Below are 70,522 nucleotides of genomic sequence, written 5' to 3' on the forward strand. Positions count from 1 at the left end.
AATATTATAGTCCTATTTTAAGAAACTCGTCTTGGGCCCCTCAAAGTTCTCGGCACGCACGGCCCCATACCATAGGAAAGTCCGACCGCATTCGCCCGCTTTGATGTTGTAATTGGTTAAGTACTCTAATTGCTTTCTCGATTTTCCTAATCCAACACAAACAAGGTTTAACCCAAGATAAAAGAAGAACTACGGCATGTTCTTCTAAATTTGATTAGAACCCAACCAAGAACAAGGCACATCTCTAAATAGAAAAAATTGGAAAACCGAGAATATCCAATTTAAACTACAATTCAAAGTTTTCGTCAATCTTATTCTATCCGCCTCCAATGGTCGATTGGGCGGTATCCCCTCAAGAACTCCCTCGCTCTCATCCGCCAACGACTCGATTCTTTTGTCGACTACTTGCAGTTTATGTTGGAGTTATCCCTCACATGAGGAGAGAAAACAGAGCTGGACAGAAACGGGCGAATTCGGCATCGAGAATGTCAGAGCACGCTTCGGATAGATATGCGACTTCCTTCGAAATTCCAGTAGTCGAGGCGCCCAGCTCAAAAAGCGCCGACCGCTCAGAGTGAGCGCCCGCCCGAGTGGAAGCGCCCAGCGCTCGAGCCTAATTTCGTGGGCCCTGCTACAAGATTCCGCGCAATTTGGTTTTGGAGAATAAAAACCGTAATCAAGGTTTTGGAAAAACTAACCGTAGAAGTCGAAGGATTGGAATCCATACTAAAACAAAGAGAGAACCTTTACGAGATACAACCCCAGAAAAGAGATAAGAGTGATCTAGTAAAGGTGAGAGACCTGAAAGGAGAGATTGTAATCTTCCTTCCCACTTTATTAAGAACCGGCTCTTGTGGAAGTAGGCATCATTGGCGAACCACGGTAAAAATCTTTGTGTTGTGGTTTTGCTTTTACCGCTTTACATTATTTTCTCATTGTTAATAGTTGTTTAGCGAGTTGGGCATGTTAAGTATAGGTAGTTAGTGATATTTGAGATTTATCCGGAGTTGAAGTGTGTTCATACAAGTTATCCGTGTAGTGGGGAACCGATTGGTATTGGTATAAACCCCAACAAGTGGTATCGAGCCGGTTAGAATAGCCTGGGTGTTATCCGAATCTTGGTCGGGCGCGCTTGACCTAAAATTCCCCGAGAATATTTGAGGTTGAATAACTTGTAGAGATGGACCATTCCATGAACACTGTATGATTAGTCCGAATAGGAAGAACTACACCATCATCGGAAAGCCAAGATGGAAGACTTGCTATACCGCAAGGACTTGGCACTTCCCATTGAGAATGAGGGAGTAAAACCGAAAAAGACCGATGAGACCGAGTGGAAAAGCTTGACGTAAAGCCGATTGGATACATTAGGCGGTGGATTGACGACATGTGTCTTTCACCATGTGGCCCAAAGAGACTACAACCTTCACCGCGGAAGAAACTTCAAGACTGTATGAGAGGAAGTCGGGTGGAAACAAAGTGCTAGTCGTTAAGAAGTTTGCGCATTACGGCACCAAGAAGGTTCTTCAATGTCCGAATATCTTAATGAAGTACGAGAATATCATCAATCGATGCATTTGATGAAGATCAATTTGGGAGACGGTTGAGGCTTTGTTTCTATTAGGCTCTCTACCCGAAAAGTTGGGAGACATTAGCGCTTCTACATGGAGCGACCAAGGATGGAATTGTTACCATGGAGATGGCTACCACGCCTTTGTTGAATGAGGAGACTAGAAGGAGTGCAAGAAACAGCTCTCTTCTCACTCGAGATCCTTTTCACGAGAAACGGGGAGAGGTCGAAACGTAAAACCATCTCGCTCTAGAGGTGATGACGTATAAATCTAGGGGTGAAGCTAGAACTCCTAAGGCGAGAGGCAATGTTACTATATTGTGCCACAAAAGGCCACTTCCGGATATGAGTGCAGAACATTGAAGAGGGATGAGAAGAATAACCGTACATGAAGACATGGTGCGTAAGAACGGAAACACAAAAGCAGAGATACTACCGCACTAGTCGGCGACCCAGTGGGAATTGTGTCGATTGTGGTGTGTCTTTGCCTTAGTACCTCATGTCGATACGAGTGGGTGATAGATATAGGAGCATCCTATCACGCCACAATCGCGATCGGGATTCTTCACTACCTACCGTGGGTGAATATGGTGAAGTAAGGATGGGTAAATGAGAGTCTCAAGATTATAGGCATTGAGATGTTAATGTAGAAACCAATGTCGGCTACACCTTGACACTCAAGGATGTAAGACATGTCCCCGACATACGGTTAAGCCTAATTTCGGCCGGGAAATTAGATGACGATGGCTTTGTAAACTCGCTTTGGTAACGGGTATGGAACCGAAAGCAGGGTTCCATCAGAAGCAGCCGGAAGGAAAGAAAACTTGCTCTCTTTACAAAACACGGCTAGTTTGTGTAAAGCATAAGCGAATCGCGTAAGAAGAAGCTTCATCCGAATCGCGGGCAAGAGAGACCGTGGTCACATGGGCATAAAAGGGATGGAAGTTCTTGCTAAGCAAAAGGCCGCGCTGACATTAAAGGTACACATTTAGATACATGTACTCATCGCTTTTGGTAGGAAAGCAACACGGTGTCTTTCCAAAGATTCCCGCCTCACGTAAAGGACATTGTCCTCGAGCTAGTGCACATACGCACTTATGTGGTCCTATGAGAGTGAAGTCCCACCGGGAGCTTCATACTTCTTGACATTCATTGATGATGCGTCAAGAAAGATATGGGCCTATAGTCCAAGACCAAGGATGAAGTACTTGGCGTGTTTGAGAAATTCCACAAAGATGGTGGAAAGAGAGACCGGGAAGTTGTTGTTGAAGTGTATTCGCCGATAATGGGGTGAGTACATTGGGCCATTTGAAGAGTATTGCCGAGTCATGGGATTCGCCATGAGCGCACCGCTCCCAAGACACCGCAAATGGAATGGAATAGCAGAGAATGAACCGCACCATCATTGAGAGGATGAGATGCATGCTATCTCACTCTAAGCTACCTAGAAGCTTACTTGGGTAGAAGCAATGCGCATACCGTGCATGTAATCAACCCGTCACCAAGAAAGCCTCCTCAATAGTGATTATCCGCAGAGAGTATGGTCGCAGATGTTGATTATGGATACTTGGGGTATTTGGGTGCGTGGAATTTGTGCATATTCCGGGATGAGAGATCCAAGCTTGATGACAAAGCCAAGCAAAGGCATTTTTCCGGGTTATGGAGATGAAAAGTTTGGTTACAAACTCTATGATCCGATCAACAAGAAGGTAATCCGGTCGAGATGTTGGTTCTTAGAAGACCAAACCATAGCAGACTTTGAGGAGGGTGAGAAGCTGCTGGCTTTCACCAATGATCTTGTTGATTCGTAACCGGTTCATAATCGTGGAACGCGCGTAAGGCATTGAGAATGCAGAGAACCATGAGTTTGAAGCTCATGACGAGAATCCTATCGCTCATGATGGGATAGAACCTATCGGTATAGAAGATGCATGAGATGCATGAACCACCACCGAGCAAGCGTAAGTGCATCCTCCCGAGGCACCGCCAGATGGGGCAAGGAGGTCCGACAGAGAGAGAGACTAGCTTCAACCAGGTATCCACCACATAATGCGACGCGCACGCTACTATCGGATGGTGGAGAACCTATGTACTATCAAGAGGCACTTGAAGCGTACGCATAAAGAAAAGTGGTTGAAGGCCATGCATGACGAGATGGATTCTTTGCATAAGAATCACACTTATGAAGTTAGTTGAGAAACCCACAGGAGAAAAGTTCTCAAGAATAAGTGGATATACAAAGTCAAGCATGAGGAGAACAATCCTCACCCAAGGCACAAAGCTCGCCTTGTTGTGAAGGGATTCGGGTCAAAGGAAAGGAATTGACTTTGATGAGATTTTCTCCCCAGAGTGAAGATGACTTCTATCCGGGTGGTATTGGGTATGGCCGCAAGTATGAACCTAGAGGTTGAGCAGCTAGATGTTAAGACAGCTTTTCTTCATGGAGACCTTGAAGAAGATGTCTACATGGACCAACCGAGGTATGGTTTGAGGTCAAAGGCAAGGAGCACCTAGTATGCAAAGTGATAAAGAGCTTGTATGGGTTGAAGCAAGCACCGAGACAAAGGGTACATAAAGTTTGACTCCTTTATGGCGAAGCAAGGATACAAGAAGTCCGCTTCCCATCATTGCGCGTTTGTTCGAGAGATTTCCGGATGGGGATTTCATAGTCTTATTCATTGTATGTGGATGATATGTTGATAGTTGGCCCAAACATCAACAAGATATCCAAGTCAAGAAAGACTTGAGTAAGTCCTTTGAGATGAAGGATTTGGGTCAAGCAAAGCGATACTTGGGATGCGGATCACTCGTGACGAAAAGAGAGTGGAAGTTGTGGCTTTCAAGAAAGCTACATTGGTAAGGTGTTGAAGAGATTCAACATGGATCAAAACCGAAGCCCGGTCCGGGTTGTCCGCTTGGTGGCCCGGTTCGCATGACCAAAGAGATGTGTCCCTAAGGGTGAGCATGAGCGAGTCGATGGAAAAGATTCCTTATGCATCCGCAGTGGGGCGCTTTGATGTATGCCATGGTGTGTACTAGACCGGATATTGCTTTCGCCGTTGGGGTTGTAAGCGATTTCACGTCAAATCCGGGTAAAGAACATTGGGGAAAGTGTTAAGTGGATATTGAGATATCTCAAAGGCACTTCCAAATCATGTTTGTGCTTTGGTGGAAGTAAGCCCTTACTTGAAGGCTACACCGATGCGCACATGGCGGTGATGTTGACTCGATGAAGTCCACCTCCGGTTATCCGGGTTACTTTTGCGGGGAGCAGTTTCTTGGCAATCTAAGTTGCAAAAGTGTGTTGCCCTCTCCACTTCGTAGGCCGAAGTACATTGCGCCACCGAAAGTGTTGCAAAGAGTTGCTATGGATGAAGAGGTTCTTCATCTAACTAGGGCTAAAGCGTAAAAACAGGTTTGTAGTTCTATGTGATACCGGTCGAGCCCATCCACTTGAGCAAGAATCCGAAGTTTTCATTCTAGATCCAAGCACATACACGCGTGCGTTATCATTGGATTAGAGAAGTACTTCGAAGACAAGCATTTGTGTATCGAGAAGATCCATACCGACAAGAACGGGTCGGATATGATGACCAAAGTCTTACCGAAAGGTAAGTTTGATGTTTGTTGTGGCTATCACGGAATGGCGCGACACCTCCTCCCCGCTGATTTGGAAATTGCATGGAGGAAGCCCCTCACCGTTCGGGGAGGGGAGATTGTTGAGTTATCCCTCACATGAGGAGAGAAAAACAGAGTTTGGACGAAACGGGCGAATTCGGCATCGAATGTCGAGCCAGCCGCTTCCGATAGAAGCGCCGACTTCGCCGAGTTCCAGATCGAAGCCGCAAGCCAAAGGGCGCGACCCGCCAACTTCCAGTCTTTAAGCGCGACCCGCGCTCAGAGTGAGCTCCCCGCTCCAGCCTAATTCGTGGCCCTTGCTACAAGATTCCAGCGAATTTGGTTTTGGAGAATAAAACCGTAATCAAGGTTTTGGAAAAACTAACCGCAGAAGTCGAATGATTGGAATCCGCACTAAAACAAAGAGAGAAACCTTTACGCAGATACAACCCCTCAGAAAGAGATAAAGAGTGATCTAGTAAGGTGAAAGACCGAAAGGAAAGATTGTAATCTTCCTTCCCACTTTATTAAGAACCGCTCTTGTGGAAGTAGGCATCATTGGCAACCACGGTAAATCTTTGTGTTGTTTTGCTTTTACCGCTTTACATTATTATCCGCCATGTTAATAGTTGTTTAGCGAGTTGGGCATGTTAGTATAGGTAGTTAGTGATATTTGAGATTTATCTGGAGTTGAAGTGTGTTCATACAAGTTATCTGTGTAGTGGGGGAACTGATTGGTATTGGTATAAACCCCAACAGTTTAAAGTGGTTTGCAAGCCATGGAGATGCGTTTCTTACAACTATCCACTGCCACAATTTCCTCTGCTCATGCTACCCCAAGAAAATACTTCATCAACATGTCGTCGTTCTTTTCTTGGTCTTACCAAAAGTGGGGAAGAATTCGATAAGACGAAAGTATACGAGCTTGATTTACCCGAGATCCATCGGCATAGGTGCGTTGGAGCCGCAGGTAATTGGATTGTTACAGTTGATATGGAACTTGATATACATATTTTCAATCTATTCTCCAAAGTTCATATAAATCTCCCATCACAATCCACATTCAATACCCAGTTTCATGATCCAACAATAAATCAACTTATGGTAAGTAAAGTGGTTTTAACCTATCCTAAGGATCCATCTGAAGATTTCATTGCGGTAGCCATCCATACTGTTGTCAAGAAGATAGCAATTGCTAGACCAGGAGACAAAACGTGGACGACAATACAAAACATCCCTTGTGTTATGGACGTTATATACTTCAAGCAGCAATTGTATGGAATTTGTGCTAATAGTAAGTTATACATTTTAGATATCAAGAGTAATCCTCCAAAGGCAAGTGAAGTGCGCTTGTCCTATTCGTTTGGTGTTGGATGTGCTTTTGGAGGTGTAAATCGCTACTTGGTAGAATGGTCAGGGGAGTTGCTACAAGTGCTACAAGTTCTTCAAGATGAATCTCCAAACGAGGAAGGAGGAATAAAAAAGTTCTATACTAATGAATTCTATGTTTTCAAACTTGATTTTGCTTATAATATATGGCGTCTCGTGAAAAGTTTAGGACAACATGCTTTGTTCTTGGGTTTTAATACATCGGTTTCTGTATTGGCTTCTGCGGAGACAATATTCAAGAGGAATTGCATCTACTTTGTTGAAGACCATCGTATGCAGTATTATAGAACTAATGTCAACATTGAAATTTCTTTTGACATTGGAGTTTTTAATTTGGAAGACAGAAAAGTTCGACCTTTATTTTCCACCAACACTACCTCTGCTTCTCCATTTTCACCTCCTGTTTGGATTATTTCAAAACTCAATAGTTGATCCTCGGCATTTTTGGGACATGGACCTTTATCCCGAAGTGGACTGTATTAGTTACTACATCTACTTAATAAATTTTATAACTTGTTTAGTTTAGTTTGTGCCAACATATATTTTCTTGGTGTACGATGAAGTCCATTCTAACTAATGTCATTACTTTGTTGTTGCATCTAAAATTTCTTGTTCGATCTATTCAATAGCTATGATTTTCCTTAAACGGTTGTCTTGTGCTTTAGACGTAGAAGGCCTGATGAATGAGTGTCCATCATTTAGATGAGAAACACGAAATTTATCTGAAGTCATGGTTGTTTGTATTATGGAATCTGTCTGAGGTGGTACTTCATAGATTTTTTGCAAGACCCAAATCCTAAAAGAGGTGGTACAGAAGGGTTAGCAGCTTAGCACAGGGGAAAAATGAATGTCCTTCAGGCAATCCTACAAGCTCTGATGTATCACTTTCGTTAGAAGAGTTCATTTGTCAAGAAAATCATTTACTTTTACGGAATGCACATGCATATAATTGATAACTCATATTTGTCAAGAAATCATTTACTTACTCTTGGAAAAAGGAGTTAGAAAAGTAAAATACAATGTACTTAAGCATAAACAAAGAAATAGTGTCTTACTGCAGAAAAATAGGAAATGGCTGCCTCCATGACTCCATTAACCTATCAAATATACCTTTCATCTCAACTTTTTGCTTTAGAAGGAAAAAAAAATCACTGACGTAGCTAATCTTAGAACCGGTCCTATTGTCATTTCAAAACTGGTTAAATTCAACAGTGGAAAAAGAAAAAATCTCATAAACTAATTTTGTTAGAACTACTTCGGGAAAAAAAGAAGGCCTCCGCAGAAGGGTCGGCGCAAATATCCTTCAAGCAACCGTACAACCACTAATGTATCAAATCTAAGAAACTTCTCAATAACTTCTGGGCCTGCCATGAATAAGGCCAGCCATAAATACGTGCCATTCAAATGCAAGCCAGATTCAAAAATACAATCTGCACTTTGTTTTCTATTAACGCTGCAAAATGCTGATGCAGAGATAAACATGATACAGAGTAGAGTTTCAGATGAATGGAGCATCTCACGCTTCTCAAACATGAAACATATGGTATATATACTTCTATAGTTATAGGTCTCTACATCAGTTGGATTATGGGAAAAAAAAAAAGGTTTCTACATCAGTTTTAGATAGCTATTTGACTATCCAATACCACCTTATGAAGTAAGTCAGTTCTTCCTCAATATAGTTAAACAGTTAAGTTGACAATAGTTAGCAGCAGTCGACCTTAATCTTGTTTCTGGGTGTAGTATGTGTTGTATGCAGATAAAAGAAAACAATAGAAGACAAGGACAGAATAACAGGTAATAACCAAGGCGCCCCTTCCAGCAGCCTGACTTTGCACTACAGTTTAGGCTTTTGGTAAGCCACTACCCACTAGACAAGCACACTAAGTTCCCTACTGAAGAAAGATTTTGGGGTCGCCGTATATTCACTGGCAGACTTTCTCCCAGGGCGATCCTCTTTGATACCAAGTCCTTGTAGGAGCATTCGAAAAACAACAATGGAGTGGCTGGATCCAATTCCTCACTTTCTTCATCAGCTGATAACACTGGTACTGATACTTGGACCAAAAAATCCTTCTCCTCATCGGCATATAGATCACCAACGTCAACTACACCCCATTTGCCATTGTTAGAGATTTCGCTAGTGTGTTTCCCAGAAGGTATCGAGCAAATTCTGACCCCAGGAGACAATGGGATTATTTTAAGCTTTAGCTGCTGAGCCACCACACTTAGAAAGCCACCAATGCACCGTGCAAAGGCATCTTGTATGATGTTCACATCCTGTATAAAAGAGAAGGTACCACCTGACACATCTGATATAGCATGCATACATGTGGCATCATGATCAGCTCCAATGCCAAATGTGTGGACTGGGATAGGCGGCAGAGAGTTGTCCCCTACAACCACACCATTACTAGGGCATATAGCATGGGGCAAGAGCTGCAGAAAATATGATATCCACCTTGAATTCAGAGAATCCTGATGATGTGGACTCTGATGATCAATCCCAAAAGTAGTACTATAGGTGTCCTTGCCATCTGAGAGGAGTATTATGCTTACTACTGGATTGCTCTCACGCCGTTGCTCAAGGACTTGCACCCCTTTATTTAGGCCTTCAGCTATGTTGGTCCCACCACTAGACACAAGTGAATCAATGGCAAGTGTTGCACAATCACGGCCTACGTCGGACATCCGACGGAGTGGGAAGATACGTCTGGCCGTTGATGAGAAAGCAATGATGGAAAGGCAATCTGCAGGGCCCAGATTAGATATGACAAAGCGGACTGCGTTCTTAAGAAGCACTAGCTTTGTACCTTTCATACTTCCACTTATTGTAATCCTACCGTGACAATAACTGGTACAATAACTGGTACAATTACAAAGCTAGTGCTTCTTAACCAGCACCGTGACAAGATCTATAGGTGCACGAGCCTGTTGATGGGTGTCTTCGGAGAGGGGAGGAGCCTGTACGCCAACAAGGACAGTAAATGCAGCTAGAGACTCTGCTGCTCCAACAGCTGGAACCTCAGGGAAGGCTTTGATAGTAACTAGTTGATCAGCTGAAACTGCAAGTGGGGAAGTGAGGTCTAGAGAATCATTGATGTGGCAAAGTGGCTCATCGTCTTTGAAGTGGTGAGACTCGCACCAAAAAGCCCGTCGGTTGGGCAGTTGATGAGCACGGCGTTCGTCAGGCAGTGGATTCATAGGAGTGACACGAGTTGCACTGCTACCGACCACCGGACTTGATTGAGAATCAGTGGGTGCAGTAGTGGTGTGGACTGGCATGAGCTTCCAAGTGGAGCGACAGACAGGGCATACGTGGTTTCCATGCTTCACATTGGATGTGATACATTTGAAGTGAAAAGTGTGGGAGCATTCAGCTGTGAAGATAGCATGGCCTTGCCCTGGTTTCATGCTCCCTAAGCAAATAGAACAAATGTTCTGCTGCATTCATCAATGAATTGCAAGAATCTTGTTAGTAACTACTAAATGGGGAGCAGGAAAGAATACAGAGAATTACAAACGTGTCGATTCCCCCTCCCCAAGTAAACTTTCCACATAGCTTGTAGGCGGCAATATTCTCCCACAAAATCAGGAAATTATGCAGTAATAAAGAGAAATTATTCCAGAAAACAGAATTTGAATGGTGAAAAATCTCATATCAAATTGAAAGGACCCTTAAGCTTATGCTGTTGTGAAAGAGACCAAGAACCTCTTGTCTTCTAATTTTGATATTGTAACGTCCGTATTTAAAATACGTATTTATTTATTTATTTATTTAATTATTTATTTTTATTTAAAGTTAATTGGATTGGATTTGGAATACACGGGCCTGATTTCTAGGCCCAAGTCTGTATTGGGTTTGGATTTCAAACTCAAGTATATAATCACATTGTTCTAGAAAATAGAGTTTTTAGAAATAAAAAATAATAATATAATAGTATTATTATAATAATTACACCAACAGTTTTAACCTACAAACCCATTACTGTTCATCCATTTACGCATATACCATCAACATATTACCACATACACAATTCAGGGATATCAAGGGACATCAAAATAACAGGAAAAACAATAACTACAAACCTCAATATCAAGGAAAATCATTTAACAAAAAAAAAAAGGTACCAATGGCAAGGAGCTGAAGAACATATAATTCTCTAGCCAATTGTTGATGACCCTCTGATTTCACATGTACAGAATCCACTTGTTTCCTCCTTATCAAACTTCTAAACCCAACATTATTATTCCCACCACCACCACCTTTCTTTTTCTCAACCACCATCCTTACACACCTATAATAATAACAATACAATTCTTCTTCTTTTGAAAACTGAAAAACCAAATGAAAAAAACTAAAAACCACCCGCTTATCTCCAAACCTTCAAAGATTCTATCTTTATATGCATGGAGAGCGGGCAGATTATAATTGGCACCTAATCAAAGAAGAAGAAAATATAGACAGAAGAATGCGTTGGCCAGTTATTGTAATCCTACCGTGCTTCTTATCGATTGTTTGGCTATGGATTTCTCTTGTTCCAAAAACAGACCATGAAATATCATTCTAAGTTTGCTTATAGATTTTGTGGAGAGATATTGTTCTCAGATGTAGAACATGGATAAACCTAAGATATATCCTCGCGGAGATTTTTTTTTTTTTTTTTTTTTTTTTTTTTTTTTTTTTTGGGTTAGAACAATTGTTTTTTTGCAAAAGTTTGGGTTTACATTTTTTTAGCGAATTATTGTAAAATCTCGATGGGTTAAAAAAATCGTGGAAAAAAAAAAAGCATAACTCAACTATTACTGGGAGCATTCTCAACTATTCATATATATATATATATATATATATATATATATATATGAGTTGTCATATTGACATAACATATTTTACTAATAATGACCCAACCAATAAGTAATTAACTACATCTCAACGAAACCCTAATTAAAACGTACTAAGGAGTAAGGACGACCCAAAATTATTAAAAACAAAAAACAAAATATTTCAATTCTACTCAATGAGTTCTTATATAAATAAATAAAATAGGAGACCTAAAAAGTATTGGAAGTGTACATTTGAATATCTATAATCAATTTGAATGTCAACCAGTTGAAGATTTTAGTAGTTTCTTAGATAGAGAGCTCAACTGATTTCTAAGCTAAAATTTTAAGCAACATTTTTTTTTTGTAGGAATAGAAAAGGAAGTGAAGAGGATACCACAAATTCAAATTTATGTTACTCAATCTATTATTCCAAAAGCTATTAATGAAACACATGAATTGAATGAGTATTGGTTTTGGAATTTGTTATTTTTGGAGTGTTTAGACAAGTTTTGCCAAAACACATTATGAGAGTTTGTAAAATATGATGGAGAAATAAATGAGAGTAATGGTTATGGTTTGAGGGTGACATTGAGTCTTGTATTACTGCCTACGTGCCCAACAATATAAATTGGGATCAAGTCTGGACGTAATTACAATGAATAAAAAATATTTGAATATATAGGAGAGGTCGGACCTGACAGATTTTAGAGATCCACTGTAGATTTTATTATCGGGAAGCATAGTTTCTCATGAACGATCTCACGATGAAATGGGGGGAGGGGGAATACTAGTATATTTTTAAATGAGAGGCGTCCTATGTGATTAACATTTGTTAATTAATGGGTCCATAACAAACGCTAATTACAACCAAAACGCTAACTTTGATCTCATTTTTTTTTTTTTGGGTCCATTTTAAATGAGAACAAACACTAATTTTACATTTGCTAAAACGCTAACTTTGATCTCATATCATTTGACTTAGGTAATAATTAAAGGAGGGGTTCTAGGGACATATTTTATCTCGACACGTAAACGAACTCAAAATCGTTATGACATTTATAAGTTTCAGATTATTCTAATTTTTGTAGATATGATATCTTAACTATTCTAAACATTGTCACAAATAATTAAAAAAATAAAAAATTTATAAACTTGCCAAATATAATATAAAAAATGGTGAAAATAAACAGTCTACAATTATCCAAATTTTATAAATTGTTAACTACATTTGGCATATTTGAAATTTTTTGATTTTTTTAATTATTTGTGACAATGTTTAAAATAATTAGGAGATCATATCTATAAAATATTAACTTAATCCAAAACTTATAAATGAACTTACGTGTCAAAATAAAATATGCCCCTACAGCCCCTCCCAATGCTTTATCGTCCATAACTTGTTTATTGTGTTTGTTCGTGAGGTTTTCCCTTTTCAACTACAAGTAATACACAGTTTTTCGTTGTGATTTGTAAATAGGTAGCCTAAAATGTATATAAGTACTTGTACAAGACCACAAGTAACCATTTTCTATGGCAGCACTCCAGCAGAGACAACAGGGGAATACAGGATAGTAGAAAAAGACACATTGTGGGTGCCTCAAACCTTACAATTAAGGGTGCAAATAATTTCAATCGAAGGTGGGTGTGATAGTCATGGCAGATGTAGACACAGAAGGTAAACAATTTATGGACCCAGTCCCACAGACTCTCACCAAAATCGTCTCATTGCGCCGTGGAAACTAGGGAATCGTAAAATCAATTCAGGTCAAATCGTAAAACTCACCTGGGTCCCATCCATGTCTCCACGTGTCACATGGACCAAACCCAAAAAAGCGTTACTTTCCAAAAGCGTAATCCATTTCCCCAACTAAACTAGAATTGATAAAACCTCTGGCGTCCTCAATGTAATGACTTTTCCTTTTTGGCGGGTAAAGCTTTATTAATTTCTGATTAAAACATAATAAACCCCATTTTTCCCGCTCTCCCATGCCACTTTCCCACACATAATACATTGTCAGACCCCAAAAGAAAAAACAAACAGGAAAAAACAAATGATTCCAAAGGCTTTTAGGGTTGTCAAACTCTTCTAAATCCTAACTAGAAAATAACGCATTTAATGTAATAATAATAAGTAATAACAAGTCTTCATTTCTCAACATTTTTTAGCAAGTAGACAAAAAATGAGTGTTTGGCTGGTGGTAGTAGTCCTCACACTAACAGTAGCGGCGGCACAGCTACCATCATCAGACATTTTAGCCCTACTAGAATTCAAGAAAGCCATAAAACATGACCCAACAAGTTACATCCTAAGTTCATGGAATGAAGAATCAATTGATTTTAACGGATGCCCCTCATCATGGAACGGAATAGTATGCAATGCAGCCGGTCACGTGGCAGGTCTAGTCTTAGACGGGCTAGCCGTTTCAGCTACCGTAGATTTATCCGTTTTCGCAAACTTAACTCATTTAGTTAAGCTGTCCATGTCTAGAAATCTCATTTCTGGTACTATATCAACTAACATTGCTTCAAGATTCAAGATTCTACAGTTCCTTGATATTTCGGATAATTTGTTTTTTGGTACTTTACCACCTGATATTGGCCATTTTCATAGTTTGAGAAACTTGTCTTTAGCTGGTAACAATTTTTCTGGGAATGTACCTGATTCTATTTCCAAGATTTCGTCGTTACAAAGTATTGATTTAAGTCGTAACGCCTTTTCGGGGCCGGTACCGGCTACATTGACTAGTATGAATGGCTTGGTTGTGTTGAATCTTTCTTGTAATGTGTTTAGTAAGAATATTCCTTCGGGTTTCGAGGGGGTTAGTAGTCTTCAAGTACTTGATTTGCATCAGAATATGCTTGATGGCCATTTTGATGTCGAGTTTTTGCTACTGTCAAGTGTGGTACATGTCGATTTTAGTGGGAATATGTTGTCTTGTTCGGGTTCGCAGAAGGACAAGTTTTTACCAAGTATTTCTGAGACTATTAAGTATTTGAATCTGAGTAATAATCAGTTCACTGGTTCATTGGTTAACGGAGGGGAGTTGCCGATATTTGGGAGCTTGAAGGTGTTGGACCTTAGTTATAATCAGTTGGATGGAGAGTTGCCTGAATTTAATTTTGTGTATGACCTTGAGAGTTTGAGGCTTGGGAACAATCGGTTTTCGGGGTTTATACCAAATGGGCTTCTGAAAGGCGATTCTTTGGTTCTGACTGAACTCGATTTGAGCTCCAACAATCTCTCAGGTAGTTTGTTTCTCTTCCTACATTACTTACTAGTTACTATTCAGTTTATTCTAGCACCCATTGAAAATGTATGTATTTTTGGTCACATATATTCTGAGTTTCATTTTAAGATTGCTTGAGAGAATTGGGAGTATGTATATTTTGTTAATGTGGACTAAGCGTGCCTAGTTATTTGATTCTTATCCAAACAACTAAGTTAATTTTGACACAAAAGTAATTAATACATTATGTAATGAGTTTTGTGCAATGTCGATCACATAGTTACCCTGTTTGACTAGTTTCAATTGCTCAAATTGTTTCAGGTCCAATTAGTATGATCACATCAACATCTCTGCGGGTTCTCAATCTATCTGCAAATGGTTTATCTGGTGAACTTCCTTTGCTAACAGGAAACTGTGTTGTACTAGATTTATCAAAAAACCAGTTTACAGGAAATTTGTCCAAGATGGTGAAATGGGATAATTCCATTGAGGTCCTTGATCTCAGTTATAACCAACTGGTGGGATCCTTACCTGAATCAACGTCGCAATTCTTACGTCTAAATTATCTCAACCTTTCGCACAATTCTCTAAGTAATTCCCTCCCAGCAGTTCTGACCCAGTACCCCAAGCTAAAAGTTCTTGATCTCAGTTTCAACCAGCTCAATGGTCCTCTTCTGGACGAGCTGTTAACCTTGTCCACATTACAAGAACTTCATCTTGAAAACAATCTTCTCACTGGAGCTATCAAGTTCTCACCTCCTTCCCCCAATGAGCCAAATCTCATGGTTCTTGACCTTTCTCATAATCGATTTAGTGGCGATTTTCCTGCAGAGTTTGGGTCTTTAACAGGCCTTCATGTACTTAATCTTGCTGGAAATAACTTATCTGGTTCTCTTCCAACTTCTATTGTTGGGATTATCTCCCTAATTTCCCTAGATATATCCCAAAATCACTTCACAGGTTCTTTGCTAGAAAACTTAACCGCCAGCATCCAAAGCTTCAATGCCTCGTACAATGATCTCTCAGGCCCTGTCCCAGCGAATCTGAGGAGATTCCCTGACTCTTCTTTCCATCCTGGAAATCCGCGATTACAACTTCCAAATGCCCCCTCTGGAGGCGACAATGTTCCACCTGGGTACTCAAGAAGGAAACCAATCAAAACTGCGATCAAAGTGGTAGTTATAGTTACGTGTGTGTTAGCAGTGTTCATTTTGATCCTGGTTGCTATATTTATACACTACATCCGGATCTCAAGGAGATCTACCGAGGAAAATATTGCGAGCAAAGATTTTCGTAAGTCGGCATCATCAAATCCTAGTGTGTTCACTGGTAGAGAAAGTGGTGGTTCTGTGGTAGTTTCAGCTGAAGATATCATGACTTCACGTAAAGGATCCTCATCTGAGGCAATAATTGTGGACGAAAAAATAGCAGCATTCACTGGTTTCTCTCCATCGAAAGCCAGCCATATCTCATCGTCTTCAGATTCTGGGGACTCGTTTACTCCAGAGAGTTTGTCGAGACTGGATGTCAGATCACCAGACCGATTGGCTGGGGAGCTGCATTTTCTGGATGAAATGATCAAGTTGACGCCAGAGGAGCTGTCAAGGGCTCCAGCTGAAGTGTTGGGAAGGAGCAGCCACGGAACTTCTTACAGGGCAACACTGGATAATGGAGTATTCTTGACTGTTAAGTGGTTGAGAGAAGGGGTAGCAAAGCAGAAGAAGGAATTTTCTAAGGAAGCTAAAAAGTTTGCAAACATCAGGCATCCTAATGTAGTGGGACTGAGAGGGTATTATTGGGGCCCTACCCAGCATGAGAAGCTCATCCTCTCTGATTATATCTCTCCTGGAAGCCTTGCAAGCTTTCTATATGGTAACATCTTAAGCCTCTTGTTTTTTGCCTGTTTGTTTTCTACTTTGTGTCAACCTTTGTTCTCCGAGTTAAGTGGTATGAGGAATCTACTAAATGACTACAGGATAGTTTTGGTGTCTATGCCAATTATGTAGAGATTATAGTGCCCCTTGAGAAGGACCAGGAATCTCGAAGTCACTCTATCGAATGATCTCCACCCAAAATATTGTGAATTATAGAGTAAAATGGTCCAAGGAGAAACTTCTTCTCATAAGATGGTTATGTATATGATTTTGGGGCTATGGCCTTTCAAAGGAGCAACTCATAGTCAGATGGTCCGGAAATCCAAATGACTGAATCTATTTATACTCTCTTATGCTAGTCTGAATGTTATTTACTACCACTAGCTGCTGAAGTCTACCTATGAGAGCCATTTTTTTTCCTTATATAATAGGGGCATTACACAATTTATTTCTTACAATATTTTTTCAATCATGCCTGTCAATATTATTTTTACTTCCGTACACGTCTCCTCAGTGAGCTAAATTAATAAATTGTCTTCTGGTGCCTAATTCTTTCATATTGACTCTAGGAACAACAACTTAGTGAAAAATGATAGATGCATCAAAGTGTGACATCTGGGTGAAGATAGTATATAGCAGCTAGTGTCTAGAATTTAGGTAAGATTCTAGAAGTTATGTGTGCTTGATCCTCAGAGTTTAGTCACTTGAACATTAAGCATTTCCAGTAGATATGCCGTAGCCTCCCATAAGGTCATAAGCTGGTCTACCACGTCAAACTATTTGCTACCTATTTGCACGAAGCTGTGTTGCATGGGTACGGGTACAAGTGTCCAATTTGGACACCGGTATGGAGATTTGGACACAGCATGGTCTAAAAAGCAGATATGTTGACACGCCTAATATTTTTTTTAATTTTAATTTTTTTATTAGAAAAACTATTTGGCAATGAGGTTATTGAAAAGATAAGTAAAATAATGTGGTTACAGGATCTCAATTCTAATATTTTATGTTTCTGTGGGTCATATCTTATAAAAGATACATTATCCTACACCTCTTACTGTAGAAGTGTAGGTGTCGTATTTGGGTCGTGTGTCCGAGTCAGACATGGCGACACGAGACACAACAGAAAATATGAAGTACCCATGCAACAGAGGCACGAAGTATCTTCAATACATAATGGAGCGAATTCTGCTGCTAGTGTTCGCAGCTAGGCTTTGCATGGCATGTGTTCAAGAGTTGGGACTAGGATCATCTCTTCTAGGGAGACCCTGCAGTGGGATCAATTCAGTATACATGGCCTAATCCATGAGGATGCAAGTTGTCAATTTTAGGACTCCTTCGATGCAAAGAAATCTTTTGAATTCAGAAAAAGAAATAGGTTTTTGATCCATGTCATAGGATGATAGGACATGGTCTATAAGCTTAAATGCAAAAATAACTGGAAGTTAATACCAACGCACCCCCAACCCTCCTTTTCTTGTTTTGTCTATCATAGTTTCTATTCAATATTTTTTCCTTATTCAATTTCCATGTGTTCTAAATTTTGTCAACTGCTCAGATCGACCAAGAAGAAAAGGACCACCGTTGTCCTGGACTCAACGACTCAAGATTGCAGTTGATATTGCACGTGGCCTGAACTATCTCCATTTTGACCGTGAGGTTCCACATGGTAACCTCAAATCAACAAACATACTTTTGGACGGACCTGAACTTAATGCCCGAGTTGCTGACTACTGTCTCCATCGCCTCATGACTCAGACGGGCACCACTGAACAGATCCTTGATGCAGGCGTATTGGGTTATCGTGCACCGGAGTTGGCTGCATCCAAGAAACCATCTCCCTCCTTCAAGTCAGATGTTTATGCGTTTGGGGTGATAATGTTGGAACTATTAACAGGGAAATGTGCTGGAGATGTGGTTTCGGGTGAAGAGGGTGGGGTAGATTTACCTGACTGGGTGCGCTTGAGGGTGGCAGAAGGGCGTGGCTCAAATTGCTTTGATGCTGCATTGTCATCAGATATGGAGATTCCAGCTGCAGAAAAAGGCATCAAAGAAGTGTTGGGGATAGCTTTGAGATGTATACGTCCTGTTTCCGAGAGGCCTTTAATCAAGTCTGTTTATGAGGATCTGTCATCTATATAAGTTCCTTGTATATAGTAGATTCATCAAATAGGGTTTAGTCAATCTGACCGTGGAATGTTCCATTGGCCTGTGTCTTCCTTTAGTTTTAAGGACCTGTTGAAATGTTTCTGTATGTTCTGGGAGTTGGGAGGAGTGTTTTGGGCAAGTAAAATGGCGCACAAGAACCAACAGGTAATTAATGCCTATTGCGCAAGTCCTCCCAGTGGAGTCTGTTGTAGTGTTGTGGAAATTAGTCAAAATCTCTAACAGTCAATGTTCTTATTGACAACAAACTAGATTCTGTATTGTTACCATCACATATCTTCAGTGTAGGCGTGCCTTCAAATGCACCTTGCTTGTAATTGTTAGGGTATTGCATTTGACAAGGAATTTAACAAAGCTAACAAAAAAAGCTTCTGTCCCGTTCTTTTCCTCAGAGAAAACCCTTTTTGTTATCAAAATAATGAATTTTGACCTTTAAGAAACGTAGATGTGGAAGCATTCGATGGAAAACGTTGAAGCAAACATGAAATTGATCATACGTCTCTACTGTTTACACGTATGCGATCAGACTACTATATCATTTAGAGAAAAAAAACCCTAACTTCCCGTGCCCATTAAATACAAGTATAATCATACAATCATACCCATGAAATTAGGGATGAAAAGTGACTAAAAAAATATACAATTGTTGTGACTTGTCAGTGCAAAATTGTGTTCTATGCTTGAGGATTTATATTCTCCATTCTGGTTTCTTGCTGTCCGGATCTACTTATTGGTCCATCATCAACAGTAACTCCATGTTGCTGCAGCCGCGGCTGATGTCTACCTTGATTCTGTTGCTGTTGAGTAGATATCAGATTCCTGTTCGATCTCCATCTCAAATACTCCACAAGGAGTGAATTTGTGCTGATTGCAATGCCAAAGCCAGTGAATGAGGATAGAAGGACCGATAAAATTGCATTTACATTCAGCTGTAAGTTTGAACATTGAGCATTAATGATCCACTTGGAAGTATAAACAATTAAGAATATGAAAAAATGTCAGGGAAACGAAAAATGCCACTTACTACAGCATAAAATATATGAGCGAAGAGAATAACGATCGCAAACTGGAAGGAGGCATAAGCCCATATGTAACCCCTGCTCACTGTAACCATAAAAAAAACATGGAAAATTAAGTTATGATATGTGAACGATCAGAATGTTCAAATAAATGAAGGAGAGCAGGGTCGCTTCTCGAGGAGTTTAGCAACATGACCCAGCTCATGAACTCTATCTACACGAGAAAAACTTCATTTGCCAAGTCTTAAGGATCTGCAAATCACATTTTTCCACATACAAACCAAAGACCACTCTCATTGCTAGATTCTAGCCGTTGAGTTTTAGCAACTTCTTAACTGTAGGACTGAATCAAATTCAGTTTCCTATTTCTGGTATCAACCTGAGATGGTTTCTTTGTGCATACTCAAGGAAACAACATATCCTTTTAAAGAGTATTGAAGAAAACACCATGCATAACGTGTGGAAGAATGTTTAAGTGTTCTTATCACTATATATGAAAAAGAGACAATCATATACCAATGTTTTTTTCTTCTGCCCCTTCAACTCAATAAAACTTGAAGTGTTTATGTGATGATTAGTGGCACAAGGATTACATAATATCTTGGTATCTTACCCATAGTGGATGCTATCATCGATGAAAGGAGACCCAAAACGCAAGAAAAAGGTAAAGAGACAGCAAGAGCACGAGACCGCAAATCAGAAACCTGCTCATATTGTAAATGGTCGCAATTTTATTCACCGGGGAATCATATTGATGGAAAATAGAATGTACAATCAAATAATACCTAACTTTAAAGTACAAATATGTTTAACAGATAATTAAAAAAGAAAAACAAAAAAAAGGCATACATCTGAAAAACAAAATTTGAAAGTAAAACACAATCATGAACAAGCACGGATGATTAATCTGTAGAATCAGGAGTTCAGGACATTCATATGGAAAGAAAGTTACTTACCAGCAATTGCTCCAAAAAGCAGAAATAGGCAAGCATGCTCACCATGACGAGAACTGGTACATCCTGCCAGACCCTGCCATGTGAAACCAAGTAAGACTAATATGAATTACATGATTGGGGTGAAAAAGATAATCCATCTAAAACTAAATAACAATGAAATTATGATCTATATTTTGAAAGTATCCTGCAGTAATAGCTGCAAAAGACATTCTTAATTAGATGGATACAACTCTTTAAAATTCAAATAAGTTTTCCCATGCTAGAAAGTTGGCAATGTAATTATAATGAGAAATCAGTGACATTAACCAAGCGGAAAAGAGTAGTTATACATGACCATCAGAAATGTTTGCAAATGCATATGGTTGAGACACAGGTATCTAGAGCTATAAAATTGTTGGGGAGTTATGACTGTGGGTTTGCAACATGGGATGTTTATGATATATCTTTCAAGAAGGATAACACTGGACAGAATTGCCTAGATATTCATAATTCATCACTTGCCTGTAGCGTGCAACTTCCCTTTGTTGTGGTACTGCTGCAGAAGTTCTCCTAGGGGTCTGGGTGGTCTGTATTCTTAGTAAAGTCACAGGTAGATTTTTCACATCTTGCTTGCAAATGTCACAGGTCTTGTTACCCTTTATACTAAACCATTTCACTGCACAATCCTGGTGAGCAAGTGCAAGTTCGCCTTTGCAGCTACATTCCAATTTAAGAGTCTCACCTCCTTCCCCTAGCTCAATGAAACAAATTCTGCATACAGCTTCTTCCTCAGGAATATCTTCTCCAGCATCTTCGTTTACTGAATAATCGATACAAGAAAGCTATCAGTTGTTAGTTAAAAGTCAAAAGGGAGCATGACATGATTATCAATGGTCTAGAAAAAACAAAAGAAAAACAATAAAAGAAGCTGGAATAATTTTGATGTGGTTCCATCTTCAGGCTGTATTCAATTACATAATCATCAGGCTGTGTTCACTTTTTCGTTGTACTGTGCTTTGTCGGCGAGTCGCTTTATCACCCTTGTGCTGTTCTTTTATTGTAATAAAGGTTTCATATATATATAAAAAAAAGTAAAAAACAATTATAAAAATAAAAATAACAGGCAAAATATAACATGAATCAAAATCTAGGGACAGAACAGAACTATTATTACCATTCTCAGTTGCGGGAGCACCATTTGGTGAAGTGCAATTATGCACCATGGACCGAGGGGTTACTGAGATGACACGCATCAGGCCTCTTGTAGAGTCCATCTGCCTTAAGCTTCTAGTTTTGACATTTACTGGAACTGAAAATGAACGTGTAATCTGCTTCTGGACTTCTGTTTTCTGCAAGGATAAAAAAATTCAGCAGGATCAAAGGAGAAAAAACAGAATATATGGTGCTTTACAAGGAAAGACTACTTTTGGCACCTATTCGGCACATACAATTGAATTTGAATATTGGATAGTTGTTGAATATATATTCCGCATTTTGAGCACAAAAAAGTTAGCTCAAAGGAAAGAAGATTACTAGGTGAAAATAGTCTTTCTCTCCCTGTTGTGTAATCAACTAACACTGCAAATCATGGTAATATATAGAAAAAAAAAATTTATAGAACAGAATGGCACGATAGAAACTCATTTAGCACTGTTTTTGTTATGTTATCATCTATGATTGCCTTCCTCTGGTGATTATATTCTTATTTCTTGCATAAGCACAAAAACACAAAGTACATTTGAGCATACATTTTTCCCTCTCAGACAACTGAGATAAGGAAATTCCGCCCTACCTGAAAGCATATCTGATTCAACTAATCTCTTTATTCATATTGATATTCACTAACATGTACATTCCTCAATGGCACGATGGAAACTCATTTAGCACCGTTTTTGTTGTATTAACATCTACTCTTGCCTTCCTCTGGTGATTATATTCTTATTTCTTGAAAAAACACAAAGTACATTCGTGCACACCTTTTTCTCTCTCAGAGAACCCAGATAAGGAATTTTGCCCTACCTGGTACCTGATTCAACTATTCTCTTGTTACGTACTGATGTTCACTAGCATGTACATTACTCAATAGAAAATTACTATTAAAAATCAATCAATAAAAGACACTTACAGGAAAATCCAAGTGATTGTCTAGACCTCTATTCTGAACATACTCAGGACCGGAATCTGCAACTGGTGTAACTGGTAAAGAGCTTGTCCTTTTGGCTGTTGAAGAGGAGAAAATCTTTGACATAGAAAATGATCTTGAGGTAAAAGGCTTTTTCTCCTGTCCAGAGGATGGTGTCTCTGGGATAAGAAGAACTGTCTTTTCACCTTCCTGGGACAAATTTTGTGTCTTAAAGGTTCGCTGTGGAAGCAAATATTTTGAAGAAGTTCTGAACTTTGCAGAAGCTGGTCTTGGAGGCAAGCCTGATCTAGTAGAAGCGGGACTTCCAAGCGACGGAATGTCGATTCTTGTAGAGCTAGGCAATGCATTTTCAAGAGACCTTTCAGGTATTTGCAGTGAGGAGAGGTTTGGCCGCCTTGACTGCTGGACTGAAGGTTTGTCATTCTGGTCATTTGCCTGCAAAACCATCAACCTATTTTCATAAGTACACAACCCGAACAAATATTACTACAACTAATGTTCTGTCCACTGAAGTTCATAATATCCATGAAGGTGCTGATGCACTTGAGAAAAAAAACACAAGTTATGCTCCACTGGCCATTAATTGATAAAAATCTCTTTGCAATGTCTTACATCAATCATGGAAAATGCTAGTGCTACAAAGAATGTACGACAACAAGCAATTAACGGAGATGCTACAAAGATGGATATATATATTATTTTTCGTTATACAATATATATGCACCAAAGATAATCTACAGCAATTCTTTCTTGACAAACCAACTAATCCTCCAACAACACATACAAATGAAACAAACCCTGTCTGATCATTAAATTCATATAAAACAGGAGTTAATTACACAACAGTTAAGTTTTTGGTAATCAACTTGATCTCATACTTACATCTAACACAATATCAAAGTAGCAATACTTTATAGACTACCTGGAGCTGGAGATGACTACTTGAAGTGGAAGTAGATTCTTGTTTGGCATCACCAGGTTGCAAACTTTCTTCTTCTTCTACTACTGTTACAGACTGCTCCATATTATGATGAAACGTCCCAGCTGAGAGAGAAGATGAAGAAACTTTCTTGGGCCTGCTTGCAAAGATGATGATAAAGAGAAAAAGCTTAACAAGAGCATTCTATTCTATAATAAGTAAAGTTAACAGAATAATGAGTCAAAGAGCAGTCATACATACACCAACCATATTTAACTGGGCGGGGGTTACAAATAATATTAATATTACCATAGTAGCCGAATAAGCCAATTAGGTTCATATTTTTCTTAGGAGATGTACAAAGATGATGTCATTGATTTAGGACAACTTCGAAAAGACTAAAATTTTATCTAAAATAGTTTGATAATGTACGGCTGAAAACCATGTATTTGATACCTTGCATGTTATTTTCATTGTAAGATTACATTTACTAGATAGTCGATGCGCACATAGTTTAAATCTAGTGAATAGTCACCTAACTGAGATAGACCAAATCAAATGATGTCAAAGGAATATGTACTGAACTAACTTTTTCTTTTTGCCCCTCTAAACTGGGGGTGCAAGACTGGATATCCACATATCCGTTCGAATTTGTATCTAAAAAGTTAAATATCTTTATTGGAAAATTATGGTTGTTGTCGGATAATTTTTTTGTGTCCGAAATGGTTTCCAATATGGATTTGGATACTGCCATATTCAGATAATATCAATCCTATTCGATCTAAAAAATTAATATTTATTATAAATTATAAATTTATTCATTTTTTTGTAAAATAAAATATTATATAAAATTATAAACTAATGAATATAGAATCATAACAACAACAAAATAATATTAAAATGATAAATTATGGATAAATATACAATATTTTATAGTGATAAAATAAATTAAACAAATCAAATAAATTTTAATTAGTATTAATTAGTATTAATTTTCGGATATATCCAACGGATTTAGATACTATTCTTAATATCTATTGGATTCGGATTTGGATCCGGAAATCACCCCTACTGTAAACATCATGTGTATAGAACTAACAAATCCAGCATATTGTGTTTATCGTTTCAGAAGGAAAAGGGCAATAGATATATGTTTTGTTTATCATTCTTACAGTAGTACCGAAGTGTTGACAAAGTTTCCAAATCAAATTGATGCCTATGAGGACAAAAACATATTTCAAGGGAAAAAGATTAACATAGTACGGTAAGGCTATTATAAAAGGGAAGAAATAGAGCCAAATTTTATTGTGCACAATCCACTGAAAATGTGGATCCAGTTCTCTGGATCACTGATTCAGTTGGTTCTTAGGTTAATGGTGGCAATTCCATGATTATATCATTTTGTGACTTTTGATCATATGGGGGAGTGCGGCATCAAGGAGTCAGGTCAGGTGAGCAAATCCTTACGGCACATTCCCCTTTTTTGGTGTTTTTGTTTGTCCTTAAAAACTTTCATGTAAATTTGAGCTAGAATAAGGAATGATGGCATTAAAGTTTCACATAATTTGCAACTCAGTTGTTAGTTTCGTAATCGTTGGAACACCTTACTTGCAACACGCTTTATATTTGTTCAGAACTACTATGTTCCAGCTCAGGTTTACACTTAAGGACAAGGCCGACAAGCAAGGACAGCCTGTATTGAAACAATTTTACACATTTTTTTTTTGTGAAAAAACAATTTTACACATGAAGCGAAAACGCATAATGGGGCAATGGTCACCTATGAATTTATTCATTAATATACAACTAGAAAATCATTATGCTTTTCTCTTCAAAGTAATATTTCTATTAAGGCCAAGGGAACTCCCTTTCAGTATAATCAACCTATGCTGAATTGCTGATACAACTATTATCATAGTTGAGCTAGAAGAAGCTGTCGTCCCAGTTTCTCAATAGACATTCATTCGTTATATCGTCCGCAGCAACAGAAAGCTTTGTGATAGTGAAACCGAAAGGCGAACAGCTGGTAAGGGTTAGACCCCTTGAACTTGCAGTCAGAAACTCCAACTTGTTTCTTCGTCTTCCCACCAAACACTGTCAAGCATTTTCCAGTACTACGAGAGACCCAAAATCGGAACTCGCGGTGATTCAAATTTTTGGGCGGATTGTAGGACTTCCAGTCAGCTTGAGCTAAGCTTTTCAGTGACCTCAATGAACGAAGAGCTACAATTCCATGCTGGTCAACACTCAAATAGCTTTGTCCCCCCGAACATTTATCCATATAGTTGCTAAACCTGCGCCATAAATGACAATATATGTCTTAGTGTCTTACCATTCATTTTTTCAAAGGCATTCACAAAATTGAAAAAAGTCCACTTAGGCCGGACAAGTTTAAAGACTTGCAAAATTGAGTAAAACAATTGGATATGTGATAATAGTTATTTTCTGGAAAAGAAAGGAGGATTGAAAAATCAGAGTAGCTATGAACAATAAACAAAGTGACCTCGCAAAATCGTGAGACTCATTTTTACCGATTCATGAATTAACTGTCTTGATTTAGACAACTTTTTCAGGCTTCACTCTATTTAACACCCTCTCATTTGCGAGTAATTGAAGTTCTGGACTTGATGGCGTTTGGAATTGCCTCCTCAATCTTTGGCATGTTACTGATAACATCAACAAGGGCATAACAAGCCAGTAAAGTTTTACCTGTGATATCCAGAGGCAGAGCCAGAAGTGGATTTCCACCCGTAGTAAGCATTATACTTTGACTCGCCTCCTTTGACACTGGGAACAGAATAAACACCTCTGTCCTTTATTCCTACATAGTCCGATTGTAATGCACCAGCTATAAGAGAGTCGTCCCAGGCAGTCATATGTGGGTATGCTTCAGTTGGGGGGCATTTGCTTGTGTCACATTTAGAGCACTGGCTACATAACAGAGTACCCTTCAGTTCAGCATTCGCAACAACACGAACAAAACCTACTACTGCCAAGAGCAGTGTCACATAAAGAGAGAGACTGACTGTATCCATGTTTCTCCTCTACTTACCCTTCTCTATCTATTTCTCTTCTCCTTATTATAGTCATAGAGGATTCGTACCCATTGCTGTATACAGCACTCTTGTCTTTGTTACTATCACCCCTTCTTGTTTCTACTCACAATAAAAACAGGGTTATGTTTTCTAATTGACAACCATGTATGCTGAATCAAGTATGAAATCTTTTGAGGTGAGTTTTGTGTTTTACCGAGCAAATTTTTTTGTTTATTTAATTTTGTCGTCCTAGAATGTAACTACGAAGGTTAATTTTTTTGGACATACTCACAATGAACTTAATAAATTTTATGAAGTACACATATAGACAGTTAATAATTCCTATAATTTCTCAATTAAAATACAAAATTGGCAACCTATACAACAAACCGCCAGGCGGTACACAAGATTTCCTTCTTCTATTGTTTACATATATGGCATCTACAGCGTCGGCCATAATTTATTTCTTATATTCAGAATACAGATAGAATGAGGTAAGCCAGTAAGGTACCTTCAAAATCCCTTAGTAGGACATCTACCACTGAAATTTATGATACAATCTCAAATGTATTGCAAGCTTCACATTGAATGTATAGTGCAGTTAAACTGAATCTGGTTTCCATGCAAAACTTGGGTGCAAGTCTGCATCCTCTGTCAAGATGATCTGCGTGGGCTTCCGCTAGACGTTCTCGCAATATGTCCAGATTAACCTGGCAGTAAAAGAATGAGAGTATTATCCAGAAAGTTGATATAGATAAATAAATAAATAAATAAAACCTCAAAAGCAGGTGTTTCACAGCTCCTAACTTCTATATCGGATTTCAATAGTCTGTTCAACCACGGCCATATTACTTGCACTAATAAGGAGTTACACGCAAAGATACCTCCATCAAGATACGTGTTTATTATAAACCATCATTCCACACCTCCTACATTTTTCAATTTATTCTTCCTACATTTTTCAATTTATTCTTCATTTTTTTTTCGCTTATCAATTTATTCTTCATTAGAGCATATGTTCTGTGCATTGGTAGTTCAGCTATGGTTCTCTAATAAAGGAATGCTATATGCGTCCACCATTGCCTCAATTTGAATTTTGAAATGATACATGTTTCATGCCAATTTTCTATAACATGCAAGAAAATGGATAAGACACACCAAGAGGAGGTTGCACCTCATCGCCTCTAGTGAGCTGAAGTTTGCAAAGAGTGCAATAAATAAGATAATGATCTTCTTTCAACTCTCCTTGTTTGCACATGGGGCACCACACTGCATTCTTGCCAATCTGCCACAAGTTGGATACCTCTATTATCATTTAAGGAAAATATTGAATCAAACGGAATATTGCAAATATACAAACAACCAAATATACCATTAAGTTGAAAGTTAAGATTCATGAGAAATCCCATGTTAAGAGTACCAATAATGTCAAATGACAATATAACTTAATTTTCATGCCTGGTCATTGCTAAGTTGCAATTGCTCGAGAGCTGCTTTAACTAAGTAATCATCATCATCTTCTTCCCATGTTCCATCATATTCCATTTTTCCTGCAAGGGCTATTCCGACAATAAAGTTCAACTGATAAACACTGGGACACAAACATTCTTGTACATGATTAATTATATTAGCGAGGCTCAAGACACGCATAGCACTAGCAATACTAAAAAAGAATGTGTATATAGAAGAGTAGCAAGAAAGACAAGCAAAGCTCTTAAATTGAACAAAGTAATTGTATTCTGTTATGTATGTGATGTGATGTGATGTAACTCTGTGTTTAAATTATCAACACAATGAAGAATAAAAAAATCACCTTCGGATAATGTTGCAAGTTTCTTATACTCCTCTAGAAGGGTCAAGTTATTTTTGCAGACAATTACAATCGTGAATTTTCGTTCTTCAAAATTGTTGCAGGACACATCACTAGCTATCACATGTTATGAAGAAGGGAAACTCATTTGATGCTTGTAAAATAACAGCCTATGGCTAGCTTAGTTGGTAAAACCTTTGGGTGATGATACCAGAAGCTAGGGTTCGAACCCCGCTACACACAATTGAGTTACTGATCTCTTTAAAAACAGGCTTGCCCACACATTTCAGGTGCCGACTAGCAAAGTCGGTAAAACCTTTGGGTGATGATACCAGAGGTCTGGGGCTCGAATCCCGCCAGCATCAAAGAGTTACTGATCTCATTTAAAAACAGGCTTACCAATCAAAAAAAAAAAAACACGAACCAAGAAATGCATTTGCATTATTGTGGCTTACCACTTCATCTGAAATTCCAACAGGTTTTAATAATAAGGCACTAGTTTTTTTACCTCTTGTTGTTTCTTCTGTTCTGAGATCTTTATAAAATATCCTCTGCATTTCTATCAATATCTCCTCGCATTCACCTTCTGTCTTTTGAAGACCATCATATTCCCATAAAACATCATCGTCAACAAAGACTGGGAAAGAAGAGTCCTTGATTCTTTTAAGTTCATCAGTCACTATGTCCCGGAAAGTGAGTTCCATAACCTCCTGTCACAACAACATCATAAACGATGAACAACTCCACGTACATAAATGATACAATCTTATGAGTGTATACCTTGTGAGATGGTTGTGAAGGTGCCCGCATTTTCCATAGCAACTTGTTTCTATCTTCTCGAATTCTTTTGAAACAATTATCTCTAAGCTGCACACAATAATAATAAATTAATAAAAATAAAAGTACAAATAAAAACATTGAAAAGGAATAGGAGCAACCTTCTCTTTCCAATTTGAGTTATGGGCCTTGAGAGGGACTCTTCTTGGCTCCATTGTTTGCGTTTCCCGCTTCACCAGATACGATTGGTTAGTTATTTTGAGGGAAAGGTAGTTCGGTTATTACTTGACGATTTGACGTTTTAATACTTTTTTCATTTGTTTTTGGATACCTTGTTGGGGTTGGGCCTTGGGGGTATCAAATAGGGAATATATTGGGCATTTTTGGTTCCCAAACCTCGCTGTATGATTGAGTTGTGTTTAGCTGTCCATTTCAAGTTGGGCAGTATGTGATCATACAAGATTAGACTGGGGTCATTCGCACTACTGGATGAGAGGCATATAGCAGGATGCTCTACTTAAATTGAGGTTAGATGGATAGCTCAGATAATGGGATGGCCCATGAGATAGCCATTTGTCCCCTCACCTCAATCAGAGATCATGGAGCCTCTCAAATTCATTGGGATGGTTCCACCCATAGTTGTCAATGGTTCCGATAACTTGATTTTTCAAAAAAATCAATCAAATATAGAGTCGAAATAATTGAAATTCGAATCAAACCGGTTAAAATTATTGGATTTTGGTTTTAGATTTTCGAATTCATATGGTTCCACCTAGGCTGTCAATGGTTTCGATAACTTGATAATCAACTCGAATCAAACCGGTTAAAAATGGTTTGGGTTTTAATAATTTGGTTTTTTTCTGACCCAAAATCGAACCGAACTAATATAAGATTGGTTTGGTTTTGGATTTGCCTTCCACTTAACCGATAAGATGACATTTTAGTCAAGCGGAGCGAATATTTTTGGGCCGGGTGAGAATACATGCCCCAAAATGTTGTGTTGGTAGGTTTCTCTCTATCCTCCATCTCTTATCTTCTTCTTCTTTTTCGCCAAACACTCTTTCTCTCCATTATCTCTCTCTATCTTTCTTCTTCACCAATCCAAAATCCTAACTTGCACTCTTTCTCTTTTTCTCACTCAGCAATTCCGTTCACTCCCACTGTTTTACAATATACTAGTAATATTTATGATTAATTTTGTATATGTTTATCAATTGTGTGACTGAAATTAATCGATTTAATTTATTTTATAGTTTCAATTCGTTTTGGTTCAATTTCGGATGAAATATAATATTATCAATTTGGTTTGATTTTGGGTTCCCAATTCCCTTATCGGGTTCGGATTTTTCAAAACCCAATCCAAACCGATCCATTGACAACCCCACCAACCCATTTTAGATTTAGGCCACCCAAGCCCAAAGGCCCAAGTTGCACCAAAAATCAGTAAACACGGGGTGGCAGAGCCCGAACGGTTTTATTCAGTTCCCGAAGTGAGTTAAAAAGAGAGTATGGCTAAATCTTGCAAAGGGTTGGCAATGGAACTGGTAAAGTGTCTTAGTGAATCCGACTGTGTTAAGGTAACACCTCTTTTGTTTCTATAACCAAACAGCTTATTCAGTTGATGAAAATTTGGTATGTTATTGTAGGTTGAAAACAAATCATATAGGGAGTGTGCAGGTGAAAAGACGCCATCCATATCCACTGAGTGTGTCGGGTTAAGGGAAACTTATTTCAATTGCAAAAGAGGCCAGGTATGTTTCCTTTTCCCATTCTTTTGGAGATTTCGGTCGATGGCCAATTCCCATTTTGTTCATTTGTTTCTCATTTACACATATTTACAATGAAGAGACAAAAAATCAATGATGTGGCTTTGAGAACTCTTGCTTTAAGGATGTAACTGAAATTTTTGACTATGAGTGCTTTTGTCTTCATCGGTAATTAGAGGCAGGAGTTTCGAATTTGACAAAATACATTGTGTGTTTTCATCTATAATCATAAACTAGATATTTAAGAGTTTGTTCGTGGTTGTTGGCCAACCATTTTTACTTCTAGGCCTACGTTGGTCACTAATACTAGAGTCCCGTGTTGACAGGCTGAACATTTTTTGTTATGTGCGTATATCTTCTTGTTCATTGGCGTATGAAGTTTCTTATTTCTACGTATTACTGGCTAAATGCCGTGTTAGATATATCATATATGTCCTTGTTTATTAGTGTATGTGTTTTTCTTTTCTACATTCTGTTTCCTGTCCCTTGAAGACCTAGTCCCCAAATATCATTCTAATCGTTAGGAGTGTTCTATGATCATTGCATATTGCATACCCGAAAATAAAATAAAAGGGAACATATGCTAGACAACAGTTAGGCAAGCTAAGATTTATGAGCAGAGTGTTGGAAAACCAAGAAAGGTATATCATATGTTTGGAGTAGCTATGACGCTGATCTTAAAATGGATGAGCAGTACCCTAGGATTAGGAAGGATAGGAGTTGCTCAGATAGGTTATACATTAAGTCTGCCAATAGAGAAAAACAGATAAAGATGGTTTGAACATGTAGATTAGACTGCAAATGACGATAGTTAGAGGGTCTGCACAGAGTTGAAGCCTTCAAGAGAAGAAGATATAAGCTAGAAGTAATATGGACTGGGATTTTAAGGATCCAAAACTATGGTATTGAACAATATTGATTGCCAGGACATTATTTGCTCACTCAACCCTGACATTTGTAAGCCTTTGCTGTTCTTGTTGCATTTCTCTTGTGCGAGCCTTTCTTAGTTAAATAATAGCATCTGCTTAGCCATTGAAGTTTTCCCTAGAAAAGTGATTCTTTAGTCTAAGATGTGATAAACTAATATTATTTGTTGAGAATTGTTTTCGGTTTATATATGTTGGTTAGATTCGAGGGGTAATACCCACGCAATCCCCTTTCTGGGTTCACCTCCAATAGTATATAAATAAATACATAAAGAAAATAAATCCCTTTGCCTGAGAGTTCTTGGAAACAATAGGAAAGTTAAATAAGTATAGATCCCACAGCCCAGATCCCATATATTAAAGTGAAAATAAGAACTATGTTAGTGTTACCAGTGCCTTGGTTGATGTATTTAAAATGATTGAATTTGTTGTATGTGTATCTGTCTGTGTGATTGTCCCTCTTGAAAGTGATTAGGTTTCATGAATGCTATATTGTTTTTAAGGTTGTCAATATTATATGATCTCTTATCTTATTTTCACAAATATATATTTCAATTACTTGTTACTTTGCTATTAGAGGGAAGTAAGAAATCGAGATTTTCATGTGCATTACACTAATGTCATGACATGGTTGTTTGGACTTTTCAACCAGGAAGCGCCAAGTAGCTAGAACCACTGATTAAACCTTAGTTATGCCATGAAGTTCTAACTTGCATGTATGTCTTATTTCTCCTCAGGTCGACATGAGGGCTCGGATACGTGGAAACAAGGGCTACTAGGTGGAGTTTTGCTGCCAAATTTTGCTTAGACTTTCGGTGACGACTCGAGATTTGTTGTTCGCTCCAGTTTACAATACAATAACTTTTGCTTGTTACATTCAAATGCATAACTGACGCGCAATTACCTTCAACATCATGGCAACTTTCTGTTAGAAGCTGATATGTTACTGCTTACTATGGTTGTACTAGAAGGATGTCATATTTTGGTACCTATTCTCCTCTTCAAAGTGGCAAGTCACAGCAGGCATGTACATTGTTAGACTAGCTGAACTGAGAGTACTATTTTTCCTTTTCACGTGTCTAATAATTTCGGGTGCTCCCTCCACACTTGTTTCCAAAGGTGATGATATCATGATACTGATCAATACAATGTGCATTTTTTTTTGGTGGAAAATGAATTGTTTTGAGGCATGGAGCCTATAACCTGTTAGTCTGTTGTGTAGTCTATTAGTACACAATATGGTTCATAACTTTGATGTGGGCAACCGAAACAGGCTATCATGAATTGGTTAAAGCGCGAACTACTGTACAGGGTACGGGTACGGGTTCGGGTTCAGGCCTGTAAATGTTTAGAGTAAGTGCAAATGTGCAATGTGATGCCATTTATCTGGCCCCTTTGTGTGAAAAGAATCATTTTGTACTATAAATTTACAAAACCCTCCTCCCAAATGCGCCGTAACTTATTTTTCGGCGAGGTAGATTTTAAATTTCTAGCGCGCTTTTCAAAATTTGACAATCAAGTGAAAACTTTCAAATAATTAAGGTACTTGCTATGGTCACAACCCATTTTGTGTTGGGCGGACTCTAAAAAGAAATTATTTTACAAATTTACTATTGACAAAAAAAAATCTTAATTTGTGTTGGGCACCTCTAACTAAATACAAGTAATCTGGAGCCAACCTGTTTAGTCTTTTTCTTTTTCTTCTTTCTCATTTCTAATCCCTAATATCTAAATTATATTCTAAATCATAAACTTTGAAATAGTAAAATGGAAGACCCAAGCTTTTTAGAACACGAAGATGAACCATTTAATGAACACACCAGATAAAATGAAGAAGAGAAAATAATGGAATATGACTAAATGAGAAAAAATAAGAAGTTGCAATGGGAAGTAAAGACGAAGATGATACGGAGATGGGAAAAATCCTCCAAATGGGCATCTCGAACAACCCCGTCACATCCATTGGTATTGGACTATTGGCCATTTCGAACTACCCGGTTATATCGATTGCTATTGGACATCGCAATGTAGCTATGTCGTTTGGGAGTGGATTCACACCATTTTTGTTTAGGAAAGAATATTGGAAATTGCATCCTGTTCAAAACTAAACATAAAACCCTTTGAAGTAACCTTCCAATCTCGAGACAAATTGATCAAGAACAAGTTATTGAACAGGAGATAGAAGCTAAGATTCGAGGAAAATCATTTTCTGAGACAAAGTTACAAAAGGTGATCTGTTGTGATGAGCGTATATGCTGCAACAAGTGCCAAACTTTTATTTTTAACTTCCACAGAAACTGTACAATTTGAATTGTGCTTATGATCTATGTCTTACTTGCTCTTCTTGTTGGAGTTATCCCTCACATGAGGAGGAACCCCTTACAAAAATTTGGCCTGTTTATGAAGAAGAAGGCGCACCATGGGCTAAATCGCTTAGTTTGGTCTTACCGCAAAAGCGGCATGCGCCATGCCTTTTGCTTTCGACATCCGGGAAACTTCCTGTGCCATCGCTTTCGGTTTGCTTTCTTTCGAGGCGCACCCCACGCTCATGCCTTGGTCGACCTCCAGGCATGTCGGTTCAGCGCCCTAGCCTTTGTTCTTGTTCTTGCTTTCCCCACCACGCCAAGCCTATTTTCAGAAAAATTCTATTTTTTGTGGACTGCGAGTTTGCAATAAGAGTTAGAGTTTTTGGCAAAACCTAACACCCGGAAGAGACACGAAAATATACAAGAACAAAGAGAGAAACCCAATCTTAAAAGCTATCAAGATTGAGAAACAACTTTTACAGAGAGACAACCCTGTAAAGAGATAAGAGTGATCTAGTAAGGTGAGAGACTGAAATGAGAGATTGTAATATTCCTTCCCACTTTATAAAGAACTAGTTCTTGTAAAAGTAGGCATCATTGGGTGAACCATGATATATCTTTGTGTTGTGGTATGTGTTTAATTCTGCTTTACATTATTATCTGTTGTTAATAGTTGTTTAGCGAGTTGGGCATGTTAGTATAGGATGTAGTTGATATTTAGAATTTGTCTGGAGTTGAATTGTGTTCAAATACAAGTTATCTGTGTAGTAGGGGAATCGATTGGTATTAGTATAAACCCCAACAAGTGGTATCAGATCCCAGGTTAGATTAGCTTAGGGTGTTATCCAAATCTTGGTCGGAAGGTGTTTGACAAAATTCCTGAGAGAAGATTTGAGTTTAAATAACTTGTAGAGATGGACAAGTCCATGAACACTCGCATGACGAGTCTGAATAGGAATAACTACACCATTTGGAAAGCAAAGATGGAAGACTTGCTATACTGCAAGGACTCTGTAGTTGATATTTAGAATTTGTCTGGAGTTGAATTGTGTTCAAATACAAGTTATCTGTGTAGTAGGGGAATCGATTGGTATTAGTATAAACCCCAACAAGTGGTATCAGAGCCCAGGTTAGATTAGTCTAGGGTGTTATCCAAATCTTGGTCGGAAGGTGTTTGACAAAATTCTTGAGAGAAGATTTGAGTTTAAATAACTTGTAGAGATGGACAAGTCCATGAACACTCGCATGACAAGTCTGAATAGGAAGAACTACACCATTTGGAAAGCAAAGATGGAAGACTTGCTATACTACAAGGACTTGGCACTACCCATTGAGATTGAGGGAGTAAAACCAGAAAAGACTGATGAGGCTGAGTGGAAAAAAGCTTGACAGAAAAGCGATTGGATACATTTGACAGTGGATTGACGACAATGGATTGACGATAGTGTCTTTCACCATGTGTCCTAAGAGACTACAACCTTCAGCTTGTGGAAGAAACTCGAAGTCCTTTATGAGAGGAAGTCGGGCGGAAACAAAGTGTTGGTCATTAAGAAGTTTGCCGACACAAAGTACCAAGAAGGTTCTTCAATGTCTGAGCATCTTAACTTAATAAATACCAATTCTGAGAATACCATCAATCAGATGCATTTGATGAAGATTGATTTGGGAGATGAAGTTGAGGCTTTGTTTCTATTAAGCTCTCTACCCGAAAGTTGGGAGACATTAGCAGTCTCTCTACACGGAGTAGTCAAGGATGGAGTTGTTACTATGGAGATGGCTACCACACCTTTGTTGAATGAGGAGACTATAAGGAGTTCAAAAGGAAGCTCCTCCATTTCGAGAGATCCTTGTCCTACGAAAATGAAAAGGGGGAGAGATAGATCTGAGAAAACCATTTTTGAACAAAAAGTACTCAAGGTGATAGCAAATGTAAAATAAATCTAGGGGTGAAGCTAGAAGTCCTAAGGTAGAGAGGCAATGTTACTATTGTGCCACCAAGGGCCACTTCAGATATAAGTGCAAAACACTGAAGAGGGGTGAGAATAATAACTGTGTACATGAAGACATGGTGCAGAGAAACGGAAACACAGACAGAGATACTACCGCACTAGTCGACGACCTAGTGGGAATTGTGTCAGATTGTGGTGTGTGCTTTGTCTTAGTACCTCATGTCAAGATACAGAGTGGGTGATATATATAGGAGCATCCTATCACGTCACACTACACAGGGAATTCTTCACTACTTACAGTGGTGGTGAATATGGTGAAGTGAAGATGGGTAACAGTGGCGTTTTGAAGATTATAGGCATTGGAGATGTTCATATAGAAACCAATGTCGGCTACACTTTGACACTCAAGGATGTAAGACATGTCCCTGACATTCGCCTAAGCCTAATTTCAGCTGGGAAATTAGATGATGATGGCTTTATAAACTCGTTTGGTAACGGGGTATGGAAACTTAGCAGATCGAGGTTCCATTATAGCAGCCAGAGGAAAGAAAACTTGCTCTCTTTACAAAACACAGGCTAGTTTGTGTAAAGCAAAAGTGAATGCGGCAGAAGAAGAAGCTTCCTCCGAACTGTGGCACAAGAGACTATGTCATATGGGCATAAAAGGGATGGAAGTTCTTGCTAAGCAAAAGGCCTTGCTAGACATCAAAGGTACACATTTAAATACATGTACTCACTGTTTGGTAGAAAAGCAATACAGGGTGTCTTTTCAAAGATTCCCGTCTCACAGAAAGGACCATGTCCTTGAACTAGTGCACACAGACTTATGTGGTCCTATAAAAGCGAAGTCCCACGGGGGTGCTTCATACTTCATGACTTTCATTGATGATGCGTCAAGAAAGATATGGGTCTATAGTCTGAAGACCAAGGATGGAGTACTTGGCGTGTTTGAGAAATTCCACAGCATGGTGGAAAGAGAGACTAGGAAGTTGTTGAAGTGTATTCGCTCAGATAATGGGGGTGAGTACATTGGGCCGTTTGAAGAGTATTGCTAGAGTCATGGGATTCGTCATGAGCAGACCGTTCCCAAGACACCGCAACAGAATAGAATAGCAGAGAGAATGAACCGTACCATTGTATAGAGAATGAGATGTATGTTGTCTCAATCTAAGCTACCTAGAACCTACTGGGTAGAAGCAATGCGTACAGCCGTGCATGTGATTAACCTATTGTCGTCAAAGCCTTTGAATAGTGATTATCCAGAGAGAGTATGGTCAGGCAGAGATGTTGATTATAGATACTTGAGGGTATTTGGGTGCAGGGCATTTGTGCATATTCCGAAGGATGAGAGATCCAAGCTTGATGGCAAAGCCAAGCAGTGCATTTTTTTGGGTTATGGAGATGAAAAGTTTGGTTACAAACTCTATGATCCGATTAACAAGAAGGTAATCCAAAGTCGAGATGTTGTGTTCCTGGAAGACCAAACCATAGCAGACTTTGAGGAGGGTGAGAAGCTACAGGTGTTCACCAATGATCTTGTTGACTCAGAACCAGAAGTTCATACTGCGGAACGTGCAGAAGGCATTGAGAATGCAGAGAACCATGAGCCTGAAGCTCATGATCAAAATCCTATTACTCATGATGGGATAGAACCTATTGGTATAAAAGATGCAGATGAGATGCATGAACCACCACCAGAGCAAGCAGAAGTGCATCCTCCTGAGGCACCAGCAGATGGGGCAAGGAGGTCAGACAGAGAGAGACTAGCTTCAACCAGGTATCCACCAGATACGTGCGTGTTACTATCGGATGGTGGAGAACCTATATACTATCAAGAGGCACTTGAAGGTACATACAAAGAAAAGTGGTTGAAGGCCATGCCTGATGAGATGGATTTTTTGCATAAGAATCACACTTATGAGTTAGTTGAGAAACCTCAAGGACAGAAAATTCTAAAAAATAAGTGGATATACAAAGTCAAGCATGAGGAGAACAATCCTCACCCAAGGCACAAAGCTCGCTTTGTTGTGAAGGGATTCAGTCAAAGGAAAGATATTGACTTTGATGAGATTTTCTCTCCTGTAGTGAAGATGACTTCTATTCGGGTGGTATTGGGTATAGCCGCAAGTATGAACCTAGAGGTTGAGCAGCTAGATGTTAAGACAACATTTCTTCATGGAGACTTTGAAAAGATGTCTACATGGACCAGCCATAGGGGTTTGAGATCAAAGGCAAGGAGCACCTAGTATGCAAGCTGATAAAGAGCTTGTATGGGTTGAAGCAAGCACCGAGACAGTGGTACATAAAGTTTGATTTCTTTATGGCGAAGCAATGATACAAGAAGTTTGCTTCCGATCATTGTGTGTTTGTTCAGAGATTTCCAGATGAGGATTTCGTAGTGCTATTGCTGTATGTGGATGATATGTTGATAGTTAGCCCAAACATTAACAAAATATCCAAGTTGAAGAAATACTTGAGTAAGTCCTTTGAGATGAAGGATTTGGGTCAAGCAAAGCGGATACTTGGGATCACGGATCACTTTCGTGAAAAAGTGGGAAGTTGTGGCTTTCTCAAGAAAGCTACATTGAGAAGGTGTTGAAGAGATTCAACATGGATCAAGCGAAGCCAGTCAGTTGTCCGCATGACCAAAGAGATAGGGGTGGTCATCGAGTCGAGCGAGGCGAGTATTGGCATGCTCATATTCGGCTCGTGAGTTTTCGAGTCGAGTTCGAGCCGAGCTCAAACTCAAGGTCAAGCTCTACTTTGTGCTCAAACTCGACTCGTTTTGAATTACGATTAGCTCGAGCTCAACTCGGCTCGACTCGTTTTACAAAACGAGCTCGATTGAAGCTCGAGCTCGAAACTAGCTCGTGAACTTGCATATGGAAACAGTAGCATATATACTCAAAAAATCCAAAAAAGACATTACATTTCAGTTTTCACAATGTAAGAAGCGAATCCAAACTACCATCAACATCCAAAAGCTATTACTGACTTCCTCTCCAAAAGAAGTTGTTGAATAAGATGTGGGAGAGCCATGCCCTTAGAACACGCTCGAAGGAAGGTTTTATTCCAGCTGAATGTATAGGAAAGTTTGAAACAAAAGGCTGCAGCTTCCGATCTACAATCTCGAACTGGGGCGAATGAGGAAAGCTGCCTTCATAAAGAAAGATAGCTAGATTGAGTTCCACAGCAACACTTGATTCATCACAGCTCGATTTGTCCTACTGCCGAAATCAAGTGCTCAAATCTAGGGTGAAAAGACCTCTCTCTCTTTGAGAAACCCAACTCATGAATTGAGAGCGGCCTCAAAGTTTTGGTGCTTTGGCTATTTTTTAGGGTTTTATCTTGTGGGTTAATATGTTTATGGGCCTGGGTTAGTGGGTATTTTTATGGATCATATATGATATATAGAAAAAATAATAATTTAATAAAATAACGAGTAGCTTTTATGGATCATATATGATGTATAGAAAAAATAATAATTTGAAAAAATAACGAGTAGCTCGCGAGCTACTCGACTCGAACTCGAACCTGAAACGAGCCTAAAACTAAGCTCATATTTGATTCATATTATTTCATGAGCGAGCATGAGCCGATTTCAAAACGAGTGAGCATCGAGTTACTCACGAGCACCGAGTCTCATGACCAGCCCTACAAAGAGATGTGTCCAAAGGGTGAGCATGAGCAGAGTCAAATGGAAAAGATTCCTTATGCATCCGCAGTGGGCAACTTGATGTACGCAATGGTGTGTACACGACCGGATATAGCTTTCGCCGTGGGCGTTGTAAGCCAATTTCTGTCAAATCTGGGGAAGGAGCATTGGGAAGGTGTTAAGTGGATATTGAGATATCTCAAAGGCACTTCCAAATCATGTTTGTGATTTGGTGGAAGTAAGCCCTTACTTGAAGGCTACACTGATGCATACATGGCAGGTGATGTTGACTCGATGAAGTCCACCTCCGATTATCTGGTTACTTTTACAGGGGGAGCAGTTTCTTGGCAATCAAAGTTGTAAAAGTGTGTTGCCCCACTCCACTACGTATTTATATTGCAGCCACTGAGTGTTACAAAGAGTTACTATGGATGAAGAGATTCTTCGACGAACTAGGGCTAAAGCATAAACAATTTGTAGTTCTATGTGACAGTCAGAGCGCTATCCATTTGAGTAAGAATCCGAGTTTTCATTCTAGATCCAAGCATATACACGTGCGTTATCATTGGATTAAAGAAGTACTCGAAAACAAGCATTTGTGTATCGAGAAGATCCATACCGACAAGAACAGGTCGGATATGATGACCAAAGTCTTACCGAAAGGTAAATTTGATGTTTGTTGTGCTATTGCCGGAACGGCAACACACTCCTCCTGTTGATTTGGAAATTGCATGGAGGAAGCCCCACTCACTATTCGGGATGGGGAGATTGTTGGAGTTATCCCTCACATGAGGAGGAACTGAAGTTCGGCCTGCATGAAGAAGGCTGAGCGCACCCTGCGCTCAGTTTGGTCTTGCACGAGGTGCAGCATGCACCCATGCCTTGCTCAACATCCAGGAGCTTCAGCGCGCCATGCGCTCAGTTTGCTTTGCTCGAGGCACACCCCGCGCTCATGCCTTGGTCGACCTCCAGGCATGTCAGCGCGCCCCGTGCTCAGCTTGTTCTTGCTCGAGGCTCACCCTGCGCTCAAGCCTATTTTCAGAAGGATTATATTTTTTGTGGACCGCGAGTTTGCAATAAGAGTTAGAGTTTTTGGCAAAACTTAACACCCGGAAGAGACACGAAAATACACAAGAACAAAGAGAGAAACCCAATCTTGAAAGCTATCAAGATTGAGAGGCAACATTTACAGAGAGACAACTCTGTAAAGAGATAAGAGTGATCTAGTAAGGTGAGAGACTGAAAGGAGAGATTGTAATCTTCATTCCCAATTTATAAAGAATTAGCTCTTGTGGAAGTAGGCACCATTGGCCAAACCACGATATATCTTTGTGTTGTGGTATGTGTTTAATTATGTTTTACATTATTATATGTTGTTAATAGTTGTTTAGCGAGTTGGGCATGTTAGTATATGCTGTAATTGATATTTAGAATTTATCTGGAGTTGAACTGTGTTAAAATACAAGTTATCTGTATAGTAGGGGAATCGATTGATATTGGTATAAACCCCAACAATCTCTTACGATAATTAACTCCACATTTAAGTGATATAAATGTTACTATTTTGTAGAGAAAAAAAAGGATTTTTTCTGCTTTTCACGATCGAGAAGGCCGCGGCCGAAGAAGCGACGCCCAAAGAACTCAATATGTTTTGACCCAGCTTTCGATTATCCGATGATTTTGGCGCCCAGCCAAAAAGGGAAGCGCCAGCCTTCCAGATTTTTGTTTGCAAGGGCCTCGCTCAAAGAATCATTTTTTGTTTTAAGTATAAAAACAAAATCAGTTTTTTGGAAAACCTAACTTTTCCAAAACCAAGAAAGAGAGTGATTACAAGAGAACAATTCTTTGTGAGTTGAAAGTGTTCATTCTTTGTGAGTGAATTGAGAGAGACTTGTAATCTGTTACTCGGACATCTAGTAAAGCTTGGAACTTCGCGATGTGGACGTAGGCAAATTGCCGAACCACGATATATCTCGTCTTGTGGTTTGTTCTTCTTTTACATTGATTGTTTTATTTCATTTGCTTGTTATTTGATATTGAGAAGTGTTGGGATATTGCTTGGAGGGTGTTGAAGTCTTGTCTAGTTTGAAGGATCGATCTTTGTGTAGGATTGATCCGTTTGTTGTGGGTAACGCTGTTTCCGCACTGTTATATTCACAACAATTGGTATCGGAGCTTAGGTATACGACCTAGGATTTTGAGTTTAGTACTCGAAATTTGTGTAGACAAGGTGTTCGATTAAATTCCGAGGTGAAACTGTTTTTTGGGTTATTGTGTGTAACTTGAAAGATGGCTCCCAAGATGTCAAACGCAAGGTTTGAAGTAGAGAAGTTTAATGGGAAGAATAACTTTGGGATTTGGCAAGTCCAAGTAAATGACATCATTATCCAACAAAGGTTTACCTGAAGGCTTTAAAGGGGATTAAATCTAAAGGCGAAGTATGAGTAATGATGATTGGGAAGAGTTCGATCTTCAGGCATGTTCATCAATCCGGTTATGTCTTGCTAATGAGGTCATGTATAGTGTGATGGGAGAAAATACCGCTGCCGGTATTTGGCTCAAACTAGAGTCTATGTATATGACCAAGAGCATGATTTAACAAGATGTACCTTAAAGCGTCTTTATCGGTACATGATGGTCGATGGTTCAACGCGATGCAAGAGCACGTTAGTGAGTTCCGTCGGCGTCTAGCGGATTATTTGAATGTTGGTATGAAGATGGATGATGAGGATCAAAGCATGTTTAATATTCTCCTTGCCGAAAGCTATGAGCATCTAATGACTACATTCATGAGCGAGAGAAGTCGCGATCTTGGCGAAGTTCAGAGTGCACTTCTTTCTTATGAGTTGATGAAGAAGACACGCGTAGAGAATAGCATTGATGCAAGTCGGGGGCTAGTGGCAAGAGGAAATTATGCGAACGGAATTATTCAAGTAATGATAATTCTAGGTCCAAGTCAAAGAAGCCTTTAAAACATGTACATTCTTTCAATTGCAATGAAAAAGGACATTACGCAAGTAATTGTCCTCACCGAAAAAGAACAACAAGAGAGATGGTCGAAGAAAGGTAAGGCAAAATTTGAGGCAAATTATGCTTGAGACTCTGAAGAGGGATGAGTTCACTGTGTGTCCACACAAGACTATATGACCGGTGAGGTGGATTCTTGATTCGGATGTTCCTATCATATGTGCCGAATAGAAAGTGGTTTTACGTCTTATGAGAGCATTGATGGTGGTTCTGTCTTAATGGGTAATGGCGTTGCTTGTAAGGCGGTAGGAATTGGAACTATCTGGTCAAGATGTATGATGGTGTAGTGAGGACTCTAACCGATGTGAGACATGTTCCCGAGCTAAAGAAAAGTCTTATTTCTCTTGGTACCTTGGATTCCAAAGGCCACAAGTTTGTGGGAGAAGGTGGAGTCCTAAATATTGTTAATGGCTCTTTTAGTTGTTATGAAGGGTAAAAAATATGGAACCTTGTATACTACGATTGGTAGTACGGTGATAAAGCGATGTAGCGATGGGTGCATGTAGTAATGATTACGAGTGCACTAAGATGTGGCATATCGTTTAGGGCATATGAGTGAAAAGGGTTTGTCCGAGTTGTGCAGCAAAGAGGGTTCTTGAAGAACTTGAAGAAGCCAAGTATGGGGTTACGTGAGCATTGCATCTATGGGAAGCAATGCAGAGTCAAGTTCAAGTCAAAACCCGGCCTACCGACAACAAGGCATCCTTGATTATGTGCATACGGATGTTTGGGGACCTCCAGGTGGCTTCAAGGGAGGTAACGCTATTATGTCTCATTCATTGATGATCATACTACGCTATGTGTGGGTGTATATGATGAAATCGAAAAGATGAAGTGTTTGAGACATTTAAGAAGTGGAAGGCAAGGGTTGAGAATCGCACGATAGGAAGGTAAAGACATTACGGTCCGACAATGGTGCTTGAGTATACCTATGGACCTTTCCAAGAGTTAAATCTTGTAATTGCGGAATTGCCGGACACCTTGATCGAGGGCCACACGCCAGAATGGAATGGCGAGAGGATGAATAGAACTTTGCTTGAAAGAGCAAGATGTTTATTGTCTAATGCCGGTCTAGGCAAAAGTATTGGGCGATCACGGTGTCCATGGCGTGTTACCTATACAATAGGTCACCCATTACCAGCTATAAATTGCGGGACACCTTATGAGGTGTGGTCGGAACCCACCGTGATTATAGTATCTTGCGAGTGTTTGGATCGACAAACTTACTACCATGTGAGGGAAAGAAGCTAGATCCTAAAGCTAAGAAGGCCATATTCTTAGGCCGCAAATGGGGTAAAGGGATACGATTGTGGTGTCTAGAAGCCCACAAGTTCCCAGGTCGCCAGAGATGTTACCTTTGATGAGACTTAGTGTTATCTTTGATGTTCGAAGTAAGTAGGCGTAATGGTGAGTCGGTGAGTCTATAGAAGTTCAAGCTAATGAGCTTGAGTTGTCCGATCTGGCAGATGACCGGTTAGATCATGATGAGGTACCAAATCATGGAACCACACAAAGAACAGAGGAAAAAGAAGAGCAAGAGCATCCTCAACTTGTAGTGGCTGACCCTAGGCCACGAGACAAGTTAAAGAAATGCACAAGTATGGGCACGAAGCCGGTGAAACACTGGTGGTCGTGGATTTAGTGGCATATGCAATGAATATCGAAGATGATGAGCGGATAGCTTCAAGGAAAGTCGTTAGAGATGCTCATTCTGAGAGATTGGTTAGTAGCTATGCAAGCAGAGATGGAATCTCTTGATAAAAATCACACATGGGACCTAGTTTTATTGCCAAAGGGCAAAAGGACTATCGGCGAAGAAATGGGTGTTCGTAAAGAAAGAGGTCCTTCCCCGAGTTTGGCGATCTTGGGTACAAGGCAAGAGTGGTAGCAAAGGGTTTTTCCGCGAAGGAAGGAGTTGACTACAATGAGGTATTTTCCCCGGTGGTCAAACATACGTCCATTCGTGTGTTATTAAGTTTAGTTGCTCACTTTCAACCGGAGTTAGAGCAACTTGATGTAACTGCTTTCTTGCATGGGGACTTGGGCGAAGAGATCTATATGAGACAACACGAAGGGTTTGTGTCGTTCTTGAAAGAAGATTATGTATGCAAATTGAATCGGTCAGTCAATATGCGGGTTAAAATGCATCGCCCGGGCATGGTACAAGCGCTTTGACACATTCATGATGCAACATGAGTACACCCAAGTAAGTATGACCGCTGTGGTCTACTTTAGAAGGCTTTGTGGAAATGACTTCATCTATCTCCCCTTTATGTGGATGACATGCTTATTGCTTCCAAAAGCATGGTGGAGATAGACAAGTTGAAATCTCAACTTAGCTCTGAGTTTGAGATGAAAGACTTAGGTGGAGCCAAGAAGATCTTGGGCATAGAGATTGACAGAGATAGGAAGAAGCGACGGATAGTTGTATCTCAGAAGAAATACATTCAGAAAGTAATTTCTCGATTTGGTATGGAGAATGCAAAGTCGGTTTCTACACCTTTAGCTGGGCATTTCAGGCTTTCAGCTAAGTTCTCTCCTAGTTCGGTGTAGGAACAAAAGCATATGGCAAATGTTCCTTATGCAAGTGTCGTGGGCAGTTTGACGTATGCTATGGTGTGCACACGCCCAGACATTTCACAGGCAGTTAGTGTTGTCAGCAGGTATATGGCAAATCCTGGGAAGCAGCATTGGGAGGCAGTGAAATGGGTACTAAGGTACTTGAAGGGTACCTTGGATGTGGGATTAGTTTATGGTGGAGGCACTTGTTATGTCGTCGGGTTTGTGGATTCTGATTATGCGGGTGATCTAGATAGACGACGATCGACTCTTTATTATGTGTTTACGATGCATGGTGCACCGTTAGTTGGAGGTCTATGCTACAGTTTCTGGTACTCTATCTACTACCGAGGCAGAGTATATGGCGGGCGAGGCGCTGAAAGAGGCATTATGGCCCAGCGGTCTTCTAGATGATTTGGGTATTGAGCGTAAACGGTGTTGCTTTGTATTGTGATAGTCGAGTGCTATTCATTTGACGAAGAACCAAGTTCATCATGGTCGGACCAAGCATATTGATGTCCGTTATCACTTTATCTGGGATGTCGTTGAGGATGGTGATGTTGCACTTGAAAAGTAGACACCCATGACAATCCTGGCCGATATCTTGACGAAAGTTGTCCACCGGAGTTAAGTTCCAACACCGTTTGGACTTGCTCCAAATTCTACATGTTTGAAAGAGCCACATTATGGGCATAGCCCTTCGAGGCGATTTCGATTCGCGAGTCTTCCTTGGCGGAGGTGTTCCCTCTTGGATGTGATCTTCTTTGGATGTGTTAAGCTTGGTTTTATGTGTTAAAACCTCACCGAAGTGGAGAATGTAGAGAAAAAGGATTTTTCTGCTTTTCACGATCGAGGCCCGCTTTCGAAGAAGAAGCGACCAGCTCCGAGGCTCAATATGTTTAAGCGCGACCAGCCAAAGCGCCAGCGCTCGGTCTCGATGATTTTTTACGCCACCAAGCTTCGTGTCTTTGTTTTATGGGCCTCGCTACGATAATCACGATTTTTGTTTTAGTATAAAAACAAAATCGATTTTTGAAAACCTAACTTTTCCAAAACCAAGAAAGAGAGTGATTACAAGAGAACAATTCTTTGTGAGTTGAGTGTTCATTCTTTGTGAGTGAATTGAGAGAGACTTGTAATCTGTTACTCCGGACATCTAGTAAAGCTTGGAACTCGCAGTGTGGACATAGGCAAATTGCCGAACCACGATATATCTCGTCTTGTGGTTTGTTCTTCTTTTACATTGATTGTTTTATTTCATTTGCTTGTTATTTGATATTGAGAAGTGTTGGGATATTGCTTGGAGGGTGTTGAAGTCTTGTCTAGTTTGAAGGATCGATCTTTGTGTAGGATTGATCCGTTTGTTGTGGGTAACGCTGTTTCCGCACTGTTATATTCACAACATATTTGAAAATCGTTTGACCCAGTATTGGGACAGACAAATTTTTAGAGGGAAACATATATTGGTACCAATGACAATTTTATTTGATCAAGTATGTTAGTAGATAGTAATCTCTTTGAGATCCTTTGATATTTTCTTTTATTGTCTTTCAATCTTCACCGCCAGATAATCCAGCTTCAAAGGTGAACCATTTTAAGTTTCCATATGGCGTCCAATTTCAGTGAAATAGTTATTTTTCCCTTTGCTTTGCAATCATTTACAATATGATATCATGTAGATAACTTAGTAATCTAGCTGCATACAAATTCAGTACATATATTTACAATAATGGAAGCACTAAACTTACTTCCTTCCAGATTCTTTTGTTTGGTGGGATTGGGAAAGGTGGGAGAAAGAGATAGACTGGATGGCTCTTCAGGGTATTAATTTGCCCCTGGCCTTTACGGTGCAAGAGGCCATATGGCAAAAAGTTTTCAAGGTGATATGGTTATTCACTTCAATTGTATTTTATCCATAATTTTGCAGTGTTTTTATTTCTCAAACTATCTAGTTAGAGCGCATGGTTTGAGAACAGACTTATCTATTGTATGTAATCATTGACACGTTAAGTCTGAGTGTAATGTTTTTGAAACTAAATAGCTCAATTAACATCCTGAACAATGTAGGAACTGTTGAACTGTAGGTTTTTTCGAGAAGTAACGTACTGATCCCAATGTGACATCAAAATGCCAATTTCTTAATATTCGGTTTAAACAAACTCATCTGAAGACATTTCACTCCATAGAAGGCATTTAGTACCTACAAGTGGCTTATTGTGGACTAGATGTTTATGTGAACTGGCTGTACCTTCTGGTTTCCTTTTTGGAGTTAAAACCAGCGATGCAGTTCATTCAACTATCTCACTTTGAAAGTTTCATAGCCGGATAGGTTTGTTCTATAGTCTGTGGGATTTACCATTTAGTGTCAACGTGATGGAATAGCACAGGCTCTTCTTTAGGCAAAACTCATGTGTTCGTCTCATTGGGTTGAAATGTTATTCAGTCCCAGTTTCACTTTTTGTGTCTAATTTCTTTCACATTTATATACAACATTATTTTACTGGGAAGAAAAACAAAATGAGAAGAAGACTCTAACATTCTGGTATTTAATTGTTGTCTCTGATGACAGAACTTCAATACTAGTAAGGAGGATTTGGATGGCTTCTTCGGAGGACCTGCTTTCCTTTCTTGGGCTCGAATGGGAAATTTACATGGGTGGGTGGCACTTACGGCTGACTGACTTTTGTTTTTATTTTGTTATGCCAGAAGAAAATTGTCATAGTTATTAGAGTGCAAAAATTATTTCTGTTTTCTCATTATTATAACTAGTAAACGGGCACGTGCGTTGCACGTGTTAAGAAAAAAAATTGGGGTGGAAAAAAGCAAAGGAATGAAAGCATGTAAATTAGAACAATAACATATTACATTTGTTTGAATGGATATATTATGTAACATGTTTTAGAGTAATACAGGTAGAGGTTTGACAAAAAACTTCAATAAGAAAAAAAACACTTCAATACGCTAGTTGTGTTCTTTGTCCGATTCGATTTTTGCTGCTCTGCCATGATGCAAATAAATTTATTCGAAGAGGTATTTAACAGCCTGTAATTTAGTAAATATTAGTGCATATGCCACAAACTAATTTACCAAAAAAATAGGTATTATGTTGATGAAATTTGCAAATGAACTCTTGGTTGTTTGGCATGACTGCAAGAGCATACAAAGTTAGAAATTGAATTCTTACAAATGATTACTGTAATGTAATAAAGCGGATTTAGCTCTAATGTTTGCCTGATTTTCACGATAATATCTGAGTGTTATTGTTTCTATTTTTACACGGATGTCAACAACAAATTGTTGAAGAAGGCGACAACCAAGAAGGAACAAAGATGCCTCGCAAGGACGAATCTGGAATATGTAATGAAAGAATTATTCATAATTATAAAAATGAATTTGATTTGAAAAAGGGAAGACCGTAAAATATTGCAAAAAGCAAAGAAGAAGTTTATATTTGAAGAATATAAGAATAGTAAGCACGACAACTAATTCTTCTTGTACTACTACGATGTACACTTAGATCCCACCCATATTCACCAAATGACAATAAAAGAGGATACTGTAATGGATCGTAACATCACGCGGTGTCTGGAATTGGATGAATATGATCTGTCTGTGTTTGAACTATTATATCTCTTGGTTCCAATAGTTCTAGATCATTATCACCAATCAAGGCAGCGGTGACTTGCGATTCTGTTGGCAATGTGTGTTCCCTACGATCAGTTTTCAACTCTTTAATGATTAGTCTGCATTGTTGTAAGTCATCCCTTTGTCAAATTTGTCTAAACACACCTACAAATGGATTATTGCAATTATCCAAGATAGATTTTATCTTAGAAATAATATGTATATTTAAATTTTCATTTTCAACATGACGAATTTCAATCTCGTGATTAGTGTCAAAGACATACAGTTGAAAAAATCTAGGTTTGCTACCAAGTGTTGGTAAGAGGCTCCCTATTCTTTGATAAATAGAACCCCGTGCACAATATGAAAATACACCATCTCTACCACTTGCAATTTCTTTATCCAGGTCAACACCCATCAAAATAAATGAAAAAAATATGATTGTAAGAACGGATGTTTTCTCTAAAATGTTGGCCACATTCACTTTGATCAAGAAACAACTCTTTTAGTTCATCAGGTGTTGTTGGCCTTGGAAGATTTATTCTACCTTTAGAATAACAAATTTTTGGGGTTTCATGAATAAATCGTTTTGCTCCACAATATTGACAAATAGTCAGAGTGGGTATCATGTAAGGGGTGAAGTTATGATCCAGAATGAATCCTCTCGCGTATCTATAAAACCCTTTGCTAATCCTAGAAATTTGTGTTCACGTACGCGTAGACAATGTATTTGAGCTTTGATTGTGGTGAACTAAGTAAAAAACGTACATAGATTTGTGTTAGCAAACTATAAAGACCAACATGCATTAAATTATAATGTAGATAATTAATAGATAAAAATTTGTACCTCTAGGAATAACATTGTGTAATATGTTTGTAGCTTGGAGAACTCCTATTCCTTGCTTGCCAAATGAATATGTGAAAGACGATCCCTGATAGGATTTGTAGAATTGTTGTTCAATCCTACACGAGGATTTTGTTTTTTGAAATGTATATATCTATTATAACAAAAGCAATAGTTGAACTTGCATATGAGGTTTAAAAAGGATGGGAAACATTAGAAAATTTCAATATTTATTTGAAACATGACTATATCTAATATGGACTTCTCATGTTGTTCAACTGAAAAACTGAGGATATAAAAAGGCTAATAGAAACATAGGTAACTTATACCACAGTTAATTTGACAAACACATAAACATATGGTACTTCTTATGGAAAATTTTATTTTGATAATCACTTCATATAGAAATTTATAACCCATAAACTCTTATTTAATTGGTGAAAACTTGAAATGCAAATTTTACTGAAACGATCATCAAGTAAAAAGTTTGGTACATTGTTGCCTAACCCACAAAATCTATTAAATTAGTTTGTTGACATCTCTACCAAAACAGGCCATATCTAAAGCTAGAAACCATATACAACCAGCACGTTTGCACACCAAAAAAACAGTTACAAACAACTTCAGCTCGAAAGCATATACAAACAGAGTGGCGCCACACTATTTATTGAAGACGCTCTTTCAAATCTTCAGATAGAGACGGAAAGTGAACAGGACACTGAGGTAACTTCCTTGTTGAAAGATGGAGGCTCACCGTCATTTCTAAAATCGTCGCAGGATGCTATCCATTTGAGAATATACGATCTGATGCTGATATACTCTTTCTATCTGGAACCTCTTATATGGTTGTTGCTAAGCAAGTGATAGTATCCTCTTTTGTTTTCTTCAAGATATATTTTAGCTGTAGTATACTGAGTCCCAAACCCATAAGTATCTCTCTATTCATCTATGTCTGTTCCCTTAACCTTGCTGTAGTTTCTGTACTACTTGTTTGATGACATTGGGTATGCCGATGCGGAATGGAGATACATTATAGATGAGTTTGCCACTTTTTTAGTATAAACAGGCATTCACTGCTAGAATCTATGATTTTTATCTTACGGATGACCACACAGGCCGTGCTCTTCGGTCGCGTTTTCTAATCCCAATGATCTGAAATTTTGAATTAAGTCTCTGATTGTTGCATGTCTTTTTAGGTAGTTCCCATGGTATTGGGACGTAATCTAGATTCTATGGTCATTGCTATGATGTTCGTTGATTGTTCTTGGACTTATTTCAGTGTTTTTTCTATGTACGTATACCTTGTATGCTGAAGGATGATTTTGATTCTCACGAGCAAACTTATTGTTCTTTACATATGTCTTTGTTAGGAAGCTTGTGCCCTTTCTCCAGAAATTGCAGGCCCTACTACACATCCAAAGATAGCTCAAGTATTGTTAGAAAGGCAAAATCAAGATGCAGCTCTGATGGTGTTAAGGTGGTCTGGCCTTGATGAATTATGTGCTTATGCAAATAGGGAAACGGTAGAACAGAATTGGTCTCTCTTCGTGAGGCTCTGACTGCAGTTCGGGTGATAGTCGAATGAGGGCTCGAGCATGCCAGAAAATCACAAAACTGAGTTAAGAGTTACTCAGAACCTATCTTTGGATGTGTAGCTGGGAGACCATATACAACCCGGCAAAGTCACACCAATGAAAAAGAATTGACCAAAAAATATCTTGACGAAACCCGGCTTTGTCCCAAAGAAACAAACCTACATGAGTGCCCACCTTAACAAAAATACATTGAACTGGCGACATTTTCATGAAGTCTAGGCGGTCACGCAGGGACCGGACACTCCTAGCGGATGTCACCCCAAAGATGGCTCGAAGATGTTTGGACATTTCATAGAACTTCATAAACTTTCCTATATGAGCAAGCAGCCGGATAGGCGAAAAATGGGGGCAACTACAAACCAAAAAAGAGATAACAATGATTTGAAATTTCAATTAGTATAATCACAATCTTCATTCTATTGTCGGTCGAACAAATTGAAGAAGCGGACACATATTTCATGAAAAGATTTTAAAACTCAAAAGACAAACACGAGTAATATAACTTCGGTGACTATGATTCAAGAAAATGTTGACATCACACCTAATGTAGTATCTGAGAAAAGCCTTTGTCTTTGGAATATCACAGAAAACTTGTATAAATTAAAATATGCGAGATAAATTAACACAATCTCTGACTAAGCCTACTGATATAACATATGATCGACATCAACATGCATACCTTACATATATAGATTGGATGCACTTATTTGCAAGACATTTAAAAAAAAAGAGAATAGAGTAACGGATAAAAAATTGAAGTGTCAAAGCTCAGGGATTCAGGGAAGCAAACACTGAAACGGAAAGGCAAACTTTGCTAATTTGATATATTGATATCAATATAATAATATTGTAGAGACACAATGTTAGACACCAAATAGTTCCAAAGTTAATGGCATTACATAGTTCGCAAATAACAATGACATATACTAAATGAAAACAGATAAAGACACTATGTAACAAATGCACCCAGTTAAGGTTAACATAGTGCATACATAATCGGGTGAATATTCGTGAGCTCTCAACAAAGCTAATCGGCAAACTCACAGCCAGAGGAAACCAAAAGAAGGCCAAAAAGTAACTTGAAAAAGGAAGGATTCAGTGAACAGTCTCTTAGATTCTCTGTTATATAGATTGTCTTTGATTCTATCCCCAGATCTTCTGGATTTCCTCTTTTCATTGGACAGTGCAGATAGATATTATCTCCAAGCCAGCAAGTGCATAGTAATTCATCAACTACACTTTATTCACTTGGACGAAACAATAGTTCTAAGGAAGTATCATTCATAAAACTATAGATTGATGACCATGAATAAAGCAATAATAATAGTTATGTGCACGAAGTATCATTGAATGTAATCCCCGGTAACACCGTTGTACTTTCGATCATTGACAATATATGAAATCAAACCCCAGTCAACCCCCATGCGCTCATTTGTATCATTGATCATTATTAGGACACATATAAACATAAAATCTATATAGAAATAAAGTTAAGAACATGAAAGGCTAGTCAACCTCAACCTGCACGATAGCTTTACAACATGAAAGATACAACTTACTTATCGTCGGCAACAATCGGCAATATAGAAATAATGTATTTTCTTTCCATCAATTATAGAAATTCTAAAAATAACATACAATTAAAAGTTGCTTACCCGCAGTTGGCTATTGGACAGAGGATAGGAAACTGGCGAAAGTAATTATGGAGGTTGATTGACGCGGGAGTTACGGTTTCGTTTTAAACATGCATCCCTTCTTGTGCTTCAATTGCATGGTGCAATCTATTACTCCATCGTCCTCCCTGCATGACTCGGCAAGTAAATTCATCCACAGTAAAACACCAATCAAATCGAAGGTTAATGTTTCTCTCGAAAACATGCACGCTCGATGAGCGTGGTATTCAGAGATGTCGTGCATTAAGTAGAGAATGTTGTTATCCTGAATTTATAAAGCGAATTATACACTCAAATTCCTAGACTCCTTTAATGTAATTTCAAGAGAGCGACTACTTTAAAGATAGAAATCGACAGCGTATTTGTAGCAGCTGAATCAATACCAAAAAGATATCCAAAGTTCCATGTCTTAGGGGTCCCGAGAGTTTTATCGGTTCTCTGGGCTCAACTCCTATTTTATGTTTGGCTTATACTACTGTATATAGATCACAACAACAAAAACAGCAAAAAACATAACATTCTCTGTATAGAGTTCAGATATGGTTATTTACATGGTTTCCTGCTCAAAGTAAAATATAGTTTCTCTACATTAGCTGGAGCACAGGAAGCTATGGAATACATAACAATTATATCATTTCCCCTAATCTTCGAAAACCAGTCAAACTAATAATATCATCAGCGATTTAGCAAGAGTCCAACACCATATTCATTAAAAATTATATACTGGCGATCAAACCAATAGCAGGAGATGATACAATAGAATATAGATTACCAAAACGGCAACCCCAGTCAATTTTTTTTTTTATCAAGCTAGAACATTAGGTAGAACATCTAGCACAGAAGTCATGTTCGACATATAGCCAAAACTATATTGAAGCAAAAAATAGCCAAAAGTAGGAGGAGGTAGGTTCTACGCACTTTTTATCGGTCTATATATCATAGATGCAGTTATAGCTCTTTTAGTAAAATCGAAGTATATATATATAATATATGGATATTGTCCCCACTGATTTCGATGAAAAGGACGAAGCATTCTAGCATTCCATCCTTGCATGAGCTTCCTTAGTCATGCAACATGGAAATATCATATTACACCAATTGAAAGTAGATTTCATAATTGAAAAAACAAAACCTTCGAAGTGTTAAAACTCAACCTGATGAGTCGTATTGTTAAAACACATACAAACAAAATGATAAATATATGTACACATAAAATTAAATATGGAGAAGATGGCCAAATTAAGCAAGAACGGAAATTAGGGAGGAACTTACAGTGAAATGAGATTGGACTTATGGAGAATCTACATTGGAATACAAATGTACATTACATGACTGGAGAACGTCTTTGTAGACAACATTTCCTGTAAATGTGCCTTCGAAACCACTTAAGACTCCTTTCTACACCCGAAAAGGCAAAGTAGAAAAAAAAATCGGAGAATTAAAATAGAATAAATTAAACATAAAATGAAACAACAAATCAGAAGAACTGATACTACAGGAGGGAAAAGCCGGGGTTTTTTTTTTAGAAAACCACTTTCAGACTACTAATTGATCCAGAAATCTAGAAATTTTGGAAAGAAAAAAAATATAAAGTTGATTTGCGACTTACGGTTGGAACCCTTGATCCGGATAACCAGAGCAATCGAATCTTTCAATCTTCAAGAACTTCTCGCAAGTTTTATTGGAAAGAATTGAAGAAACTGGACGGAAATTGTGATTTTAGTATTTGGGAATACGGAGGAGACGCACTGTTTGGATTAGCAAAAAATTGTTGTACCTAAAATGACCAACATAGGCGGCCCTTCTGATTTGAACTCTCAAACTTAACTGCTTTTAACTGGGAATTGTGATTTGGGAAAATGATAATAGGGTTTAAATTTATGTTTCGTTGGTTGGCAAAGTGTTTGTATCTACTACTATTCCTAAAATAACCTATTATATCTACTACACTGTAAATTCAAAGCCCCCTAAAATAACTGACTACTATTCCTAAAATAACCCTATATAATATATACCACACTGTAGAGTCAAATCCCCCTATCATGGTAACAAACTTAACCCCAATAATCTACCACAACAGGTTGTTGGATAGTTAGGATAAAGACCTACCTCTCTTTAGAGTAAAAAAAGAATTGATTCAATATCTTCTCCTTTACTTTACTTATCCTTTCTTTCATCCCTGAATGCGCTCCCAATTGACGTCCCTACGTGAAAGACACAAACCGAGGAGGTGGTGACCAAGCTCGAGAGGAGACCGGCGATAACATCACTGTTGTAAGTGGTTGGTACACCTTGCATGGAATTGTTCCGGGAGTCTATGTAGCTTTCATTTAGAAAGGGTCCACCTACGAGTGCTCCAACAGCCACATTGGGGTTAGGTTCAGTTGATTCCAACCACTTGAAGCCTTTACATACTATTTTTGCATTGGCTGGAATTGAAGCCCCCCTGTGGTGTACATACTCAGGGTACTTGTTCCCATAACCAATGAGATTGCTCATCTCCATGGCATTGTTCCCCAACACATAATCAGCCTAAAAGAAGCATTGCACGTTAGGATGGTTAGATGGTGTTATAAAGAAATGTGGCCAATAGAACTTGTCTGTATACAACTCTTCGGAAACAAAGACTTGTGTTAATTCATAGGTGAAGGAGGGGTGGTAGATGGCTGAGGTTTTGCGCTTTAAGGATTTACATCAGCTAAAAATTGGAATGGAATCCAATACTCACCCCTACTTTGTGTACGTACAAATGACACACCACATAACCAACAATCAATTACCGGTCTGCCGGCTGAACTTGGTATACTCTGGTTCCATGATAGAAACATACTTTTATTATATTTTTCAAAACATATGAAATGTTTCACTCATTGAAAATTCTATCTACAAAAGAAGGTCAACGGGCATATACTAAAGTAGCTCAACATACACCTTCTTCTATGTAAGGTTAAATTAAAGTCCAAACGGATTTTTGTCATAAAATATAAGCGGTCAAATTAAAACCTCTTTGTTGGGGATAAAGGATAGATGCTTTACATTATGGGCAATTTTTAGTAACGCGTCTGAGACAATCTAATGCTCGATTCTAAAGGAGAGCCCATTTTACTATGTTCCAAAATAATAGTGCATGTTGAGTGGATGTGGGAATCATCATATAGTTCAACCCCCCCCCCCCCCCCCTAAAGACCCCGTCAAGTGATAATATACGACCTCTTCTTCTATTTGTATTGGTGTTGGATAGTACCTCTGAAATGGCAAAATTTCAAAGATTTGCATATGTGTAGGTCTTTCCATTACAATATAGGGCAGGTGTTTGGGATGAAAGCATGTAATCACTGTAAAGAACGGCAAGAAATGCTTTGAGCCAACAAATTGTGTGCTGCAGAGAGCATTCCATTGATTGACCCATATCATACCACCTGCAAGTTGGTAAGAATCACGGTGCCGAGAACAATGTTGTACGATTCCTCCTAATCATTACTTGGTTTATATGTAAAAACAGTTCTTAGCTCAATAGCTAATAACAAACTACTGAATGGACAAAGTTATCTAGATTATAACCGACATTTTAAATTTCCTTAATAAATGAATTGGTCTATGTTTGGACATGTAAAAGATTACCAAATTTGTTTACGTCCGGTGAGGCTAGGGGAATCGGTAGAAGGTCGCACATGAGAGCCTCAAATTGTTCTTCTGTACATTTGGAGTCCAAAGCTATCAGCATCTGAAATCTCTTTTCCACCAAAGAAACTTACTCTGGACAGTAGAACCTGCTCCAAAATTGCAGATTTGCGTGATTGTTACAGCTTATTCCTTAAGGGTTATCAACATCTACAAAAACTCTCTGCTATATAAGGTGAGGTATTCTTTTTTGTTTTTTAACTGTTTTTTATAGTTTATTATTTTTACAAATCTGTTTAAATTGCTTAAGAGTCTTATCAGTAGGTGTAGAGATTTAACGTTCCTTTATAACACATTACTTGAATATCTGAGAAATGACTACGGAATTATTAGGTGTAAATTGCTTTCGTTTTATTGAAACTCAAGATGTTGTTATTAGTAGTAGCCGTTGTAAATATATGTCACTATGTAGTAAGAGAAGTAGGTTTACTAACATGGTCAGATGAAAATTAAATGCAAAGTGTTTACAGTATATCTTGCATTTGGCAATAACACGATATAATACGAGTTCCAAAGATGCTTGCTATCCCAACTAAGCCATGTTGGATTGCCCCGATTGGCAAATTCTTTTCCATTTTCCCCATCGGATACTTGAGATATGAATTTTCCCCTGTTGCATGGTAGAGCCAAGAAGCGCCCACGAAGTTCATCTCCATATCCCATTATAGAGTTGTAGTAAGTTTGAACCGGGGATACTAACACTTGTAAGAGCCTCTATAGGTATCATCGAAAGTGAAAATCTGTTATGCTTAAGAAGCACACATGAATATGTTGAGTTGATTTTCTTACGCACCCGGTGAAGCCCGATGCGGCCATTTCTTTGTTTTAGCGAAGAACCTCGTCCCTGTTAAAGACGCCTTGGTGAATGTTGCGATATATGTTGCGATATGATTTTTTTAATTGTTAAGCTTTCATGCATGTAATAAGGTGCCAATTTTCCTTTTACCAACAACTAACTTAAAACAACATTTGAAACTAAAAACTACAAAAGTTTCCCTTCAAACCTATTTTAGATATTTAATTACGCCACGGATGTCATCGAATCTGAATCTGAAATTCAAAGTACCATACTCAAAATGTAGACCTATATTCTGGAATGATCATCAAAACAAAGACATAAAAAGTTCTTGAATGCGTGAATGGTACTTCTAGTACTCTTTGCTTTGGCATGAATTAAAATTAGGAAAATTGTGCTTGTTATTAACTTATTATTGATAGAAAATGTGTGAAAGCGGTTGGGGGTATATTCTACGGACTCATTCATATGCTTTTCCCTTTTTCTTAAATTTGTAAGGCCAATGAGTACACATGATTTTGCGCAGAGAACATAAATGATTCCAAAATACTGATTAGCTTAACGAGAGAATGTGAAACTATAATCTAAGAAAAAAGAAGAATTAAGAGGGGAAAAACAAACAATCAGAAAAATGTGAAAGATGTGAAATAAGTCCATCAAGTTCCACAGTGAAGAAAGGCAACACTTACCGGACACGGCATGAGAAACATAGGGCCACCATAATCCCCTAGCCAATGCCCATCATGTCCCCTGGATAGTTGAGTAATAGCTCAAAGCCATTCTTAAAGTGGTTGTTACTTTGCCTAAATGCAGAACTTCTTCAGTATCATGTCCCCGGATTCTCGAGGAGAGTGATTTAAAATGCATAAACGAATGTAAAATGCAAAGTACTAAAACATATGTTATCCAGTTGTTTCTAAATTCCTTGTGAACATCAAGAGTCGGTTCCATTATGTACAGAAAAAGACTACATTGCGCCAAAAAGAAACTGCATAAATAATCCGATTTCAAAAGGCAAGCAAGATGAGGGTTTCAAGAGCAATATGTGGACCAAGTGATGAAACCTTTGTTGCCATAACCAAATTATGAAAAAATTCCATATAAAAACTCACGTGCTAAAATTCAATAGAGGAACATAATTCACTCATCTAACTCTCAAACATTTGGTCGAAAGCATTATTAGTCATTGTCAATGTTCCGAGATAATGAAAACTTAATAATTGAGTACTACCAAAACAAAGTTTAGTCTTGGTATTTTATCTTTTTCTTGCAAAAAACACAAAATTCACTTAAATTCAATTCTACTTAATACCATTTCCAAATAAACGAGTTTGCGAAAGTACACGAAGCCCTCGTAAGTAGATCTGAACTATGTTTCTTCTCAAACCTATGATTCCCATAACCTTGGAAACAGAGAATTGTATCGAAGAATAATCGACCGGTTTCGAGAATCTGAAACGGTGTTGAAACGGTGCAAAAAAATTAGTGTGGTTTCCTACAAATTGAAAAAGAGAATTGAATCGGAGAATTTTATTGACTCACTTGCATTTATGACGAAGCAAAGAATGCCAATTGGAATAATCGACCGGTCTAACGGGTTTTAATTGGGAAGGAACGAGAGAAGACGAATGAACGGTTAATTTTTTTTTTCGTTGGGAAACCGCGAAATGGTGTCTCTATCTGTTTTCAGGTTGAGTTTTATAGTCTTGGGAAATAATTTAAATTACCAATTTACCCTTCAAACGTGAATTGTGAGAAAATTTGGTGGGTGAATTTTTTGGGTACCCTTTTGGACCAAAACATTAGGTTAAAACCAAGAATACGGAGACTACTAGCACATAAGGAAACCCATGCCAAACACATATAGAATCCTTTATAGCACATTAAAAGACAATCAGACCCTACAGAGAAGCCTTTTGTCTTTGTTTGAAGCAGATTAACATAATAACGCCAAGGTGTTAGAATGTTCATTATACTTTGTTCCTTCAAATCATGGCTTTGTATGACTCCCTCAATTGCAAGGGAACTTCGATTAGAAAGCAAAAAGGTATGAGTACTTAAAACAAAAAAAAATAGGTGAAGAAGAACACATAGAACCAAAAAAATAATAGGAAATGAATTGAAGATGCTTGAATAACTTGGGCCAAGTTTGACAGTAAAGTTGTGAAGGCAGAAAGTGCTTATTCTAATAAGCATCTCACTATCAAACATCTCCTCTAAGTCAACCAATTGGACACAATGAAGACAGGGTAACAATAAACGGAAAAGAAGAAAACAGAGATGCCACCATAAGACGAATGAGCGATCGCGTATATCATGGGACTAAAACTTGAGATCACCAAAAAATCAAAAGGGGATAGAAGAACGTACCTTTGAATTTTAAATGAAAAGAACTAAAACAATCTTTGGAGCAATTGTTCCAACCATATCAAAGGCAAGAAGACATAACTGTTGGAAAATTGCAGACTTATATCACAGGATTAAAGAATATTAGAAAACGGAAGTGAAAGAAAGTATTACCTTTAATTCTGAAAATCGAAAACAGGGTTTAAATTTATGTTCGTTGGTTGCAAAGTGTTTGATTTGAACTTTTGAAGTTTTAATTGGGAATATTAGGAACGGAGAAGACGAACGAACGGTTTACTTTTTTTTAATTAGGAAACTGCAAAACGGTGTCTCTGTTTTGTGAAGATGTTGAGTTTTATACTCCTTGGGAATGCTTTAAATTACCGATTTACCCTTTCAGCGAAGAGCAAAAAGAAAGTGGCAGTCCAACTTTCAGGTACCATTTTGATTAAAAACTTTGGCCTAAAATCGGGAATACGGGAACTAATTGGAAAAGCAAGTATCCGCATTATATATAAGATAAAAAAAATTCTGAGACCTAGGAACAAAAGAAATGATGTTTGGAAAGAGGGAACAGAACAATTAACTAACCTTAGTATGAAGTTAGTAAAGTTGCATAATGCTTCATGGCATACTGCTATAGAAAAATAATTGGTGTAACTAACCTCACACGGTTGGAGAAAGCACTACTGGTCCCAGAACAGTAGTTGATTATGCAATTATGACTATTCCTTCTTCAACTTCAACAGCTCCGAGTCACCATAAATGCTACATAAAAATTATCCAATGAATCAAGATCAAGAAACCCAGTGAATGAAAATCAATTATAAATAGTGTAATTAAAGTTTGAAATAAATGGCGGACCTGTTTTGTAAAGATTTACTACATCCTTTTGCTCTTCCATAATTTCGTTCATAGCAAAACAACGTAATCTAATCAACGATAGTTATTAGTGTCAAAACAATAAAAAGTATATATAAAATGCAAATCAGTAGGTGGTGTAACAAAGCAACTTGACCAGAATGATAGAACTCCAATTAAGCTCTCCTACAATGTCTTTCACGCCCACATAAATCACAAATTACAACTTCTACCAACGCCGCTCACAGTTAAGTGGAGTGGAGCAAGAGAAACATTGGGTACTTTTCCTTCATCAATGTGGGGATAGAGCCAGAAGTGAGGCTTTTTGCCTTCGTCAATTTCCATTATCATTGACAGGTGCTACTCTTACATGAATGGCTTACACCATAAAACCATTCCTACTTGGGATGCTATGGTCACAACATTTCTAAGAAGATTCTTCTATAGAGATTTTTTAGAAGGGGACCACGGAAGAATTCATATTAGAAATGTTGAATCCCTTCAATAAAACTACACTCTGTTTCATTGGTACTTGCGGCGTATTTACAACCATTCATGAGATGCAAATAATGTTTTAAAAAGGTAGAGGAGAAACCAAAGACCTAATCACTGCACCCTTTTACGAACCCTTTTGAAATAAGGTTCAATGGAAACTTGAACAAACTTGAAACTGTGACTTAATTTTGAAACCTACCCAATGATATAACAATAATAAAAGAAGCAACAGAAACACTAAACAGAAATGGCATATGCCATTGAGCCATACTGTTTAATAATTATTCATGCCCACAATAATCCTGAAAGTTTAATCACGACTATTGGATGTCTTGAACAATAAAAATGATTCTAATCAGATTAAAGAACATATTTAGCCATGAAAGATAAAAGAATCTGCATACCAAGTATTGGGCGTATTTATCCATATATACTACAAAGATGCTCAAGAACATATGATTTGTGAAGCCAATGCAAGAAGTCGAACTATAAATGCAACAAAGGAAAGACAGTCGGAAAAAACACAAAAGGAAAATCTAATTTCCAAATGAAACCAATTCAAATAATAGAATGTGGAAAGGAGAAATAGAATAGATCTAAAATCCAGTAAAATCAATCAATAGAAATTGAAATGCTAAACCTTTTTAAAAAAATGAAATTATTCAATAAAACTTGTGTCGTTGGTGATAGATTTTCCTTCCCAAGTCCTAACACAAACAATAGAATAAGAGAGAAAAGAGAGTAGTCACCTCTTGCCTGCGAAGGAAGATAGAGAAAACAATGATTAATTCTTTACATCTTTATGTTTATATTTGCTATCATAAAGAAATAACTGGAAAATTTACCTGATTATTGATCATTTTTCGAAGGGAGAAATCAATGAAGAAAAAGATTGTTGTTGGTGCTGAAAAGAGAGATCATAATCGAGGAGTTTAATTTTTTGTTGGATTTTTTCCGTAAGGATTTAAAACATTTGGGTTTCACTGGGTTTTAATGCCAATCTTGCCAACACCGCATTCGAGCCACTACTCAGCCCACCCAGGATGGAATTCCAGTCGTTGGTTATAAAACTTCTCTCCCCTTGTTCTTGTTATATTGATATCAGGAACGGAGAAGACGAACGAATGGTTTAATTTTTTTTATTTAGGAAACCGCAAAACGGTGTCTCTATTTTGTTAAGACCCGTTGAGTTTTATAGTTCAGGGGATACTTTAAATTATCGATTTACCCTTCGAACGTGAAGTATAGAAAATGTGGTGGGTGAAACTTTTGGGTACCCTTTTGGAACAAAAGATTGGGTTAAAATTAAAAATACGGACACTAATAAACAGCGGCAAGTTTTCCCATTATATATAAGATATAAAATAGATACATGTATATATTTGTGTGTGTGTGAAATATAAAGCAAGGTAAGAAATATATGAAACAAGAAGTTTGTGTATTTATGGTTGTTTGCTTATATTAATATTGTAAATTAATGTGAACAATCTATTATGGTAGAAGTTACACATTCAAGCGGTAACTTGGTATGCGTGTCACAATTTGCCTTTTACATATATATATATATATATATATATATATATATATATATATATATATATATATATATATATATATATATATATATATATTGAAAGACTCAATATTTGTCATAACACGGATGGGGTGGACCTCTCCCACAAAGTTGGTTGGATCGCCAGTTGGCTCTTCATAAATTCATTCTATCTCCCATGATAGAGCTTGGCATGACTCTAGGTAAAACTTTCTTTTGCTCTTGAAGTGATCTTTCTATAAAGTAATTTAGGGAAAAGTTAAGTGAATGAGAGAGTTCATCACTTATATTTATAGAATCTTAATAGAAACCTTAGAAAGGGTAATAAAGTAATTACAAAGATAATATAGGAAAAATATTATAATAGCCCTGCTAACACTCCTCCTCAAGCTGGACTATGGATATCACACATACCCAAATTTGGACAAAACCTTTGAAAATAGTCTACTACTAACGCCAGTAAGAAAGTCCGCGAACTATTTGAGGGCGTCGAACATATAAAGCACAAATCGTCGGAAGTCACTTTCTCAATGAAAGTACCGATCAACTTCTATATGTCTGGTACGATCATGTTGCACAGGATTAGCCAAAATACTAAGAGCAGACTTGTTGTCACAGTAAAGTGTCATCAGAAGAGAGACGTAGATGAAGGTCTCGTAGAAAACCTTTTAGCCATATCAGCTCACATACACCTTGGGCCATCGCCTACATACTCTTCAAAGATCGGACCTAGAAACAACATCTTGTTTCTTACTCCGCCATGTAACCAAATTACCACCAATAGTGGTACAATACCCAGAAGTAGATCGACAATCAGATCTACAACCTGCATAGTCAGCATCAGTCCACGCCTCGACCCGAGAATGACCATTATCTCAAAACAAAAGGCCACGTCCAGGACATCCTTTGAGATAACGAAGCACACGAATAGCTGCCTGAAGATGAGGAAGGCACGGCTTGTGCATAAACTGATTGAGAACTCCAACCACATATGTAATATCAGGACGGATGAGAAAAAGATAGAGGAGCTTCCCAAGAAGCCGCTGATACTGACCAATGTCGTCCAACAACTCCCCATCATAGTCGGCTAGGTGATGGTTCTGTTCAATAGGTGTCTCAGCAGGACGACATGCAAGTTGCCCTGAAGTAGAGAGAATATCAAGAATATACTTTCTCTGAGAGATAAAAATACCATAACTAGAACGAGCAACCTCAATCCCAAGGAAGTAACGCAAGGGGCCGAGATCTTTCACCTGAAAGTGGGTACTGAGATAGGATTTCAGGTCACTAATACCCTGAACATCATCGCCAGTAATAACAATATCGTCCACATAAACAAGCAATACAACACTCTTCGTACTAGAGTGTTGAAGAAACAAGGTGGGGTCAGCTTAACTCTGAACATATCCATATGTGGTCATGGCTGCAGCAAATGTTTCAGCCCAAGTGCGAGGAGACTGTTTAAGCCCATAGATAGACTTTTTCAACCGGCACACCAAGCCCGAAGTAGAAGAAGAACGGAAACCAGGTGGTGAAGACATATACACCTCTTCTTGTAAAGCCCCATTGAGAAAGACATTTTTCACATCTATCTGAAAAAGGGGCCATGACTTGGACGCAGCAAGAGAAAAAATAACTCGAATCGTATTCATCTTGGCCACAGGAGCAAAGGTCTCGATAATCAACCCCATGAATCTGCAGCATACCCTTAGCAACCAACCGAGCCTTGTACCTACTAACTGTTCCATTCGGGTTTTGTTTCACCATGAAAACCCATTTACACCCGACTGCTCTACGGCCAGGCGGAAGAGAAACCAAGACCCAAGTATTATTGACCTCTAATGCATGTAATTCCTCCAACATTGCAACCTTCCAATGAGGTTTGGGCCAACGCCTCTGCCAGCAATCGTATGGTATATCGACCGATGAGAGAGAAGCCTGAAAAGATCTATAACTAGGAGACAAATGATGATCCGAAGTATAATCGGTGATAGAATAAGCTACTGATATTAGCATATCTAGGCGGCATTCTGCGATGCGCTTCTCTTTCGAACAAAGAATAGGTAGAGTATCAGTTCTATCAACAACTGGTAAATCAACATCAATAGTAACTGGTACAGGAGGGATAGGAGATGGCTCAATACCTGATAAAAGTGAATCAGTGGCAAGTGGTGAACCCGAGAAGCCCGAAAGATGTCGGGCAGTCTGGTGGAGAAGGTTGGCGCCCTGGATATAGACGAGTATAGACCTGTAAAGGAGGTGAAACCAAATGTGGAATTGGAGGAGAGACTATAGGCTCTGGATGAACACTCATCGGAAGTGGAAAAGAAATAGGAACCGAATGTGAATCCTCATGAGGAAAAGGGAGCACCGGAAACCACTCCCCCTGAGATAGAACATTACCTGAAAAGAATGGAGCATGTTTGAAGAAGGTAACGTCCATGGAGATGAAACAACGACGCGATGAGGGGTGATAACACCGATAACCCTTCTGAGTATGAGAGTAACCCAGGAACACACATTTCAAAGCACGTGGATCTAGTTTAGAGATAGACCTGGTGACTTGGACGAAACAAACACACCCATAAACACGAGGTGGGATTTGAAAAACAGAACGATCAGGATGAATAATGGAATACGGGGTGCGAAAGCCAAAAGCTCGAGATGGAGAACGGTTAATGAGATACACCGCCGTAAGGACAGCATCAGACCAGAAACGTGAAGGAACATTCATGCCAATAGACATAGCACGAGCAAGATCAAGAATATGACGGTTTTTTCTTTCTGACTTGCCATTTTGCTGTGGAGTCTGAGTGTTAGAGGTTTGATGCAAAATACCATTGGCCTCACAGAACTGTCGAAGACCATGAGACAGAAATTCCCCACCCTGATCGGAACGAAAGACTTTAACTGTTGTACCAAACTGTGTACGAACCATTGCAGTAAAACTCTGGAAAATGGAGGAGACTTCATCTTTGGATTTCATTAAATAAACCCAAGTACACCTAGAGAAATCGTCAATGAATAACACAAAATAACGAAATTCTAAAACAGAAGTGACCGGGGCAGGACCCCAAACATCAGAGTGCACAATATCAAACAAAGACGAAGTTTTATTACTACTTAATGGATAAGGGCTATAATGATGTTTAGCCAGTTCACATGTCTCACAAGATAGAATTGACATGGATACTTTGGAAAAGAAAGATGGAAACAAATAACGTAGATACTCAAAAGAAATATGACCTAAGCGGTGATGCCATCGTAACACCCGCTTTACATTTTCACTACCAGGCGAAGACTCTAACTGGAGGGCATGGGGAGAGACTGAAGAAACAGGTCTATCCAGTACATATAAGCCACCCTCTTCACGTCCACTGCCAATCACCTTCTGCGACACCAGATCCTGGAAAACACAGTAAGATGGATAAAAGGTTACACTGCAATTTACATCTTTGGTAAATTTACTAACAAAAATAAGATTGGTGGTCAACTTGGGGACATGAAGAACATCAGGTAACAAAAATGAATCAGTAACTGGGATACAACCCTACCCTACAATAGATGTTTCATCCCCATTGGCAAGACGAACTGTCCGTTTCCAAGAACTAGATGCATAATTCCGAAAAAGAGAAGACATACCAGTCATATTATCAGTGGCACCCGAATAAACAATCCAGGGTGAAGTCCGGGATGCAAAAGCACTATTAGCAGATGCAAAATTACCTGCATGAGAAGGTCCTGGTTGAGAAGACATAGAGAGAAATTTTCGGAACCTGCTGATCTCTTCCGGAGAAAGAGCACTAGAAGCAGAAGACTCTAATGTACTAGAGTCAGCAGATAGGTGTCTTGAGGGGGCCGAGATGTTGATCGTGGTGGTTGAAAACCAGGAAGACGACCGTGTAATTGATAACATGTTGCCTTTACATGCCCAAATCTACCACAATGATCACACTTCTTGTTTGGAGGACGAGAACTACCAGAGGCCGTTGGCAATGGAAAAGCCCAGGTAGTGGTGCTTGGAAAGTTTGTGGAGGAACTGACGGTGGTGGCGGATATAAGCATAACGGATTGCCATAGCGAAAGTCTCGCATGAAGACCGACCGAGTATGAGGCACAGAATTTCGGCGACTCGATCGAGAGACAATAGGCATGTGCTTCCTCGGAGTTGGGAACGATGCTTGTCAAAGCGGATGAATAACAACATACTCAAACCGAGGATTGAGCCCGACAAGAAACTTAAATACTGGATTCTTCTCCATAATTTTTGCATAAATCTCTGCTGCATTAGGCGGCCATTCAATAAAACTATCATAATGAGATAGTTCTTCCCAACCGGATCGAAGTCTCGCGATAGTACGCCCCAAGAGATTGAGTTCCTGTTTGAAATTTCAATCTCATTGGAAAGTTGGAAACTCCTTGCATTATTATGTCTTTCAGAATTTCTTGTCGTAAGAGATTCCCAAATAAGATATCGATTAATGCGTAAACAAATAGCCAAGCAGAAATCGTTGGTTGCATAGAATTAATCAACCAAGTCCTCACCATAGAATCATCGAGAACCACTTAACATACTTGGATCGGTTTACGGGTGCCTTTTACGTGCCCGAAGAAATCCTATCTTTCCACGGCCTCCAACAAACAGTTTTATAGACTGTGCCCATCGAACATAGTTCAAACCATCTAGTAGCTGTGAGGTAACTTTCAAATTCGGATGATCATGAACAGGGTAGAAGGACTGGACATCTTCACCTGTTCTAACCGAAGAAACAGTCGAGATAGTAGACTCATCACTATTAGTCATATCGATTAAATAATTACCTCAAAAATAATAAATAGATTTGAGATTCAGATCAACACCTATCGCATCTTGCGATTGGTTATAAAAAAAAAAGGAATGACAGAAAAGAAGAAGAAAAAAACGCGGAAGCTTAGGTTGCAATCAGAACAATTTGCTTTAATGGTTCTGATACCATGTAAAAAGTAATTTAGGGAAAAGTTAAGTGAATGAGAGAGCTCATCACTTATATTTATAGAATCATAATAGAAACTCTAGAAAGGGTAATAAAGTAATTACAGAGGTAATATAGGAAAAATACTATAATAGCCCTGCTAACAATCTTATCTTACATGATAAGATCTTATCATGGCGTGCTTGGGCAAGAGTAGTATTAGGATGGGTGACTTCTTGGGAAATCGTCGTGTTGCACCCGTCTTTTAAGATTATAGGAAAAAAATGATCTTATCGTGTGGATTCCCACCTTGTTTGTATGAAACTTTATAAAGACAAAAGACTTATGACTCAAAGTCTAAAACTACAATGAACATTGGAAGAGAGTTTTGATCTCTAGTTGTCTCTAGACCTCTAGTACTTTTTGAAATGACTTAATTAGTATGAGGTGTTCACATATTGCAGTTTTGTTGAAGTGATAAAACTTTTGAGGACAGTTGTAAAAGTCTATGTTAGTTTCCTCTTTGGAAATGTTTTTCACCCTTTTACCTTTGCTTTTTCAATATCTTTAGTTAGTTTAATATGTTTGCTACAAAATGAATTCTACTGATATTCCAGTATTTCTGTTCAGTGCTGCCATCATTCTCTGGAAATGTTCTAGCAGCCATCAAAATCGTATTTCCTTCAGCCAATATAACTAGACTTAAAAACTGGTAATCTTTTAACGTCTTTAAAATTCTATTTACGTGATAATCCATGAAGAAGTTTGGTCTCCACAAATTTTTTTGTGCAATCATGAATTAATAACTGGCTATAATTTCACCATAATACTCTAAAAGATTTATTGGCTATATTTCACTTCTCCCTGCACTAGGAACACTATTGATGGTGATCCTCGCTGGTGCTGTTCGTATTTTCTTGATCCATCAGATCCCCTATTTGTTGAAATTGGGCATGCTTTTATTAAGCAACAAATGGAAGGTGCACATCTTGTTTATCATATGAAGTTGTTCTATTATCTATCAATTTCATCCATAGTCATTGGCTTCAGAGTTCATAGACACGAAAATACCTGCAGTGTGGTGCTTTGTGTAGATCAGATTCAGAGATTTTGCATCATCTTATAATGCCTCAGCTTGTAATATTATAATTTATGAATAGCTGGTATTATGGTATGGGTACTGGGTTAGGCAGTTAGGCTTAATAATAAAGTCTTGATTCCCTTGGCAGTATGTTGGATAGCGTGTTTGTCTATTTATCAGTGTTGTCTCTAACTATAACACCCCGACTTTTTCTTTTGTTTTTCTAGTATAAAAAAATAATAATAATAATAAAAATTGATAAAATGGATAGATGATAACTATCAGTTAAAGATAAAAGTCCCGTAAATAATAGATAAGTGTTGTCCTTGTTTTTCGGTGAGTTTTCTCACGTAGAGTTTTTGAGGGAAAAACATAGCGAGAGTTTTAGAAAAAAAAAAGGGGGGAGTTTTACTGAAAGAAGAAAAGAAAAGTTTTTCTTGTAGCTGGCTGATAATCGGAGAGCGCTACAGGTGAGTAGTTAATTTTTCTACTTCACCGGTATACAGAAACAGCTTTATTGTTCATTCTTCTTCGTCATGTCTCGTTATTAGTAAACTAGTTAAATATCGGTATATTGTTTTGAGTTATTATTTGAACTGTTGCGGCTTATTGGGTTGTTGAAGCTCGAAAGAGCGACAATTGCGGCGTCGCGAGTCCAATAGCAAGAAATCGCCAGTATTTCTATTTGAACCTTTATTATTATGTTATACTGTGTTTGTGTGTGGGTTGGTTTCGGATTGGTGGTCGCGATTTGGAGGAAGGGTACATACCTAAATAAGGTTGATTGTTTTGGTAGGTGATGTGGGTTTAGAATCGGTTGTGAGGAGCTGTTCAAGCTCTGACGGTGCGTCAATGGCGTCGCCTGTCCGTTTTTATTTTGAACTATGGTGGTTGTAGTGATGTTTAATTGGTTGGTTTGAGTTTGGGTATTGAGGTTGGAATGAGGGCTGTCGAATGGGTGCTAGAAAGGGCTGTTGAAGCTCGAAGCTCCATTAATGGCGGCACGCCCAAACGTCCTTCAGTAAATTAATTCTAACCGTTTTTGGTTGATTTTGTTGGTTGATTGATAAAGGGGTTGAAGTGGCTAGGGTAGTGTGTGTGAGGGCTGCAAATGGTGGTGGTGGAAGCTTAAAACAAGCTGTTAATGGCGGCCAGAAACATCACAAATCTACTTTGGAAGAAAGGGATTGTTTTAACTAATTGAAGCTTTCGCTTTTGTTAAAGTTGGTTGGGTTTTTATGTGGGTAAAAACCGATATGATGAAGTGGGAGGAGGAGGAGAACCCGATTTGGTGGCTGGTGGTGGAGGAGGTTGTTGGAGCTGGTGAGGGAGATGACCGTTGGTTGGGTTTAAGATTGGGTCGTACCCCTCATAGTGTTGTTTGAGGTCAAACCACGAGTCTTGATAGATGGCCGGTGGTGGCTGGAGGTGGAGGAGAGGTGCTGTGAGGAAGAAGAAGATGAATAGTGAGAGTTGTTTTGTTTGGGCTTGGGCTGAACTTAGTGGCTGGGCTTAAGTGTTTTGAATT

At 38.5% G+C, this 70,522-nt stretch overlaps 6 protein-coding genes and 3 long non-coding RNA genes across 11 annotated transcripts; 4 read left to right on the plus strand and 5 right to left on the minus strand.

The window, feature by feature from the left end:
• Window positions 1-7,839: 7,839 nt before the first annotated feature.
• Window positions 7,840-10,242, minus strand: LOC147519190 (E3 ubiquitin-protein ligase WAV3-like). The gene is made up of 2 exons (XM_086595020.1): window positions 9,480-10,242; window positions 7,840-9,443 (listed from the first exon to the last, which is right to left on the minus strand). Exons 1-2 carry the CDS (start codon window positions 10,025-10,027, stop codon window positions 8,441-8,443), a joined length of 1,551 nt encoding a protein of 516 aa, XP_086451146.1. The 5' UTR covers window positions 10,028-10,242; the 3' UTR covers window positions 7,840-8,440.
• A 3,235-nt stretch (window positions 10,243-13,477) lies between these two features.
• Window positions 13,478-18,916, plus strand: GHR1 (Leucine-rich receptor-like protein kinase family protein). The gene is made up of 3 exons (XM_086590867.1): window positions 13,478-14,647; window positions 14,950-16,500; window positions 18,061-18,916. Exons 1-3 carry the CDS (start codon window positions 13,582-13,584, stop codon window positions 18,642-18,644), a joined length of 3,201 nt encoding a protein of 1,066 aa, XP_086446993.1. The 5' UTR covers window positions 13,478-13,581; the 3' UTR covers window positions 18,645-18,916.
• A 215-nt stretch (window positions 18,917-19,131) lies between these two features.
• Window positions 19,132-23,921, minus strand: LOC147519192 (uncharacterized). Its single transcript, XM_086590868.1, has 8 exons — window positions 23,688-23,921; window positions 22,748-23,200; window positions 21,797-21,971; window positions 21,145-21,442; window positions 20,644-20,716; window positions 20,301-20,391; window positions 19,693-19,772; window positions 19,132-19,597 (listed from the first exon to the last, which is right to left on the minus strand). The coding sequence occupies exons 1-8, from the start codon at window positions 23,787-23,789 to the stop codon at window positions 19,343-19,345; spliced, it is 1,527 nt and encodes a 508-aa protein (XP_086446994.1). The 5' UTR covers window positions 23,790-23,921; the 3' UTR covers window positions 19,132-19,342.
• A 995-nt stretch (window positions 23,922-24,916) lies between these two features.
• LOC147519193 (uncharacterized) lies at window positions 24,917-26,919 on the plus strand. The gene is made up of 2 exons (XR_015212070.1): window positions 24,917-25,135; window positions 26,258-26,919. It is a non-coding gene; the product is annotated as an uncharacterized LOC147519193 (long non-coding RNA).
• Window positions 25,289-26,719, minus strand: LOC147519194 (uncharacterized). The gene is made up of 2 exons (XM_086590872.1): window positions 26,394-26,719; window positions 25,289-25,978 (listed from the first exon to the last, which is right to left on the minus strand). The coding sequence occupies exons 1-2, from the start codon at window positions 26,717-26,719 to the stop codon at window positions 25,645-25,647; spliced, it is 660 nt and encodes a 219-aa protein (XP_086446998.1). The 3' UTR covers window positions 25,289-25,644.
• LOC147519195 (RPA-interacting protein A) lies at window positions 26,737-29,915 on the minus strand. 3 transcript variants are annotated; one of them, XM_086590870.1, is made up of 7 exons: window positions 29,468-29,663; window positions 29,310-29,396; window positions 29,038-29,239; window positions 28,178-28,278; window positions 27,894-28,004; window positions 27,231-27,429; window positions 26,737-26,839 (listed from the first exon to the last, which is right to left on the minus strand). In XM_086590870.1, the coding sequence occupies exons 1-6, from the start codon at window positions 29,519-29,521 to the stop codon at window positions 27,268-27,270; spliced, it is 717 nt and encodes a 238-aa protein (XP_086446996.1). In that variant the 5' UTR covers window positions 29,522-29,663; the 3' UTR covers window positions 26,737-26,839; window positions 27,231-27,267. The 3 variants fall into 3 exon arrangements, with proteins under 3 accessions (XP_086446996.1, XP_086446997.1, XP_086446995.1); XM_086590871.1 differs by lacking the exon at window positions 26,737-26,839 and having other exon boundaries at window positions 27,047-27,429; window positions 28,178-28,269; window positions 29,468-29,915; XM_086590869.1 differs by lacking the exon at window positions 26,737-26,839 and having other exon boundaries at window positions 27,047-27,429.
• An 813-nt stretch (window positions 29,916-30,728) lies between these two features.
• Window positions 30,729-33,171, plus strand: LOC147519196 (cytochrome C oxidase assembly factor). The gene is made up of 3 exons (XM_086590873.1): window positions 30,729-30,883; window positions 30,953-31,057; window positions 32,736-33,171. Exons 1-3 carry the CDS (start codon window positions 30,815-30,817, stop codon window positions 32,775-32,777), a joined length of 216 nt encoding a protein of 71 aa, XP_086446999.1. The 5' UTR covers window positions 30,729-30,814; the 3' UTR covers window positions 32,778-33,171.
• Window positions 33,172-47,286: 14,115 nt separating this feature from the next.
• LOC147519197 (uncharacterized) lies at window positions 47,287-48,194 on the plus strand. Its single transcript, XR_015212077.1, has 2 exons — window positions 47,287-47,374; window positions 48,064-48,194. It is a non-coding gene; the product is annotated as an uncharacterized LOC147519197 (long non-coding RNA).
• Window positions 48,195-65,318: 17,124 nt separating this feature from the next.
• On the minus strand, window positions 65,319-66,799 carry LOC147519198 (uncharacterized). Its single transcript, XR_015214196.1, has 2 exons — window positions 66,604-66,799; window positions 65,319-66,367 (listed from the first exon to the last, which is right to left on the minus strand). It is a non-coding gene; the product is annotated as an uncharacterized LOC147519198 (long non-coding RNA).
• Window positions 66,800-70,522: the final 3,723 nt, after the last annotated feature.

The sequence above is a fragment of the Coptis chinensis genome, chromosome 2 (assembly GCF_015680905.1).
Source record: "Coptis chinensis isolate HL-2020 chromosome 2, ASM1568090v1, whole genome shotgun sequence".
Classification (NCBI taxonomy): domain Eukaryota; kingdom Viridiplantae; phylum Streptophyta; class Magnoliopsida; order Ranunculales; family Ranunculaceae; genus Coptis; species Coptis chinensis.

Excerpts from the sequence above, each read along its gene's own strand:
- LOC147519196 (XM_086590873.1), top strand. The coding sequence starts at position 30,815 with ATGGCTAAATCTTGCAAAGGGTTGGCAATGGAACTGGTAAAGTGTCTT. Across the intron at positions 30,884-30,952 it reads GTGAATCCGACTGTGTTAAG|GTTGAAAACAAATCATATAG; the intron begins GTAACACCTCTT and ends ATGTTATTGTAG. Across the intron at positions 31,058-32,735 it reads TCAATTGCAAAAGAGGCCAG|GTCGACATGAGGGCTCGGAT; the intron begins GTATGTTTCCTT and ends ATTTCTCCTCAG.
- LOC147519195 (XM_086590870.1), bottom strand. The coding sequence starts at position 29,521 with ATGGAGCCAAGAAGAGTCCCTCTCAAGGCCCATAACTCAAATTGGAAA. Across the intron at positions 28,279-29,037 it reads AACAGAAGAAACAACAAGAG|CCCTTGCAGGAAAAATGGAA; the intron begins GTAAAAAAACTA and ends TTGTCGGAATAG. Across the intron at positions 27,430-27,893 it reads AGCTCACTAGAGGCGATGAG|GTTAATCTGGACATATTGCG; the intron begins GTGCAACCTCCT and ends TTTTACTGCCAG.
- GHR1 (XM_086590867.1), top strand. The coding sequence starts at position 13,582 with ATGAGTGTTTGGCTGGTGGTAGTAGTCCTCACACTAACAGTAGCGGCG. Across the intron at positions 14,648-14,949 it reads GAGCTCCAACAATCTCTCAG|GTCCAATTAGTATGATCACA; the intron begins GTAGTTTGTTTC and ends AAATTGTTTCAG. Across the intron at positions 16,501-18,060 it reads CCTTGCAAGCTTTCTATATG|ATCGACCAAGAAGAAAAGGA; the intron begins GTAACATCTTAA and ends TCAACTGCTCAG.
- LOC147519194 (XM_086590872.1), bottom strand. The coding sequence starts at position 26,719 with ATGGATACAGTCAGTCTCTCTCTTTATGTGACACTGCTCTTGGCAGTA. Across the intron at positions 25,979-26,393 it reads TCTGCCTCTGGATATCACAG|GTTTAGCAACTATATGGATA; the intron begins GTAAAACTTTAC and ends TTTATGGCGCAG.
- LOC147519190 (XM_086595020.1), bottom strand. The coding sequence starts at position 10,027 with ATGCAGCAGAACATTTGTTCTATTTGCTTAGGGAGCATGAAACCAGGG. Across the intron at positions 9,444-9,479 it reads CCTATAGATCTTGTCACGGT|TTATTGTACCAGTTATTGTC; the intron begins GCTGGTTAAGAA and ends TAATTGTACCAG.
- LOC147519192 (XM_086590868.1), bottom strand. The coding sequence starts at position 23,789 with ATGGAGCAGTCTGTAACAGTAGTAGAAGAAGAAGAAAGTTTGCAACCT. Across the intron at positions 23,201-23,687 it reads GTAGTCATCTCCAGCTCCAG|GCAAATGACCAGAATGACAA; the intron begins GTAGTCTATAAA and ends ATGGTTTTGCAG. Across the intron at positions 19,773-20,300 it reads GATGATAGCATCCACTATGG|TGAGCAGGGGTTACATATGG; the intron begins GTAAGATACCAA and ends TTATGGTTACAG.